A 72,089-nucleotide genomic window follows, 5' to 3' on the forward strand; every position below is an offset into this window, starting at 1 on the left:
TGCCAGATACCGTGTCAGGTGACGGGTTTCTATGACATTTAGCATAACCTGTGTCACTTGCTAAAACTAAAACTCACTTCACTCTCAGAGGTAAATTCAGTATGAATACAAACAAAATTGCCAACGTGGGAAATTTCACTTGGGGGTATAAGTAGTTCAGATGAGATTTTCTCTCATAATCTGGATAAGCATGGCTTTAATCCTGGTCTAAGTGTTCCAGGGAAGCACTGACCTGAGTATTCTAGTCCCGCACGTGCACTCAGGCTCGCCCCGCTTTATAAAGGGCACACACACCTCTTGGCAAAATCCATACTCGGAAATCCTTGCAAGCGCCCACCTCTCTAGGCCTAACACAAGAGAAAGGAAAGGTATAGCTTCGCTCATCGTCACTCGCAAAGCATCTTGTGGAGCTCATCTTTTGTGATGATATACACTGATGTTTAATTAATCCAGACACCTTGATGCAGTCGCCTCTCTTGTAAAACGAAAGCAGCAGGCTGGTGGAACAGAAGGAGTTCAGGGATTAAATCCTGAAGTTTGAGTTCGATTCAAGATCCAACACACTAGCTATATGGCCTTGAGCAGGACTCAACCTTCCTAAGTTTCTGTTGGACTGACTGTAGAATGGGTCCCTAATGTTTACCCCACAGGGCTGTTGTGAGGATCAGAGATGATGAAGACTTAGGAGGGGCAAGGACCCAGTCTTATTTCCAGGACTTAGCCAAAGTAAAGGTGTAATATACATGCAAATGATATACTATCTATTATAGGGAGAAAACCACACATTCATAGATATCAAAATTATTCTTTCATTTCTACCTTAATTCTTCAGTGTGAACAACCAGACTAATAAAAGGGGTAGATTGTGTTAACAACAACAGATCATACAGGCTGTGGGAATACTTATTCTGGTTGTGTGTGTGTGGGTCTGTGTACGGGAGGGTTTCTATGTAAATCTTAGCACAGATTGCAGGAGCTCAAGTTATGAAACCAACACTCTGCAAATGATTAACAAAGCAGATGCCTTCAGAGTGACAGCAAACTCTTTAAGGATGAGCCCCTCTGCCAAGGAGACCTATGTTTGGAAGTAATAAGCAAATAAGAAAGGGAAATAAAGAAATGAGAATATTGGCACATTTGATTTCTTTCATATGGAATGAGAATCACAGTCTCTTAGCATTAGAAGGAATGTCAGTTCCAGAAACAAGAATTCCTTCCACAGTGTCCCTCTAGAGAGTAGGTTCCTGCCATGGTTCAAGCACCCAGCACAGAATCTTATACCTGGAAGACACTCAGCTTGGTTTTGCCTCAAAGAAGAGCTAGAAAGTTGTTCCATTACTGAGCTGTGAATTCCTTCCCTGTACCACTCACACACAGAGCCCCCTGAGTTAGACTCTAAAACTATGCTTGATCAATGTTCTGTCTTGTACGTGGAGGCCTCGCAAATATTTAAAGATAGCTTTTGTAGGGCCGGCCCCGTGGCTTGGCGGTTGGGTGCGCGCGCTCCGCTGCTGGCGGCCCGGGTTCAATCCCGGGCGCGCACCGACGCACCGCTTCTCCGGCCATGCTGGGGCCGCGTCCCACATACAGCAACTGGAAGGATGTACAGCTATGACCTACAACTATCTGCTGGGGCTTTGGGGGGAAATAAATAAATAAAATAAAATAAAATAAAAAAGATAGCTTTTGTACCCTTCTCAGGTTAAACTTCCCCAGGGCCCTCATCATTCTGAAAGTGGTCTAACTTCAGAGCTTCCCCTCCATTCTGCCCAAACTCCTGGTGCCTGCCTGGGTTCACTTCGGTGTCTTTCTCTACTACATCTCCTCTGAGACGGCTGTAAAGCAAATAGTCACGCAGAAGGACCCACACTAAAGAAGAGCACTTCTGGACTGTCCAAACTCACTACTGGAACATGCTCGTCGTCAATACATCAATTCAGGAAGCAGCTTTAACAAGTAACTTTCAATCATAACATCAACTGGGTTTAGTTACACTAAAGTAGCCAAAGCTTCATTATAAAGCAATCTCATCCACAAGGGAGATTCCCACAAAAAGGACTCACGGGAAAATGTTGACGATAATTTTAGTGTATTAAGAATACTGGTGCCCTCATTAGACTCAAGGTTTTAAAAAACATTCTGTGTATATCTGTGTATATTTCCCAAAACATGTTCCACAGAATATTAATTCTGTTGGCTGTTCATAGGAAGGATTCCATTTTCAAATAGAAGATAATTATTTGAAACTTTAAGTTCACACATTTAAATGGTTCATTTACTGAAAGTCTAAAAGTTTTCAACGTGCTCCCGTGCACTATGCATGTTGCAGAGGGAGAGAGCGATTATGCGGGATTTGGTCAGAGGATGTGTATTCCCTGAAGCATTTTCGGGGTGGAGCCTGCACAGAACACGCTTGGGGAAACGCTGCATCCGCCCGTCCACACCGTGAGGCGGCACAGCAGGGGAGGACTGTCGCCTGGGAACCATGTGCCCTGCAACGCCCTCACCTGTGAGCCTGTAAGAGTTATGGCATATAGTCACTCACAGGCAGAGATGCTGGGCCTTGACCAGTGAGATCCCCAGGAGCCACTGCACCAGGTTGCTGTGATTCTTCTCTAAGGGTTTCTTCATGGGACTAATTAGAAGTTCCAAAAATATCATGCAACTCTCCTCAAGATTCCTTTTTGATAGGGTAAATATCCTTCTGGATTCAAATCATCAATTGAGTTCTTAAGTGGAAATTTCTTGCAGAAACTAATTTAGCGGTACCACTGGGAAGCACTGTCTAGGAGGAATTATGGCAGCACAGGGCTTGGGCGAGTCTTGGTCCCAAGTGGCTACCGCAATTCAGGAGGTGGTGTTCAGATGCCTTTCCAAACTCTCATACACTGCTGGTGGGAGTGCAAACTGGTGCAGCCACTATGGAAAACAGTATGGAGATTCCTCAAAAAATCAAGGATAGAACTACCATATGATCCAGCTATTCCACTGTTGGGTATTTATCCAAAGAACTTGAAAACACCAATTTGCAAAGGTACATGCACCCCTGTGCTCATTGCAGCGTTATTCACAATAGCCAAGACTTGGAAGAAACCTAAGTGCCCATCAAGGGACGAATGGATAAAGAAGATGTGGTATATATACACAATGGAATACTACTCAGCCATAAGAAAGGATGAAATCCAGGCATTTGTGACAACATGGATGGACATTGAGGGTATAATGCAAAGTGAAATAAGTCAGAGGGAGAAGGTCAAATACCGTATGATTTCCTTCATTAAGTAGTAGATAATAACAACAATAAACAAACACATAGGGACAGAGATTGGATTGGTGGTTACCAGAGGGGAAGGGGGGAGGGAGGAGGGTGAAAGGGATAATTCGGTACATGTGTGTGGTGATGGGCTGTAATTAGTATTTTGGTGGTGAACATGATGTAGTCCATGCAGAAGTAGAAGTACAATGATGTACACCTGAAATTTTTACAATGTTATAAACCAATGTTACTGTAATAAACAGATGCCTTTCCAAGACTCGTCTCAGGATTATGCTTTCTGTGGCACTGTACCCCCAGCCCCCTGCTTCTTTTCCTCTTTGAGTTTGCTTTGTGAGATTCCTTTTAACTAGATGGCATTGGTTTGAAAAACTGGGGACTGTGGGGCCAGTGCAGAAGATCAATACTACTACTAACATTCACATGAATATTATTATTATAAATCGCAGCTTACATGTATTGAGTGTGTAGTACACGCCTGGCACTTGCACACACACGATCTCATGTAAACTTTAAGACCATCTTGCCAGGTGGTATGTTTGCTTTCCCAGTACAGAGGCTCAGAGAGGTGGAGAAATAGAGCAGGGAGTAAAATGCTGACACTGACGGCTGATGCCAAAGCCCAGGCTCAATTGCAAATCCCCTCAACCCTGAGAACAGCCTCTGGAATATTCCTTTTCTTTGGAATATTCTAGAAGGAATGCAGCCCATAAAACAGGAAAGTCTCAATAAAACTATTATAAAGGGGGAGGCAGAGTCTATCTTTTTTTCTTTTTCTTTGTGAGGAAGCTCAGCCCTGAGCTAACATCCCATGCCAATCCTTCTCTTTTTTTTGCTGAGGAAGATTGGCCCTGAGCTAACATCCGTGCCCATCTTCCTCTACTTTATATGGGATGCTGCCACAGCATGGCTTGACAAGCAGTGCGTCGGTACACTCCCGGTATCTGAACCTGAGAACCCTGGACTGCCACAGTGGAGCGCGCGTACTTAACCACTTGCGCCACTGGGCTGGCCCCAGACTCTATCTTAAATCAAACTATATACCTGCTTTACTCTACCAAGGCCAAATCTCCAATAATTATGCCAAAGACACAAAGATTTAATAAAAAGATAATGGTCAAGAACTTGAGATTAAACTAATACAATGTTATATGTCAATTATATCTCAATTTAAAAAACTGGGGAAAAAAGAACTTAGAGATCAAAGTAGTTTCAATGACAGACATGACAACAGCATTAAAGAGTCAAGGCACATGAGGCCCTCAAACATTAATTTCATGGGAAGTCCAGTGGGTGGGGAGCAAAGAAGAAAGAGAGTATGGTGGCGAGGACAGAATGGAAATGCTCAAAGTAAACGGCTTTGAAAGTTTATTTTTATATCTCCCAAGTTATTTTATATGTCTAAAACTTTGGCATGCAACAGGCACAAAGCATTTTTTTCTTTATTTCTTTCTTTTTTTTTTTTGGTGAGGAAGATTGGCCCTGAGCTAACATCTGTTGCCAATCTTCCTCTTTTTGTTTGAGGAAGATTGTCTCTGAGCTAACATCTTTCTCAATCTTCCTCTATTTTGTATGTAGGATGCCTCCATAGCATGGCTTGATGAGCAGGGTGTAGGTCTGCGCCCAGGATCTGACCCCATGAACCCCGGGCCGCCAAAGCAGAGCGTGCAAACTTAACCACTACGCCACCGGGCTGGCCCCACAAAGCATTTTTTTAAAACTGCCAACTATTAATTGACTGATGGCAGGTTGTTGGAATTAAAATTTCTTTAAAAATCTTAATGGTAAATAGCCCTTATTATTTCTAGGCACATCACACCTCTTTCTGCAAGAAAAAAAGAAAGATTTGAAACTCCAGTACTTAACTATCTCTTCTCTTATAAAGAAAGTCTATGAGAAAATAACGTTTGCACTAATTTTGAGGACAGTCATCTGCTCACAGCAGGGAATGACTGGAAAGAATACCGAAAAGAGAAGCAAGAATGGGCAACGAGATCACTTCCTGGTTTCTCTCCAATAAGTCTTTATAATTTTAACTGAAATAAATTCAGAGGTCATTAGATACTTCTGCATTCAAAGGTAAATGCAAGAGAAAAGTTTCCAAATGACTTCTTGATTATCTGCAATTTGGGATCATCTACACTTCTACTAACAAAAAAATAAAGAGGGAACGCTACCAGAGTTTTCTCAAAATGAAGAATAAAAATGCAATAAACACATCACTGGGAAAATGTTTAAAAGAAAAGAAAACCTCTGTATTTCGGAATGAAATATTATCTGATGCAGAATATATACAATAATTGCTCTACTATAAACTCTTTTTTCAAAACCAGAGTTCATCACAGAAACATGAGTTTAAAAAATTAATCATCAGGCTATGAATCGTATTGTCATAAAAGAAAGCCATTCTTTTCTGCTTATAAACAACAAAACGACCACATATGCAGAAGCGTGCCTCAGTACCGCAGTGCAGTGGTGTGGTTACTTGTATAAATATTTAAAGTCAGACCTTTGAATTTATAATGAAGTAGTGTACCACTTTACAAAATAAGATCCTAGTAAATTTAGACGTATGACAAATAGAACTCTGTTCAGAATACTCATTGCTGCTGTTGATATTCTAAAACTAAAAACGTAATGATATTCAGATTCCAGCTAAACAAGCGTAATACATGTGCAGAAATCTTAATAGGTCTTGATGAAACGTTACTGCTAAAATTTTTAAATTATCACATGGGCTTTGTAACTGAGGCACAAGCAAGCTTCTTGTCTGGCATTTTTTTTTCCTGCTCTTATTTTAATGAGACACATTCAATTATCACAGGAAAGAAAAGAGTAAAATCAGAAACAGCTGTAGTTGGCCACACAATGACTGGTGTTCCCCACGGAGACTGACCTTGTCACACAGACGCAGGTGCTGAAAGGCTATGTGATGGGGTGCTCACACGTGTAACTGTGTAGCATGATCATGAAGAATTCAATAGGCATGGTTATTTTCCACCTCAGTTTATGCTAATGTAAGCGCACACGTCATGCTCTTACAATTCATCGTCCCCTCCAGCACGTAGTAGTTGAATATACTTGCTCTTAGCAGAGTCCACACACCACTAACCTAGAATGTTCTGATTATAAAACAAGGTTGAATCCTGTGTTTGAAACTCTGAGGCAACCATAACTTTACCTGTGATTGGAATCTTTGCTGCCACGCTCTCTTCCTTGCTCTCGTCTCCGCAGCCACTTGAAACGTCTAAAAATCAAACACACGATAATAAAAGTGTATTTCAAGGTTATATTTACGGAATAGGCCTTTGCTTTTTTTTTTTCTTAACTGCCATTCCTTTTATTTTCACTGCTTCCCCACCTCCTTTCTTTGCTTAGTTTATTTCTTGTCTGGAATAGTACTGTTCCTAAAAAGAAACCTATTCTAAAACTAAGGTATCTCTATGTTGCTTTCATGCAAAATGATTTAGCCTGACATCTATCAAATTTGACTGGGGCTTAAAACAAGCGAGCCTCAAGTCCTGTGCATGTGTATCAGCTTCTGAATATATCCTGAGCAACTCATAGCTCTCCTGGGAATACATTATAGCGGTTTATTGGCATGTCTTAACAATAACGTTAAAATAATCACAATTTTCGGGCCGGCCCCAGGGCTTAGCGGTTAAGTGCGCACGCTCCGCTGCTGGCGGCCCGGGGTTCGGATTCTGGGCGCAGCACCGATGCATCGCTTCTCCGGCCATGCTGAGGCCGCGTCCCACATACAGCAACTAGAAGGATGTACAGCTATGACAGACAACTATCTACTGGGGCTTTGGGGGGAAGAAAATAAATAAATAAAATCTTTAAAAAAAAATAATAATCAAAATTTCTGGATACTAAAAATTGGTTATTAAGTTTTGGGGGGCATAAACTGATTCTTAATCATCTGTTTAAACTTATAAAAGGTTCTATTATAATTAAAAAGAATGTTTACCAATTATGAGTAAATTCTATTAAGTGATATCAAAAACTTCACAGTACTCTATGTGAAGTACTTGATGGACTCATTTTCATAGAATCATCTTCATCTTTGTGGGATGATAATAATTATCTACTGCCAAGTGCTGTTAGTTCTGTTAAGATTTCAATTTATAAAAACTTATTTTATTGGAAATTCAGCAGGACAGCAGATCTACAATTAGGTTTCCTATTCCTGTTAGACTAAATGAAAGCATATATTTATTGGAAGGTGGTATAAAACAAATAACATATTATACATATTAAAATTAGAAGTGTTCTTGAGTCTGCTTTATTTTATAGGTACACCTTGAGAAAGGGTGTTTGTGTTGACTCTGAATGCGTTTTTGCTGTGGACAGACCCTTTAACAACAGTTACCTTGTTCCCTTGTAAGAACACTGTTGAGCCATAGAGTGGGTTCAGCTTCCTTTATTCCACTACTGTCATTCAGAATAGATGGCAAGCTGCAAGATGATTCATTACTGTGAACAGCCGAACTATCGTCACACTCTTCTGTAGGGGCTTTTTTCAATAACGCTGCTGTCTACAGTGTTTAAAAGAAATAAACTCTTTTATCTGTGCAGCAATTAAAAGAAAGCGGAAAGTATTCATATGAGCCAGCAAATGAGTATTCAAGAGAGAAGATCAAGGGAACAGTCGATCCTTAGGGAGAGATGAAGGGATTTCTGTGACTAGTCATGTGTCTTTCTGGTATGTGTGGTGGGGGCACTCTATGAGTGCCACCAGTAAGCCACTCTGCTTTCCCTGGAGAAGTTCTCCTGGGTGGAAACAGACATCACTTAGGAGAGAAGGAGTATTAAGGCACTTTGTGTTTTAATGAAGCACCCAACTCATTTTTTTTCCCACATAAAAGTAATTATAAATTTTTCTGATTTAAAAGCCTGCAGCTCAATTATGTAATTGCCTAATAGGGTATGCGGGTGCTGTGGATCTTATCTGGTCTCAAGGGGACATAATCCGAGTTTCAGCGGCTTTAATGATGTATTTACTCAAGAGACAGGATTGACTCTAGCTGACAGCAAGGGGACCCACAGGTAAACATCATTTACATGTGACTGTTTAATTAGCCATTTACCCAAGAGATCAAAGTAAATATTTCTGAGCTTCATTAGACTCTTAGCCAAGTAATTTTTAGTAGAACTTTCTTAAAATTTGAAAATCTCTTATTTTTAAGATTTTTATCTACAGAGAAATATGTAACTCATGCTATTTACTAAAGGTGTATATTGTTTCAATACAGGGAAACAACCAAAGATACTTGATTTTGCTAATAGTAAAAGCATGACATGTAAATCAAAACAGTCCTAGAACTCACAAAAGCATTTTGTTCTAAAGTTCGCAAGGCTTGCCCTGCCCACGTCATTTTGGTAACATTGTTCTTTACAGCTGTGCATTTCTTCAGTCACAACCTAACCATTTCAGAAACTGCCTGCTTACTTCGATTTTTAAGGACAGATTTTGTGATTAATTTATTGGTAATTTTTATGATTGTCACTAAGATGAGATCAGGATGATTTAAAAGGGAACAAAAAACCTACGAGGGGAGGCAGAATAGCACTTGATTCATAAGTTATTAATTGGGCAGCCCCTTCTCATTAATAATGGAGTTATTGGGCCGGCCCCGTGGCTTGGCGGTTGGGTGCGCGCGCTCCGCTGCTGGCGGCCCAGGGTTCGGATCCTGGGCGCGCACCGACGCACTGCTTCTCCGGCCATGCTGAGGCCGCGTCCCACATACAGCAACTGGAAGGATGTGCAACTATGACACAACTATCTACTGGGGTTTTGGGGGAAAAAATAAATAAATAAAATTAAAAAAAAAAAAAAACCAAGCAACACTGAGAGATCCTTTAAAAAAAAAATAATGGAGTTATTATTTGAAAAATTATGAGTGGATTGGTTGTCTGGAAGTGGGAATACGTTTTCTAATATAAACGACACCTTTTTAAAAAAAGATGACTAGATAGGAAAGGGCAGTAGACCACTACTTACTTCACCCTTGACACGGCTGAGATGTGACCTACTTGAGTGAACAAGAATGGAATACAATGTTGTTACAAAATGGTACTAGATAAAATGGACAACAAAACCGGAAAACAAATCCTTCTTAGGATCTACATTTATTGGGCCAGCCCAGTGGCAGAGTGGTTAAGTTCCCCTGCTCCGCTTCAGCGGCCCAGGGTTTACAAGTTGGGATCCCAGGCGTGGACATGTGCATGGCAGGTGCATCAAGCCATGCTGTGGCAGGCATCCTACATATAAAGTAGAGGAAGATGCGCATGGATGTTAGCCCAGGGCCAATCTTCCTCAGTAAAAAGAGGAGGATTGGCAACAGATGTTAGCTCAGGGCTAATCTTCCTGACCTAAAAAAAAAAAGAAAGAAAAAAAAAAAAGATCTACATTTATCAATAGGTGTGGAACAGATCTAAAAAACACAGGTTTTTCCTCAAGAACATGGTTCTTTCTCAAAGAACATTCACACAACTGGTATCATACCTCAAACAAAACAAAACTATAGGTTATTTATTGAGTCACAGGAAGTGCAGTGAAATGAAAATATGTGTGGGAAGGATAGCACAAGATTACCTCTGAAAAGGGGCATGGGCTTGAGGAGAAGCGCACAGGGGCTGTATCTCCATAATAATTTATTTCAGGAGAAAGAAATTGGGGAGGAAGGAGGTTAGAGGAGGGAGAGGAGGAGAAGGAGAAAAGGAGGGGAGAAGAAGAGGAGAGAAAGAGCAGAAGAAGGGAGGGAAGGTGCGTGAAAGGGGGAGAGAGAGAAGCCAAGAGGGAGGGGGAAAAGGAGGAGGGGTGGGAAGATGAGGAGAAGGAAGATGAGGAGCAGGTCTGAGATAAATAGGGTGCAATGGTAACGACACATGTGAGTCTGGGCTGGTAGGCATGGGATTCCTGGGTTCATTTTATCACTCTCTGTATGTTTGAAATGCTTAAAAAAGCACTTCTACTCTCTTTTAATCAAAGGGGCAAAGAAAGGGGGGCTTGAGAAGGACTGAAGGTGCTCTGAGAGGCTTGAGGGGTGATGGCCGAGGCTCTGGACCGCACAGCCACACAGGTGTGTGACTTCAGTGCAGAGATGGCAAGCCGCGCCTCCGGGAGGGGCACATGCAGAATCCTCGAACTTTGCGCACGATAAAAATAAAAAGCATCAAAGCCAGAAAACCCTATATTACATATAAGGAGGAGAAAACATACATGAAACTAGACACGTGCACAAGACATTAAATTTAGGAAAGGAAAGGCCATCTCTCTGAATATATGGCTTCTCCAGGGAATGACAAGGACCACGACGGGAACGCTCTAAATCTGGGCTCCTGGGTGGGAGCCCCTCCTGCCTTCCTTGGGAGTCTGCTCCATCGGTTCCCTGGTCTCTTCAGCAGCTCACACTCCCCTCTGTGCCAGCTCCTGAGTCAGGCCCCTTGCTGTCTTGTCTGACCCACAGCAGGGCTCGCTCCTCCCCGTCTCAGTCCCACTCCAAGCAGACAGAACTCCCCAAGGCGCAGCAGAGACCTTATTACAGCCCCGCTCGCAAAGCTCTACCGGCTTTTCAGAATCTACTCAATAAACACCAACTCCTTAGCCTAGGCTGGACCCGGCACAGCAAGGCTCCACTCCCTTGGACCTTCTCGCCCCCAGCCCACACACCAGCCACGGAAGACGGCTCTGTTTCCCGGGTCTCGATGGAGTGGAGAAAGAAAACCAGGATGCTACAAGAGGCTTCTAAGTTCCTTGGAAAATGCTGGGGTAGATATGCTTAATTAGGTTAGCTCCAAAACCTGAATCAACTTTACGTAAGGAGTTGAGATTCCTACATAAAACACTATGCAAAAGGCCTGAGAGCAGAAAGTTAAAACCAACCATAAACCCTCACTATTATTTAATCTTTTTTCAACTATGTTAACCATTGTTAAGAACATGACTATTTCCTTAAATGAATAATTTGTACATCTTGAAACTTATTAAAAAAAATAAAAATTACTAACCCCTGTCCTCTGGTCCACGTTTTTGACTAGGAAAACTTCAGACTTCTTAGCTACCTCTTCTGTGATAGAATTATCACGTTCTTTCAAGGTGGCCATGTGCTGACCCAACTGTGCCCTCAACAAGCCTGAGGCTGACGCTTGTTCAGATCTGTAACACAGAAATAGGAGACACATTAGAAATTTGTAGTACTGGGTTACTTATGAGATTCCCATATTTTCAAAGGCCCCTTAATCAAGTTGGTAAAAGACAGTTCATCCAGAAAAGTCTAGAACCTAATATATTCTGGACTAAGGGAATTTCCAGAGTCTTGGTATTTCTTTTTTAATTTTATTTTGGTTATGATTTCATTGCTAGATGAGCATTCTCAACTTTGGCTGCATACTGGAACTACCTGGGGAGGTTTGCAAAATTCAGGTGCCTAATACCACCCCTACAGAGTCTAGTAAAATTGGCCTGAGGTGTGGTCCAGCCATTTGGATTTTTTAAGGCTCACAGAGCGATTCTAATGCGCGGCCATGGTTTCAAATCACTGCACAGATAGTCAGCCTCCTCTTAAGTGTAGTTAAGAGAAACAAATCACATTTCCATCTCAACAACAGTTGATTCCTGTTATATACTTACTATGAAATTTTTTAAAATGAGCACCAAAAAGAACAATGAGTGCAATGGACTTAAACACAGCAAATATATAAAAATCTACAAGTTCATTTAAAAAATAAATAATAAAAAGTTTTAAAAATAATAAAAAGTCTTTGGATTCAGCCTCAAAAAGGAAGGAAATCCCGTCACATTCTACAACATGGATGAATCTTAAGGACACTATGCTAAGTAAAATAAGCTAGTCACAAAAAGACAAATACTTTATGATTCCACTTACATAAGACACCTAGAGCAGTCACATTCACAGAAACAGAAAGCAGAATGGTGATGCTAGTTGCTGGGAGAGGGAGAAATGGAGAGCTATTTAATGGATACAGAGTTTCAGTTTTGTAAGATGAAAAAGTTCTAGAGATCTGTTGCAGAACAATGTGAATGTACTTAACAGTACTGAGCTGTACACTCAAAAATGGTTAAGATGGTAAATTTTATGTTATGTGTGTTTCACCAAAATTAAAAATATAAACAAATAAACAAACCTTTGGAGGCTGCTAGGGCAACAACTTGATATTCTGAAAATTGGTAAGTAAAGGGATAGAATCAAGCATTTATCCTGCCTTTGTGGTCAAAAAATGCATTTTACAATTAACAAGTAGTTGATGGGAAAAGTTCTTCCAACTAATAAATGCAGAAGAAATTAACAAATTAGAAAAGTCACCATTTTGTAAGTCCAAATTAATGAATGCATCTAGGAAATGATCATAATTTTGTGGAAACTGCATAACAGTAAACTTTATACTGAAGCATCAGTCTATCAATGTTCAAACCCACAGAGCAGTCTTCCTAACAACATGACAACCAGATATCACATGCGGCCTGAGGGGGTGTAATAAGAAGTACAAGCACTGGGGCAGCCCGGTGGCGCAGCAGTTAAATGCGCGCACTCCGCTTTGGTGGCCTGGGGTTCGCAGGTTCGGATCCCGAGCGTGCACCAACGCACCGCTTGTCAAGCCATGCTGTGGCGGCATCCCATATAAAGTAGAGGAAGATGGGCATGGATGTTAGCTCAAGGCCAATCTTCCTCAGCAAAAAAAAAAAAAAAAAAAAGGAGGAGGATTGGCATCGGATGTTAGCTCAGGGCTGATCTTCCTCACAAAAAAAAAAAAAGAAGAAGTACAAGCACCACCTATGACGTTGTCTTGCCAAAATAACTGGGCTGGAGTATAATCATGTATCTGGATTGAACCAGCAGTTTACAGGTGATAGCATTTCGATCCTGATACAAACAAAGCAAATGTAAAATGACTTTTTTGAGATAATCAAGACAAACTCACAAGAAATAGGTATCAGATAAAGTAAAGAATCTTGTTAAATGGTAATGTATTATATCCTTATATGTTAGAGATATAAGTATTTGTGAGTATTTATAAGTAAAATATGTTGTCTCTTTTAAACTACTCAAAGAAAAAAGTGTGGATGAGGGAAAGATAAAACAAGACTAGCAAAATGTTGACAACTGGTGGATCTGGGTGAGGGGTACATGGGACTTCATTATGTTATTATAGTGGCTTTTGTGAATGTTTTAAAAATTTCAAAGTAAAAAGTTAAAAAACAGTGTACTAATGTCTGCAACTTACTTGGAAATGCATAAAAATAAGAGATTGTGACTGATGGATGGATGGAAATATGAAGAGACAGACATATGGGAGTGCAATCAAATGTCAATGGTAGATTCTGGGTGGTGGGTATATGGATGCTCATTACACAGTTCCTTTTACTTTTCTGTATGTTTGGAATTTTCATAAGAAAATATTTGGAAAAAAAGTAAGTCTAGGTACAATTCAGAACCTTCTTTAATAAATCTTAATTGTTATAATCTTTGCCTGACCTAACTCTAGTTTTTCCCAAGAGTTGAATAAAGTGGGATGGGTCATCGGAATCCTTGAACTTATTTAAAAACTTCCCAGAAGGATTCTAAGGTTTCTGGCTGGTTTGGTAGAAAGCCCCTTCAGCAACTTGCCTTTCTTGGTTCTGTCTAGACCTCACCAATGTCATAATGCCACCCAATTCCTTTGTTCTGTTTCTATGTAAATGAAGCAACCTTTTTCTACATTTGGTTTCACAAGAGATTTCCCTACCGGGAAAATGCAATCACAGGCTACCAGCAAATTCTAGTCCATTCAGCCGTTACATTTCTCATAATGAGTAAATCAATTGTGCTTCTGGTCTGAAAAGATGCTTACTTAGGTTGAGTTAAACTTGGAAACAAGTTGAAGTAGGGTGAATTAAGTTAGTTCAAGTAGTTGGGATGGACTGAATTATCAGAGACCGTCTCGCTGGTGACTGATACACGTGACTTCTGCAGAGGCAAAGCCAAGGCAAGAGGCTACTAATGTCCCCACCAACTGTAACCATACTTTGGGCTCTGGTATGAAAGAACTAGCTAAGGTTTCCTATAATTATTATACATACCTCACAAAAGGACAAAACCCATTAATTGACTTGCATGGGGTCAAATAGCAAATGAGCTATGGAAGGAGGTACAGCATCTAGAGTCTGTGACTTCTGAACAGTTAAGCCAACACTTACAGCACAAAACCAGGCTTTCGTGCAGATTGATTTCAGGACAAATTGGGTGAGGAGTACAACAGCCATGGCTCTCCTTGCATGGAGTCTTGCCCATGTTTCTACATAAACACACCAAATCAGAAAATTTGCAAAGTGGTACAAAGGATTTTTTTGTGTGTGTGTGAGGAAGACCAGCCCTGAGCTAACATCCAATGCCAATCCTCCTCTTTTTTGCTGAGGAAGACTGGCCCTGGGCTAACACCCGTGCCCATCTTCCTCTACTTTATATGGGACGCCGCCACAGCATGGCCTGACAAGCGGTGCGCTGGTGTGCGCCCGGGATCCTGGCCAGCGAACCCCGGGCTGCCACAGAGGAGCGCGAGCACTTAACCGCTTGTGCCACTGGGCCGGCCCAAGGTACAAAGGATTTAAAGGAGTTTTTTTTTTCTCTTTCGTCTACTTTACATTGAAAAATTTATAACATCAATGCCACAGAGAAAAAACAAAGTTCAATGTCAGCTAAATTATATACTCCTTTAATTAAAAAGATAATAAAAGAATAGACTTTAAACAGTCTATAATTAACTTCATACACTTGGAATGGCTTCCAATCAGAAAACTGCAATTTAAGTAAATGTACCAACATTTCCTAATTACAACTGATTTACAACAGATTGGTAACTTGACCAAAGTTTTAAATGCAGACAAAATAGTAAGTACCCTGAATTTTATTCTGAACATAATAGGCAGAATAAAATAAAGAGGTTTTTACATACTGTAATCCAAATAATATAAAGCTGACTCAATTTTTCAGCATGAGTTTGAGAGCACAATTGGGCAACTGTATCTGAAAGTAGCCACTAACAAGAGACAATTAATTAGTTGCACCTGGAAAAAAAATAAAATAATGAGTACTCTCAATATGGATTTCATATACGATAAAATTACTTAAGTAATCATTTTTATGTTAAAATATGTTTTCCAGAAGGCAATAATGAACAAATTTTTTATCAATTACCCCAAATGAAATGCATTATATTTTAATAATTCACGATTGTCTAAAATAACAACTTGGTCTTCCACCTAATAACAGTAAACTTTTCATATGAAGGTCTTTGAACACTTAATCCCTGATATAACAAAAATCAATAATGATGATAGGAACGATTTTGTTCTTTTTCCTTTTAAGATGCTTCACTTTGTGAGCAGGAATTCAGAAGTCTTCTCACTATCTTTTAGAGTACGCTGTGGGGCAGGTATCCCATTTTGCAGATGAGATTATAGTAAAGAGATAGACCTCGACAGCCATGGTTGGGTCGGGGCACAAGCAGGGCTGCCGCCACACCAAACACAGTTCTCTTCAACAGGCTTTAAGGAGTTCATAACCCATTAGAGCCTTCCTACTCTGCCTGGCTTAGAATTCTAATGACATCAGTGTCATTAACAATTAAGGAACAAAAGTAGATCATTCTCTCCAAATCTGTGTTTCTGAAATAGTTTATCAAGTTGACCAGTTGACTGCTTTGGTCCAGGGGAGATCTCAAAGCAGATGGGAATATATCACTTAGGGGAGTGCCCAAAATAATTCCTGGGTGCTGAGGGGCACAGAGGGTGGCTAGAGCAAGAAGAGCAGCAAGGAGCCCGATGCCATGATTAAAACTTGTTAGAGGGGCTGGCCTGGTGACCTAGTGGTTGAGTTTGGCGTGCTCTACTTTGGCAGCCCTGCTTCACGGGTTCGGATCCCAGGTGTGAATCCACACCACTCACTCATCAGCCATGCTGTGGCAGTGACCCACATACAAAATAGAGGAGGATTAGCACAGATGTTAGCTCAGGGCTAAACTTCCTCAAGCAAAAAAAGAGGAAGACTGGCAACAGATGTTAGCTCAGGGCTAATCTTCTTCAGCAAAAATAAATAAATAAATAAAACTCGTTAGAAAGAATCTGTATTTAAAGACCTCACTGCTTATCTCTCAAAGGTCATATAAACACTTGGCACTTTTTCCAAGGCTAGACAGTGAACCAGTGACAATCAGTGTGCATTAAACAGCACCCCCAGTCACAACACACAATGCGGCATAAAAGGGCAATCCTAATCGTAACAGAACATAACACTGACATTAGTAACCATTCCTGACTTCTTTATCTGGCTTAAAAAAATGATTGTGGTAAAGAAGCAGTCTTGCAGCCTCCAGATATTAATTTTAAAATTTGTGTTGGTCATAAAGAAGGATCATTTCTTAGGGAAAGCTGATTTATACATAACTGTAGACCAACAGTCATGCAAAATGCAATCTTTCATAATGGAAATCAATGCTCTCTTATGCATGTTGAGAAACTATACAAATGTCTAGTCTAGTAGATGTAGATATTTTATCTCATCACCCACAATCACAGTTTGGCAGCGTAGGTTAAGAGAGTCACACAATGAATCATTTAGTCTAACAAGTCAGTTTGCACAGAGAATTATAAATGCATATATGCTTTCTACGCCACATACCACAACTGTGGTTTATGCAAAATAGTATATCAACAGATACAAAAAGCAGTGAGAAAGAAACAGGGGCCTGGTTACAGAGCCTCACAACACATAATCACCAAATGACCTACAGAGTGCAGAAAGACTCCGCCCCAGACAGCTTCTTCCACCGCCTTGTAAAGGAGTATTTGAGACTGCTGTTTTTTATTTTGCATGATAAAACAACAGGAAAGAGGGGGAGCCGGCCCCCTGGGTTAGTGGTTAAGTGCGCGCGCTCCGCTACTGGCCGCCCAGGTTCGGATCCTGGCGCCCACTGACGTACCGCTTGAACGGCCATGCTGAGGCCTTGTCCCACATACAGCAACTAGAAGGATGTGCAACTATGACATACAACTATCTACTGGGGCTTTGGGGAAAAAAAAGGAGGAGGATTGGCAATACATGTTAGCTCAGAGCTGGTCTTCCTCAGCAAAAAGAGGAGGATTGGCATGAATGTTAGCTCAGGGCTGATCTTCCTCACAAAAAAAAAAAAAAAAAAAAAAAACAGGAAAGAGGATTTTCTTGCATTGCCCTTTACTGCTTCAGGTTGAAAAGTTACTGACCCGGAAGGTCATTTCCAGCATTTTCCACAGTTTGGAGATCACTAGTACAGATGCAGAAGGTAATGTATACACATTCAGGACTTGTGAACCTCATCTTGTGCTCTGTTAAATGGAACATATGATTGGCCAAGTCTTCTTGTGACAAGGCCCTTTTAGAAACCATCATCTTGACTTCTCACGCCTTCATGGGATTTATGCTGAATTCTACTCTGAAGAAAATCATTAACATAAAACAGCCTATGTGGCACACTGAAGGTAGAGAAAACGATGTTAGATATAAGATAACCAGACCCAAAGCCCCTCTCACTCAGCGAAACAAGGTCCTTTCAGGTGGGCTTTCACAGACACTCATCTGCTGACCATGCTCGAGAAATAATTTGTTCTCTGCTAGTAAATAGTGGGGATATATTTTAATAAAAGGAAATATAGTCAGTCCCCAAAATAAAAATCAGAGTTAGGTCACTGGCAACAATTATGCAACATGAATTAGGCACCGACCAGGTGCCAACGCTGGACAAACCATTACACAAATTACACATATGTAATTCTATGACCTCAATAAGTCACTCAGATGCCACAAAGCTTCTGAGGCCATGAAAAGAAACCCACACTACCTAAAAGGTGGGTAGAGGGTAGAGAACAGATTTCTGATTGACTCAGGAAGGATGTACAAGAATCATGGTTCACATGTGCCAACTACCCTGCAAATAATTAACCCCCTCTCTCTCTCATCCTAGCTTTATGGCCTTTAAGGGATATCCTTGAAGTGGTGGCTCTCAAACCTGAGTGAGGGTAGTTCCCTTAAGGGCTCAATAAAACCCAGATGGCTGGGTCTTACCCCCAGATTCCTGATTCAGTGAGGCCTGGGTGGGGAAAACGTGTTCCCAGGTCTTGTTGATGCTGCTGGTCCAGAGACCATACTTGCAGATTGGGGGCCTGTATCTTCTAGATTGGGGGCCTGTATCACCAGCATGACCTTGGAAATTGAGGAATCCATCTGGGGTTTGGACTTGCCAATGACATCCCTCTAGGGGGGTGGCTAGACTAGATTATATCCTGGGTTGTTCACGAAGGTATGCTAATATACCAGATGAAGGCTACCTGTGCTCCCTCCCCCCAAGTAAGCCCTTAAAACGTTGTTATGAGTAGGGATTGAGTGGATATATCCAATTAACAATTAGAAACAAATACATTTACAAAGAAGTTAATGGTCAAGTCCATGAAACAGTTAAACTGACAACTACAAGTGTCTATCCCAGTGGTGACCGTGTGGACTAGTGTTTTGTTTTCATTTGGAAGCATCTGGGAACAAGAATGGCCATCCTTCCACAGCAGCAATTTCATCCCAATAATACCTGACTTGCTTTTCATGGCTGCCACCTCCAGGTAAGAGTCTCGGAGGCTGGTGAAGGACAGCTGTTCCACAGGCTTCAAGGTCTTCTTTCAGAATGTCACTGTGATTATAGAGCCTATAAAATAAAACAGGTGCTGCATGAGATGTTTATTTAAGCACAGATGGCCCAGCTTCTAGAGTCTACGGAGGTTCTTCGTGGTTTATTGACATATTTGTAATATAATCTAGACACAAAAATGCAGCAACCAGACTATCTCTCGACAAAGATGTAAAATGGGGCATTTTGAAAACCTTGTTTGTGTGTATGTGGCAGTTTTAAATCCATCAGTGGAAGTAACTTTTAACCCTTTGAAGACTTTAATGACCTTCAAATCGACAGCTATGCAATCTCATTCCACATTCCACCTGACTGATAGGAATGCTAGATAATCTTAACAGCAGAAAAGGCTAATTTTCTATTGTCAATCATAACAAAGTTAGATCTCCACAACTCATGTGAAATTTACTTAAATCGTCACTGCTAAGAAATTGAAAACTGCTGGCTGGATACTGGTTATGTCCTCTATTTCTGAACGCAGAAAAATGACTATTATTTCTCCATTCAGATCCCACTGCAATACAATTTTCTTTATTTTTAGTAAGAAGAGGAAGGGAGGGAAAGAGGGATTTAGCCTTCATTATCTATTTCCAGTCTACTGGGGGACTGGTCTAGTCTAACAATTTGGCCACTGTTTTAGGTTAGGTCTGTCACGGTATCATAGTAGCTTCCAAAGAGACTGATTAGAAACTTCCTTTAAAAACATGTCTATTTGGGGGAAAGCATGATTCTAAAAAGCTATAGGAGAAGACATCAAAGACAAAACAGTATTTCTACTTTAAAGAAGCTGATGACATACGTAGTTGGGAATATTCAACATGTACTCCAAAAAGAAAATGAAGCAACTTGTAAAGCAATGTGTTAATTAGCAACATCTTACTAACTTGTAGTTAGTACAACAGTGGGTTAAGTTACTGGATCCACTTGATGGCCATGTGCCTAATATCAAAAGGATGAAAGAGATGTGCTCTGTTTGTCTATTAGAGGGTGAGTGACAAGTGTAGGCTCAGGCACCCTGACTCTGAAGCAGGCTTTTATCCTGGGCAGGAAATACAAATGTCGTGTCATGTCCGTCCCCCCCGCCCCATTCAAGCCCTATTCTGGACCCTAGGCCACCCTATGGGCGCTCCAGTTCCTTGCCGTGTCTCAAGCTCTTGTCTAAACTCTAAGCCTAAGATTCTTAGTCCTTCTGGGCCACATCCTGTGTTGGATCCTTCACCTCTGAGCTCTGCTGCCAAAAACCTTCCATTTTTTGATCGGGTTGTTTCGTTTTTTGTTGTTGAGTTGTATGAGTTCTTTATATATTTTGGAAATTAACCCCCTGTTGGATATATGATTTGCAAATATTTTCTCCTAGTTGGTGGGTTGTTTTTTCATTTTGTTCATGAATGGCCAACAGGCATATGACAAGATGTTCAACATCACTAATTATCAGGGAAATGCAAATCAAAACTACAATGCGATTTCACCTTACATCCACCAGAATGGCTATAATTAACAAGACAAGAAATAACAAATATTGGAGAGGATGTGGAGAAAAGGGAACCCTCATACATAACTGGTGCAAATGCAAACTGGTGCAGCCACTATGGAAAACAGTATGGAGATTTCTTATAAAATTAAAAATAGAAATACCATATGATCCATATATCCCACTACTGAGTGTTCATCCAAAAACATGAAAGCAACAATTCAAAGAGATTTATGCATCCCTATGTTCATCACAGCAATATTCACAACAGCCAAGACATGGAAGCAACCCAAGTGCCCATCAACGGATGAATGGATAAAGAAGACATGGTATATAGATACAGTGGAATACTACTCAGCCATAAAAAAAGACAAAATCATGCCATTTGTGACAAAATAGATGGACCTTGAGGGTATTATACCAGGCAAAATAAGCCAGACAGAGAAAGATAAACACCGTATGATTTCACTCATATGTGGAAGATAAACACGTGGATACGGAGAACAGATTACTGGTTACCAGAGGGGAAGGGAGTAGGCGGAGAGTGAAAGGAGTAAAGGGACACATATGTATGGTCACAGATAAAAACTAGACTATTGGTGGTGAACACAAAGCAATCTATACAGAAACTGATATATGATATTGTGTACCTGAAATTTATACAATGTTATATGCCAATATGACCTCAATAAAATAATTTAAAAAATAAATTAAAAAACAAACAAACAAAAAACCTTCCAGACTCCTGGCCTATATGACTTACAGTACCTATAATACTTCTTTTTCCTTTGGCAAAATCTGGTTCCTAATTCTTCCTGGAAGGCTTTATCTCGTCACCACTCAATTCACAAAATAACACCTGCCCTTAAGAAAAGGAAGACAGGCCCATCGGAGGTAAGCCAATTTCAGAGCAGCAAAGGAGAGCACATAATCACTGGGAAGGCAATCAGGAGTTGTGAGGCAGTAGAGAGACAGAGAGCTCCTTGGCATCACAAGGGCTTGACTATGGAGGAGGAACTTCAGCTGGGCAAGATTTAGACAGAAGGGGAGATGACCCTTTAAGCTAAGGGGCGGCACAGGCAAAGGTGAGAGGAAATGCCATGGTAGGAGGGGTGTCGGGACCAGCAAGGACACAAGTCTGGCCAGGTGGGGGTTGCTGTTTGTGGTGATAAGATAGTAATGGGAAATAAAATTCAATATGAAACTCGGGTGAGAAAATAGTAATAAATCTTGCGGATTTCTGAGCTATGGCTGGTTTCTTGAAAGCAGTGTTTTTGAGAGGGTTAGCCTGGCAGCCGTGCACAGATGCAGTTGGTGAGGGGACAGACACGAGACCCAGACCACAGCCAGGAGACTGAACTTGTGCTCTAGATGGCAGGGTAAGAGTGTGTAAGTGGGAGAGCAGTGGTGGGGGTGGCAGAGAGGGAGAACAGTCATTCACGGCTCAGCTGGGGGGAAGTCAAGCGCCTACAGCTGGTGGGGTGGGCTCGCGAAAAACTGGGGTGTGTGCCTCACTCAAAGGGCCAGTCACTCCCAGCTCCCGCAGTGGAATGTGTCTCAGTGACGTCGATCTTCCTAGTTTTCAAGAGAAGCTGGAAATTCACAATTGCTAGTTTTATTTTTATGTGACATCTCCCAAATTTAAAAATCTGGCAGCTAATTCAAAAGGAGGTTAAATACTATGCTGGACAAACAGAGCTGGTCTGCAGGCTTGGGGTCTCCAGCTTAGACTGCCTCTAGTCTCACCTCCCACCCCAGGTGGTAGACCCTGAGCAAGGACCAGGGCTTGATGTTTTTGCACCTCCTCTGAAATGCTGGTACAATGGCGGAAGTCAGCAGACGCTCACCAATGCTGGGGTACCACAGTGGGGTATAGGCAGGGTGTTCGGGTGGCAGCAGCCTCCCTCCAGGGAGGAGTATTTTATCTCTGCCATTCTTAGGAATGGTGATAAGAGAAAACAGTTTTAGTGGTTTTATTACTGTTTATAAATGCTCTACAGACAATGCACCCTTTGTTGCCTGTATCCCCCACCCCCCCACCATGGTATGCCAGTGCTAAATAATACCTGATTGTCCAGTCAGGACAGATGCCAGATAACCTTTGTTCTTTTCCAATTTGATCAATCCAAATATCAGGCTTACTTAGACTAGCTCTTCTCATACTTGTCTAGGAGCTTCTCTGACTACCTCATTCACAGGGATCTTTCTTATCCCTGAATTCCTTTAGCACAATACAGACCACATCCTACATTGTACTGTTCTCTAGTTATGTCATGTCTGTCTAGTCTTCTCAACAAGACCAAAAGCTTGTTGAGAACAACAACTGGACTTCTGAATTTTTATCTTACTTGAAGTTTCATGTTGCACTCAGCACAATACTGAAGACATACTTAACATCACGAGTTGAATGACAGGCCAAGATTTAAACCTAGATTAGAGAAATCCATGACACCTATTTTTACAGTATGTTTTTATACGGTTGCTGTTAGACCAGTCCAGGGCTTCCATGGCGTCCATGGCTTGGCAAGGAGCGATCAATAAGACGGCCACAAGTACTGTCTGCACAGAGCTTATGGTCTACTCTAGATTAATTCAGAACCTTCTCTGGCTAAAAGACAAGTTGGTCTGTGCTGAGGGTTTCTAGTAGTTATTTCTCCACGTGATACCTGACTTTAGCTTACAAAATATTCATCAGTCCTTTGCTGAAAAAACCTCTATTAAAGAATTCAAACACTATGAAGCTAAAGATTAAAGACTATGTGTTATAAAAAACACTATCCTAGAATTCAAGACCTCAATTTCTTTCATGTCTTCTATTTGCATTCCCATCAAAATAATTCCAGCTGGAGGGGCATCAGTCTGACCAGCCCATGCCCAGTCCTTCCTGGGGAATATGTAGACGGGCCTGGCACTAACACACTGGGCCTTACCATCAGTTTGTCTCTGTGAACTCCAGCAAGTGGACAAACGTGATGGATGACAAGTAATCTCTAGAAGCACAAAAGGCACTTTAAAGAGGTATATTTTATTTTACCCAACAGTGCAGGCAGATAATAAATAAATTTTTTTGGCCAAATTTAAAGTAATTGCTTTCTAGCTTCATTTTCATCTTTCAGTCATACAGAATTTAAGAGAGAATTTAAAAGAAAACAACTCCACTCCAGGCTAATGGGAACACTCAAAGGAAGGTACAATATTTTTTGGAAGCAAGGAAGAGAGAAAAAGTGCCATGCTTTTCCTTTCAGTACTGCAAACTGAGAATTACTTTTTGGCAAAAATGACCCTGTATTAGGGCTGTAGAAAATAAACTTTTCCTTAACCCCACCAGGTAACTTCCACACATTCCCGTGGGTGTTCTATCAGAGTGGACATGTTTCAGTTGCAGCACTAAAGGCATGACTTTCAGGTTTTATTTTCTCTAGGGAACAACAGTCTCAAAATGGTGTGGTAATCACTGCCCATAACTAGTAATGAGTTTACTTCATAATTTACATAATATAATGTTACTTTTAAAAAGTTTTATACATTTACTGTATTTTTAATGAGACTGAAGAATAATAAAGCACCATAGTTGGTCACATCCAGAACAACGTTTTGGGGAAGGAAATTGTATTGCTAAATGAGCAACAACAAAAAGGCATCATCTGCAGAGGTGGTCTGTAGTTCTGAGTGTGGGGTTTAGGAACATCCCATATACAGAACAGTGGGCAAAGGGCAACACGACCGGCCTTTGCTTCCCATTCCAGTGCCTGCAGAACACTGGCCTGCACACTCAACTTCTTCCTTCTCATGGGTTTGACCCTACACTCCTTCCAAAACATAAGAAGGTTTTGATCTTTAAACTAAGAACACATGGCCTGGATAGAAAAGATTACTTTTAAAACCATCACTTTGGGGCTGGCCCGGTGGCATAGTAGTTAAGTTGGAGCGCTCTGCTTCGGCAGCCCAGGGTTCTCAGGTTCTGATCCCGGGTACGGACCTACACACCGCTCATCAAGCCATGCTGTGGTGGCATCCCACATACAACACAGACGAAGACTGGCACAGATGTTAGCTCAGGAACAATCTTCCTCACCAATAAATAAATAAATAAATAAAGTCTTAGTTGCATATTTTATCTCTATTAAAAAAATAAATAAATAAAACCATCACTTGATCACGTTCTGGTTCTGTTTTTCACATTTAATTCCCAAGGAAATTTGTTGATTACAATCAACAACATTTAAAATCCTCCTAAGACCCATGAGAATTGTTAAGTTTAAACAGAAGTAACAGAATGCATTCATGCACCCAACACTTAAAGACCACAACTGCTACAAAATATAACTAACGAGCCAAAGCGGGCTGTTGTCAGTCAAACCCTGATATGCTAATTCAATTTGTGTAGCTTACTGGTCATCCTGAAGCAATTTAGCACCTTCACCAATAAGAGAAAACCTCCAGTGACCTCCCACCCACAGGTACACAAATACAACAGAGAACCAGAGAGGTCTGTAGAAGCCCTACCTCCATAAAGATGCAAATTAAGATTTAAACAGTGTAACAATTGGCGAGAGCTAATCCTTTTACAGAGGTGTAAATGGCTATTGAGAACTGAATTCCGGCTGCTAGCTTTTGTTAAGTAGCATTACAGACAAGTTTCACCCAAGAGCAATGCCACCAATTCTGAAGACTATTGATAAAATAGTTTCATAAAGCCAGTGCAATTTGTTTACTCTGATATCAAGTTTCCTGACCATAAATCCAAACATGTAAATATAAACCACATCGAGAATTAGTGCCCTGGGAAAATAAACTGGGAGGAACTATCTCAAGCCTGACACCCGATGGCTGGAACAGCTGTATGTGCGGCCACAGTGAAGTCTGTATACGGGGTTTTGTTTGCCACACAAAACAGTTGTAGAAAGGACAAACACATACATAGTTAAAGAGTATTTTTCTTTTAACGGGCTGTCTTACAAAACCTATGTTTTGGTGGCTCCCTTGGTCCCCATTGTGCAGCCCCCTGGGTGGTCCCTTCCAGGGGGCCACTTGAAGGGAACACAATGCCAAAAATGAGGGAAGGAGGGGACAGCAACACAAAGGCCAACAGAGCGGGGCGGTCTGCAGCGGCAGGCTGCAGACTAGGGGTCAGCAAACAAGGCTCTCTGTTTAGCCCTGGAAACAAGGGCTCCTTCTCTATACCTGGAAACAGCGTGATTAAGCTGACAGCTTGAATTATGGGCTGCATTTTGTAGGGTATGGTCCGTCTGCGTTAAGGTCCTCTTTATTGTAGCAGAGGCCTCACAAGCAAAACCCTTGCCTTTTCCCCCTCTTTGGCTTCAAAACATCATTCTGTTCCATTTTAATTTTCAGAACTACTCCTTCTCCCATATCACCTTTCCTTTTTTTTTTTTTAAGTTGCTTACTGAGGTGCTGGGAGGCCTGAGAGAATTTATAATAGGGTGTTTCCCTCTACCCTTAAACAGAGATAACCAGCCTGAACCCATAATGAGATTTTAGCAGCCGAGTCATTAGCGATGGCTGCATAAAGGATGGTTCCTTTATGAAATGGATGTGTTCTTTTTTGTTTTTTATTATTTATTTTTTACCCCAAAGCCCCAGTAGATAGTTGCATGTCATAGATGCACATCCCTCTAGTTGCTGTACGTGGGACACGGCCTCAGCATGGCCAGAGAAGCGGTGCGTCGGTGCGCAACCGGGATCCAAACCCAGGCCACCAGCAGCGGAGCATGAGCACTTAACCGCCAAGCCACGGGGCCGGCCCTGAAATGGATGTGTTCTTAATTTGCTCTTTGATAGGTCTGTGGATCCCAAACAACACCTGAGTTGATAAAAATCCTCTTTGCTGGGAAGGTGAACACTGGAAACATTTACTCTTGCTCCCTGGATTTCCTTTAAATCAGCACAGATGTGTCGCCAGTGGGGTGTTGTCATTAGGGTGCTGGCTGCACCCTCCAATCTGAGGTGCACACAACGGATTTATGGAGCCAGTCACCTAAAGTGACCTAGCTTTAAATATCTGCTGCAAAAAAGAACATGGAGGGTAAATGTCTTATCGTACAACTTTATGCCTTTGATGGTGCTCAGGGCAAGCTACCCCAGGAAGCACCACTCTGGTATGCGGATTATTTCGAGCTGAAGACAATAAGGACTCAGAGAACTCAGGAAGAATATTTGAGTTTCCCCTCCCAAACTGCCTAAAGAATTTAAAACAAAAGATCTGTTTCAGGAAGGAGTTATTATCATGACTGCTATAAAGATAATGTAGGATAGAGGTTACAATAGAAAAGGCACCAACAAGCCCATCTTATCGGAAGCTCTGTCTCTCTGGCCACATGCTCTAGATGGCCCTGCGAGGAGTTACCAGACAATCATTTACAAGGGAAGTCTCCATTTGTAAAGGTATCTCCCTCTCTGTATTGGGAAGAGAGGGGATGACCTCATTTCTAGAGACTTATCAATGTAGAAGGTGAGGCCTTAAAACTGCATAATAAACCTTACTCTTGTTTATAGTGCTTTAGTGATAATCTCCTGTAACTAACACCCCCGCCCCCAACATCCTCCTTGTCTTTGGTTGGACATGGTATTTAAGACGAGAATCTCTGCTACTGTGTTGATAAACGCAGTGTCCCTGCTTTCTCCCATGTATACATGTTATTAAACTTGGTATTATTTTCTCCTGCTAACCTGTCTTGTTATTTGGCCAGCCATAAGAACCTTAAGGAAAAGGACTGAGGGAGATTCCTCCTCTTCCCCCGACACCTTTCAGAAATGTAATACAATCAGGCCTTGTATTTTGACTAAATTTAAAGAATACTATGAACATAATAAATTTTTTTATTAGACATTATCATAATTGGTTCTATAATTAAACTCTAGAGGGCGCTTTTTGTAAAAGGGCATCTGATATTTTCAGGGTAGAATCATCTTTGCTGGAGCTTAAGGACTAACAGAGGATCATAAAACAAAACACCAGACTTTTGCTGTTACACGTCTCTCCGTCTGTCTCCACATGTGTGTATGTGCCGGTGCGGGTGTACGTGCGTCTGTAAGAGAAGAGACAAGGAGGACCAGACTGGGCTGGCAAAGATTATGCTACGTGAGGGGATCCAGGGAGAAGGCAAATCAGAAGGCATGATGGGATGGTGGATGGGCTTACTGAGGGCTCAGGCAACGTTCAGACTCTGAAATAAGTTAGTATGTCACTTCTCTGGGATAAGTGAGTCTCCTTAGAAGCCAATTAACTCTGATGAATGGGAATGGGGTCTAGGGCAGTCACCCTCCACTGAGGGAGAGCTCAGACCTGTAGGGCAGGTCCCTCCCTGGGTTCTGACTCAGTGTTCGGGGCCCACCTCCATGATGACAATGAGATGGGAGTGGCAGGACCCTGGGAGGGCACCAGCAGGAAGGAGACTGAACACTTGGCTATTAATGATTGCCTCCTGCTATGTGAGTATGGTAGAAATCAAAGACAGAATTACTGACAAAATTGTGCTGGTTTTCTGCTGGCTCCTTCAGAGGGCCAATACTGTATTAAAATGAAGAAGCTGAATCAATTTATTATTCAAATGCTCATTCACCTAAGAAGCTGCTAAAAGGAAGCCAAAAGAAACAAGAAAGTGAATGATAACAAACCATCATTATGAATGAATAAAGGGGATTAACCGGGAGGAAAGGCAGGCGGGATGCAAGCTAGGAAATAATGCCCTCCTGGGTAGACCCTGGGAGCCAGGTGAAAAGGCTTCTCCTCAGTGTGGAAGTTCAGGGGATGTAAGACAAGCACATCCCCAATTCCAGGTAAGTACACCTTTCAAAACAGCAGAAACCAGTTTCAGCTGTGCCCATGATTACAGATGTAATAATGCTCCAAAACAACCATGTCCAGCATACATCCATGTAATATATAACATCTGATCAGCAAGCACCATCAATCCCAGACCCAGCACTGGAAATTCTTTTAGGGATTCAATTATCCTAGAAAGTAGTGCTTTTCAATGTTTAAGGTGGCAGAACACCTGGAATTCTTAGAACTTTCTGTAAAATATCATGAAGTACTGATATACGTCATTTCATCACACAAATTAGGAACATTTTTACTAGCGGACAATGAATATATGTATACAATATAAAAATCAAACCACTAACACAAATACCCATGATGAAAAACCAATCTATCAAACCTAACAGGATCAGCTGATTTCACATTTTTCATTATTATTCATTTGGTACTCTCATTCATTTTCTCTTCCAGTAGGCAAGCTATAGCAGGTAACCAAAGTTTTATTAAAATAATTTTGAGGAAGTTCTCAAAATTACAAAGATTTATTTTCCTAAAAATTGGAAAAGACCACTTGACTCAATAGCAGGAGAATTCTACTGGAATATATCTGAGAATCACTGCACTAAAGAAAACGAATCTAGCATTGTTTTAAGCAGCAGATTCAAACACACTTCCAGTCCACAAAAATGACAAGCAAATTAAAATGAATTTACACTGACAAAGGAAAATAGAAAAAAGTTAGACAACTAGTTGAAGGCCATTAAACACAAGGTGTTCAGAAGTGCTCCTCACATCTCTCTTGTAGGTTAAAGTAATACTGTAAGTCTCCTAACTGGGACTCAAAATAGTGAGATTCAGTACAAAAGCACAAGAAAACATATCAAGGTCTCACTTATTGCTTTTTGAGTTTTTCTTATCTGCTTGGCCTATCTGCACAGATTCCCTCACAAAAGCCATCACTGAATGGAAGCTTTCCCACTCAGTTATCAAGCTCAAATGTTCCTTATCAAATCCCACCTTAAAATAAGTTTCGTTTTTCTAGAAGCCTATCACCAATAGCTCAACAACTGCTCTTCAAAAGGTGAGAAATATAAGTTTAAGAGAATAAAAGGGAAGATGAGCCATAAGGAACTGATCAAGTCTAAGATCAAGGCGCTGGCTGGCTTGGTTCCTGGTGAGGGCCCACTTCCTAGCTTGCAGACGGCTGCCTTCTTGTTGTGTCCTCACAGGGCAGAGAGAGGAGGAGAGCTCTCTCAGGTCTCTTCTCATAAGGGCACTAATCCCATCACGAGGGCCTGACCCTCATAACCTCATCTAACCTTAGTTACCCACTAAGGGCCCATCTCCAAATACCATCACATTGGGGGTTCAGGCTTCAACATATGAATTCTGCAGGGACACAACTCAGTCCATAAGAACACCGCTGCCACCATCTTGTTCCTGGCCTAAGGATGAGGTCAGCACTGAAGATGACAGAGCAGGGAAACAGAAAGGACCTGGGTCTTTGATGACAAAAGTGAAGGGCAGTATCAACCAATCCCAGGGCCTGCTTTACTCCCGGACTTCCAGAAATAAACAAAAATGTGTTTATTGTTTAAGGCAGTTCGAGACAGTGTTCCCGTTATTTGTAGCCTGGTATATCAAGATAATTAATAGGTAAATGTTCAACAAGGCCAGAAAGCCAAGTTTGAAAAAAGAACTCTGATGGATGGCTTTTCCATAATTCAAATTTACATTTCATTGAAAAGAATTTAAGGGAGGTATCTTAAAATGACGATCCTACCCCTGTCACTCTGCTCCCCTACCATGTCTCCTTTTTATAAATACCAGTAACAGCAGAATCTTTGCTCTTGGTGTGGCTGGGCCAGCACAAAGCAGGATCGAGGGGCTGTTCATGTGCTGGGTGTGGAGGGATAAGAAAAAGACCCCTGTAGCCCCTGAATGTGTTCCCCTGGCCTGCAGTGGTGCTATACTCTGCCACATGAGCCACTCCTTCAGCTGGAGTGACCAACAGTTCCCTAGACATGGGCCATGCTGGTCTGTCTTCAGGCCTGTGCTCCAGCCATTCCTCTCTTAAAATCTGGAATGGCTAATCTCCTTTCATCAGCCAAACCAATCACCATGGCTATTCTGGTTTTCTATTGCTTGTAATAGCTAACCTGAATTTAGTGGTGTAAAACAACAATCGACAACTTTTTGTTATGCTCATGGCTTCTGCGGGTCAGGAATTTGGACAGGGCACAGGGCAGGTGGCTTGTCTCTGCTCTGCAATGTCAGGGACCTCAGTCTGAATATCATGGGGTGATGTGGAACACAGGTGACTGGAATTATCTGGAGGCTTCTACACTCACATCTGGAGCCTGGGCTGGACTAAATTCAGGCTCAGCTGGGCCTGCTGACTGCAACACTGACACACGGCCTCTCCCTGAGGCTTGTTTGCTGTTAGCCCCACTTTCTTGGAAACCTGGCCATATTCCAGTCTCTCCTACCTTATTTGAATCTCAAACAACCAAGACTTGACCCCTAGAGTCTCCTCTCCAACTTTTGAAACCATAGGTAAACTTGTTCCACTCAGAATAAACTACTTTTAGATCTCAAATTTGTATTGAAAGAGGTCTCATTTTTCTGCAGCCCTCGTGGAATTTGGGCTGCTGGTTCCCTCCCTAGCAGAGATGCAGGCCTGCTATATTCTCTCATCAGCCTCCCTAGTCTCTCTTTCCCCCTGCCCTCCCTTTCTCCCTCTCCCCAATCGCCTCCTCCCTCCCCTCCCTCTACATCTCTTATTTGGCTCCCGGAGTGCTGGGATAGGGCCTCTTAACACTCCATAGAGACATCTCCCCAAAAATGTTGTAACTCACTTAAACATCAAATGATAAGAGGGATTCTAGGAAAACAGTGGCAGCACAGCCTTTATTTTTAAAAATCTCCCTGAATTCCCTTATATAAATATAAAAAAAAGATAGAACAACTAGGAGAGCAAACCAAAAATTCATGCATAATATCTATGACAAAATTATGTGACAAAATATGAGTGAGTGGAACAAACTACTGATAGCAACTAAACCCCCATTATATCTGCAATTGTACAGAAGGAAGTGGAGGGACAGCAAAAGTATGAATGACGTTCCTGAGAATGCAAGAACCTCCACATCGTCAAGCGGTACTCACTGGCAGGCTGAGGTGAGAAGGGCAGCCCATCTGGAAGGGGGCTGCAGGTCCATTTCAAGGGTTAGAACAGAGGGACTGCGGTAGGTGCAGGAGCAATCCGGGCCCTACCACTCCAGAACCTTACCAGTCTAAGTGCCCTTTCAGCAGAGCTCTGCACTGAGGAGAAGCTGCTGGGAGGGAACTCTAAATTGAACTTAACTGGGACAATAACGGCAGAGGAAGAATCTTCCCATTTCAAGTGGAGGAGGGGAAAAGAGCCAAGGGATCTAAGAAAGTAAGAGGCCACATACAAACATTCTGGGAGAACAACAGAAGAGGGAGCTCTGGAGCCATAAAACTAGGAAAGCCAGCCTGGCCCACCTGCCCCTCCTGAGTGCAGGAGAACTCCTCTCACCAGACATAGGCCCAGAAAAGATTCCAGGTCTCTTTATCAGTAAAGCGCAGGTAACGACACCTCCACTGCATAGGGCTGCGGCAGCAGATGAGATAATGTATGTAAAGCAGCTGGCACAGCATCGGGTACACAGTAAGCACTCAAAGATGATCGAAATTATTACCATTATTATAAACATTAGCATATCAAGTTTATATAACAACCTTAAGCCTAACTCTAACAAAAGATTAAAGATTTCAGTTAGGCCACAGTGAAGTGTGGTAAAACACCACTGTCCCACTCCAGAGGACATTTCCCAAGTTGTCCACCCCGGACTCAGCACCCTCCTCCGCAGAACAGTACTACCCAGTACATAATTGCTCAATTCTGCCTCTCGCCTTCCCTTTCCCCAGCTGCAGGCTGACCCTTTTCCAGCTGCTCACACATCCTTGCTTCAGAGAGCCTCTTACAGCTCCCTGGTCTACGATTTTCCTTTATGATCAATTTTCCGCCCTGATTATCTTGTTTCTGGAAGGTATCTCAGGTTTTAGGAAAACTTCTGATAACACCCAATTGGATGATGATTTCCTGGTTGAACTCGCAGACTTCTGGAGCCTCGCTGGTGACCTCATGTACTGATGCTAAGCACAAGCTCTACTTACGGTGCATCATACCCAACACTTCTCAGTGAAAAGGGCTAAATAAAACAAACTGTCCATTTTGTCAGGATTCTGATTCATTGATGCTAGAAATTAAATTTATCAAATTGCTAAGAGTCAGAGTAGGAGAGACAGAAGCCAAGTTCATTTCTGACTTCAAAAAAAAAAGAGGTTGGCCATTCCCTTTATATGTCATGTATGTCCCTGCATCTTGACTTCCAGAACCACACTATCAGATTACCATTAACTATCAAATGCCAACATGTGCCAGCCACTGTACCAGGTGCTTTAGCTGAAAAAATCAATCTGATGAAGATAGTAAACTAGAACTTTGAAGTCAAATTTAATTAGTCAAAAGATGATACTGGTCAAAAGGAGATCCAAGACTATAATCACAAAAGGTCATGGCTCTGCCAGTCTTCCTGTGGTCTAGAGCAGGGAAAGAGAAAGAGAACATTCCAAACAAATCAGTAAGTTCCTGATTTGTTTCTTGTGATCATCTCTAGTTAAAGAAAGGGAATTAGGGACAGGGCTAGCCTGACAGGAGAAATAAAAGGGAACAGGTTCATATTCTGGATAATTTTTCATAAATGTGTACAAAACATAATATTCTGAAATCACATATTCTCCATGTCAGCAGACGGTTATGAGTTTGGAAGGCTTTCTAGTAACCACACATAATAAAATAAGAAAGTACTGTGTATAATCTAAAAGGACAAATTGTTAAAAGACTTGGGAGGGCTCATCACAAGGAAAGAAAGATGAAATGGAAGGGGAGAAAACTGTTCCACCAATAGATTTAAAAGGTAAAACACAAACTAAATTAGAAATGACTTTGTCAAAGCTATGCATTTCATAACTAAAACTGAAAGTGGCCAAACAATATCTGGTTTCCCCGGCCTTCAGAAAGGAAGCAGCAGCCAAGTGGAAGCGACTATGAGGGAGAAGGGAAGAAGACACACCAGGTAGGCTTCAGGGTGCTGATACTATTTCTTGACTGGGTGGGGGTTACCAGCTGTGTTCACTCTGTGATAATTAATGGAGCAGTACACTCATGATTTGTTCACTAGTATGTAGGCTATACTTCAATAATAAAATTCATTTTAAAAAGAGCACATGACAAGGACTTCTGCTTCTTGTAAAGGCATCCTAGGTAATGCAGGCCAATCCTTGCACTAAGAACAAAAAAAAGTATAAAAAATATCTCTTTGATAGCTTAGAGAGATAAGGCAGTGATGAATTACAGGATCAAAACCTAGAAAAAAAGGAAATTCAGAGAGATAAGCCTAACATCTGGGGCAATTTTTCTTTGAAGGGCATGTGCCAATTCCAGAAAAGGCAGCTGAGAGTCTGAGAAGCTGAGTGGAGCTCCAGGCAATCCCACAGAGTGGGAGAATAAAAACTGAAGTCCAGGTCTACCAACGAAGGGGAACCCTAATAAATCACCCACACTTTGAACTGGAACTTCAAAGGGCTGCTTCCTGTGGATAATGGTGAAACTGAGTCTGGCCCTCAAAGGGACCAAGGCCTGGCTTCACACTGTCTCAATTCTTCAACCTGGATGAAAGGGACCCAGGATCACTTCTGCCCCAGGCGCCTGCCAGAAGCAAATGCAAATCCTCTTTAGAGGAGGAAAACTTCCTTGTCCTCAAATCACTCCCAAAATGCTGCTACACAATATCCATTCAAAAATTGCCAGAGATTTGAGAAAAACAAGACAAGAGTGATTAAAAAGCGAGAGAAAGAAAAGAAAACAGAAGCAGACCCATGGGGAAGAAATGGAGATCCAGTCTCTAAGGTACTTATACTGTCTGGAAAGAAAGTAAAAATATTAATTAACAATAGATTTTGAAAGGTCAGAAACTTAGAGATGAAACAAAAATTAGTAAATATATAGGTGATTAGAATCATGTAATTATTAAGCTCGAGCTAACGGAAACATACAGAACCCTACCCAATGAAGAGTGAATATACATGTTTTCAAGCATTATGGGCATTTATAAACATTGGCCATTACTATGGCCAATCAACAAAGACCAAAGCACAGATGTTGTTCAGAACACATTTTCTGCCAACAATGTGATAAAATTGGAAATCTATAATGAAAAGAGAATCCTCTTTTCCCCTAATATGTTTAGAAACAACCAAAAATCATTTTACATAATACCTATGTCAAAGAAAAAGATATAATAATTATAAACATTTAGATAATTAAATTAAAATACTTAAAACTGAATGGGAGTGATAGCATTATTTGTCAAAACCAGTGGGGTGCAAGTCAAGCAGTACTTACATGGAAATTTAAAGCCTCAAAAGTATATGTTCTAAAATGGGAAAGATTGAAAATTAGGCATTCAACTCAGTTAGAAAAAACCACCTGGTAAAACCAAGTAAAGTAAAAAGGGAATAATAAAGATAATAACAGAAAGAAACGAGATTTTTAAAAAGCAACAGATGGGATGAAATCTGATTATTTGGAGAAATTAATAAAATAGACAAATCTCATGCAGGATTGATTGATGAAAAAAGTTGGGCAGACATAAAATTATGAATGAAAAAGAAACATAATTATTGACACGGTAAAAATTCTAAAATATAGGGTCCAGCCCCGTGCCCTAGTGGTTAAGTTTGGCATGCTCTGCTTTGGCGGCCCAGGTTCAGTTCCCGGGCGTGGACCTACACCACTTGTCGGCAGCCATGCTGTGGTGGTAACCCACACCCAAGATACAGGAAGACTGGCAACAGATGTTAGCTCAGGGATGATCTTCCTCAGAAAAAAAAAAAAAAGAAAAAAAGAAAAAAAATTGTAAAATATAAAAGCTGCCCACAAATTTGAAAACTTAAAAAAGTATTAAGAAACTAGAAAATTTTTCTAGTACACTCTACATTTTCAAAATTGACTCAAGATGAATGAAAACATCAATATACGTATAAGCATTTAAGAAACAGAAAAAGTAGACAAAAATTGAGAGAATTTTCATCAGTGCACCTGTCTTGCAAGAAATGTTAAAAGTTCCTCTGGTTTAACCTCTGCAGGTGTTCTCAGTATCCCAGACTCCTGCCTTTGCTCTAGGGCACCCACCTCTTCTGACTGAGGCCAGAAGCCTATGGTGAGAAGGGTGGGAAAGGCTGGGGAACCAGGTTCAGGTCGGTCAATGGAGACTTCTTTTAACATCTCCCGTACAGACACTGAGTGACAGTTAATGCCTACTTCGCTGACCATCTGGTCTGAGGACTGCTGCCCTCTTGGAAGCCTGGTTCTGGACTTGTAAAAATTTAAACCAAAATAAAGATAAGGAAAGTCTTAGATTTTTCAGATCAAAGTAGGTGAGCTAACAGGAGAGGCACAGGCAAGACTGGGGAATGAAGTGCCAGGCAGAACAGGAAGGGGATACACTGACAGCCCCACCTGCTGGCACCAGGTTATCTTTTCAAAAGTGTAATGCACAACCTTACTTTGGGAACAAAAGCGATCATTTGTGGGGCAGCAAGAAAAAGCTCAGGGGGCCACTTGTTGAGGGGCAGAGGTCAGGTCCAGGAAAAACAAGAGACAGTGGTGAAGAAAAAAAGCAAGTGAAGCAGACACCTGAAGGCATCATCACATCTGAAGGAACACTGAATCCATAAACATGCTTCCAGCTCCGCTTAGAGTGACTTGCGGGTAAATTCTACAAGAAACACAGTTTTATGCAAGAATTTCAGATGCAAGAACCTCCTTCCCATATTTAACTTTGAAGAGGGGCTAAATTAAAATCACTAGAGGAGATTCACTTCATGTGATCACATTTTTATGACCCTGAGAAACCAAGGCTTTCATTTATTTAGTGTAAAAGGCAGCATTACGTTTTGCTGTCAGCCATACTCCAGGGGGGAAGGAACAAAGCAACTCTGCGAGTGCTTTGCTCAGCTTGAAGAAAGGCACACAGCACTTCCTCAGCTTATTTGAGGCTGGAAGGCACAAAAATCAATACGGACAGAGCAAAAGGTCAAATTGCCACCGCTTAGTTTTCTTTTCTTTTCCTAATTAAATAATCTCATTTGCTTCTGGAGCTTCCTTATTCAACCTAATGAAATATTATCTCTGATATTCCAGTTTTTTAGGCAGTAGAGAGTTACTGGGAACCAGCCCAGGGTATCAGTTAAGAATACAGACTCTGGACCCAGACGGCCGAGCTCAAAGTACACTGAGCCACTTTGTGACTTTGAACATAACTTCTCTGTGTCTCAGTTTTCTCCTTTGTAAAAGGGTAATGATGATAGGAATAAATGGATTATTATAAACAAAGCTCTTCACAACAGTGCCTGGCACAGAGTGGGTGCTATTGAAGGGTATATCACCATTATGATTGTGATTTGCATGGTAGAGCACAGAAATTAAGAGCATGAATTCTGGCATCCGGCGGTCAGTTCGAATGCTAGCTGCACCTCTAAGGTTATTTAATCCTTCTAAACCTCACTTGAAATACTCCACTTGGCATCTGCAGCACAACTTCTTGGTTCTCTTGATTCTTCCCTGCAGCTTCACCTCAAACTCCTTTGCTGTTTCCTGCTCATTTTCCTGACCTTGAATGTGGAGCCAGGCCTTGGGCTGCTTTCCTATTCACACTCATTGCCTAATGTTCTTCTCAGGGTCCACGGCTTTAAAGTGCATTTATACTCTGATGATTCAGTAAAGTTGCAGGATACAAAATCAACATACAAAAATCAGTTGCATTTCTATATAACAATCCAAAGAAAACAATCCCATTTACAATAGTACCAAAAAGAATAAAATACTTAGGAATAAATTTAACCAAGGAGGCAAAAGACTTGTACATTAAAAACTACAAAACACAGCTGAAAGAAATTAAAGAAGACACAGACAAATGGAAAGATATCTCATATTCATGGATTGAAAGATTTAATATTGTTTAAATGTTCACACTATCCAAAGTGAGCTACACATTCAATGCAATCCCTATCAAAATCGCAATGGCATTTTTCACAGAAATAGAAAAACCAATCCTAAAATTCATATGGAACCACAAAGGACTCTGAATAGCCAAAATAACATGGAGAAAATGAACAAAGCTGGAGAAGTCACATCTACTGATTGCAAAACATATTACAAAGCTACAATAATCAAAACAGTATGGTACTGGCATAAACACAGACACACAGACAAATGGAACAGAATAGAAACCCAGAAATAAATCCACATATATATAGTCAACTAATCTTTGACAAGGGCATCAAGGAGGCACAATGGGGAAAAGATAGTCTCTTCAACAAATGGTGCTGTTATTCACGTGCAAAAGAATAAAACTGGACCCTTATCTTACACTATACACAAAAATCAACTCAAAATAGACTTAAAAATCAACTTAAACATAAGACCTGAAACTGTAAAACTCCTAGAAGAAAACATAGGGGAAAAGCTGCCTGACATTGGTCTTAGCAATGACTTCTTAAATATGACAGCAAAAGCACAGGCAACAAAAGCAAAAATAGATAAGTGGGCCTACATCAAACTAGAAAATTTCTACACAGCAAAGGAAACAATCAACAGAGTGAAAAGGCAACCTACAGAATGGGAAAAATATCTGCAAACCATATATCTGATAAGAGGTTAACATCCAAAATACAAAAGGAACTCTAACAACTCAATTGCAAAAAACCAAATAACCTGATTAAAAAATGGAGAAAGGATTTGAATAGATATTTCTCAAAAGACGATATATAAATGGCCAACAGGTATATGAAAAGATGCTTAACATTACTTATTATCGGGGAAATGCAAATCAAAACCACAATGAGATATCACTTCATACTTCTTAGGATGGCCATTATTAAAAAAAAAAAGAAAGAAAAGAAAAGAACAAGTATTGTTGAGGATGTGGAAAAACTGGAACCCTGTGCACTATTAGTGGGAGTGTAAAATGTTGCAGCCACTATGGAAAACAGCATGGAAGTTCCTCAAAAAATTAAAAATAGAACTACCATATGATCCAGCAATCTCACTCTGGGTATTTATCCAAAAGAACTGAAATCAGGATCTCAGAGACATAGCCTCACTCCCATGTTCACTGCAGCATTATTCACAATAGCCAAGAGGGGGAAACAAACTAAATGTCATCGACAGATGAATGGATAAAGAAAATGTAGTATATAAATGCAATGGAATATTATTTAGCCATAAAAAGAAGGAAATCCTGTCAGATGCTACAACATGGATGAACATTGAGGACCTCATGCTACACGAAATAAGTCAGTCACAGAAGGACAAACACTGGTTGCTTCCACTTATATGAGATATCTGAAGTAGTCAAATTCATAGAAGTAGAAAGTAGAATGGCAGTTGCCAGGGGCTGGGGGAAGAGGGAAATGAGGATTTACTGTTCAATGAGTATGAAGTTTCAGTCATTCAAGATGAAAAAGTTCTAGGGATATGGTATACGACAGTGTGCTTACAGTTAACAATATTGTACTGTACATGTAAAAATGTTAACTTTTCAATAAATGGTGCTGGAACGGGATATCCACATGAACAAAAATGAATCTAGACACAGATCTTATACCCTTCACAAAAATTAACTCAAAATGGATCACAGACCTAAATGTAAAATATAAAACTATAAAACTCCTAGAAGATAACACAGCAGAAAGCCTAGATGACTTTGGGTATGGTGATAACTTTTTATTTGTTTATTTATTTTTTATTTTTTTGTGAGGAAGATCAACCCTGAGCTAACATCCACGCTAATCCTCCTCTTTTTGCTGAGGATGACCGGCTCTGAGCTAACATCCATTGCCAATCCTCCTCCTTTTTTTTTTTTTCCCCAAAGCCCCAGTAGATAGTTGTACGTTATAGTTGCACATCCTTCTAGTTGCTGTATGTGGGACGCGGCCTCAGCATGGCCAGAGAAGCAGTGCGTCAGTGCACGCCTGGGATCTGAACCCGGGCCGCCGGTAGCGGAGTGCACGCACTTAACCCCTAAGCCACGGGGCCGGCCCTGGTGATGACTTTTTAGATACAACACTAAAGACATGATCCACGAACAAAATAACTAATAAGCTAGACTTCATTAAAATTAAAAAACTTATGCTCTGCAAAAGATAACATCAAGAGAATGAGAAGACAAGCCACAGACTGGGAGAAAATATTTGCAAAAGACACACCTGATAAAGGACTTATATCCAAAATATACAAAGAGCTCTTTAAAACTCAACAATAAGAAAACAAATAACCCAAGTAAAAAATGGGAAAAGATCTGAACAGACACCTCACCAAAGAAGATATACAGATGGTAAATAAGCATATGAAAAGATACTCAACATCATATGTCATTAGGGAACTGCAAATTAAAACAAGAAGATATCATTACATACCTATTAGAGTGGCTAAAATCCAAAAAAACTGACAATAACAAATGCTAACAAGGATTATAGAAACAAGAACTCTCATTTATTGCTGATGGGAATGCAAAATGGTACAGCCACTTTGGGAGACAGTTTGGGAGCCTCTTATAAAACTAAACATAGTCTTACCAAACAATCCAGCAATTGCACTCTTCGGTATTTACCCAAATGAACTGAAAACTTACGTCCACACAAAAACCTGCACATGGATGTCTACAGCAGCTTTATTCACAATTGCCAACAATGTGGAAGTCACAAAGATGTCCTTCAGTAGCTGAATGGATAAACTGCAGTACATCAAGACAACATAATATTATTCAGCACTAAAAAGAAATGATCTATCAAGCCACAAAAAGACATGGAGTAACCTCAAAGGCATATTACTAAGTGAAAGAACCCAATCTGAAAAGGCTACATACTGTATGATTTCAAGAATATGACATTCTGGAAAAGCCAAAACTATAAACTGTAAAAGGATCAGTAGTTAGCAGGGGGTGGGGGTGGGGGTATGAATAGGTAGAGCACACAGGATTTTTAGGGTACTGAAAATACTCTTTATGATACTATAATGATGGATACATGTCATTATACATTGTTCAAACTCATAGAATGTACAATACCAAGGGTGAATTGTAATATAAATTGTGGACTTTGGGTGATTATGATGTGTCAATGCAGGTTCCTCAGTTGTAACAAATGTACCACTCTGGTGTGGGATATTGATAATGGGGGAGGCTATGTATGTGTAGGGGCAGGCGGTATATAGGAAATCTCTGTACCTAATTCTTAATTTTATTGTGAACCTAAAACTGTTCCAAAAAATAAAGTCTTAAAAAATGTTAAGAGGATAGATCTCATGTTATGTATTATTTTATTTTATTTTATTTATTTATTTTTCCCCCCCTAAGCCCCAGTAGATAGTTGTATGTCATAGTTGCACATCCTTCTAGTTGCTGTACGTGGGACGCGGCCTCAGCATGGCTGGAGAAGCAGTGCGTCGGTGCGCGCCCGGGATCTGAACCTGGGCCGCCAGCAGCGGAGCGCGCGCACTTAACTGCTAAGCCACGGGGCCGGCCCTGAATTTTTTTTTAAACACAAAAAATATATGTATATCCAGAATTTGACACTTCTCACTGCTGCCACCCTGGCCCAAGGCACCACCACCTACTGCCTAGATTACTGTAATATTCTCTAAACAGGTCTCCTTGCTCCCACCCTGTCCCCTACAGTTCATTTTCCATTAGCAGCCAGAGTGGTTCTTCACCTCCCTTGAAGCACAATCCAAAGTTCTTCCTACAGCCTACAAGACCCTTTGTGATGTGGCCCACTGATATTTCTCTCACTCCATCTCCTACCTTCCTCACTCACCTGTTGTGGTCCAGCTGCACTGGCTTCTTTGCTGTTCCTAGAAACACCACGTATGCTCCCTCTAGAGGGCCTCTGTACTTGCTGTTCCTGCTGCATGGTATTCTCTTCCTCAAGATATATCCCACTCATCTCCAAGACACTGAAGGAGAGAAATGAAACATAAATTGATAAACAAACAAATATACCAGGGTGAAAATTAAGGTAACAAAGAATAAAGCAGGTTAAATAGACAGAGAAGGCATGGGTACAATTTAATGTGGCTTACTCTCACTCACTTTAGATCTCCTCTCAAATGTCAAATCACCACAGAGACTTTCCCTGAGTATCCTACACTAAATTGCATCTATGCATTCTCTATGCACTTAACCTGCTCGTTCTTTGTCATAATATTTTCACACAGATTGTTTATTGGTTTCTGTTTTCTTCCTCCCCTCCACACGCATGATCATAAATACCATAAGAGCAAGAGTAGTGCCTGGGACAGAGTAGGCACTCAGTAAATATTTAATGTTAAATGAACAAAGTCCTATACTAGCTATCTATAGACTCGTAACAAACTACCCCAAAGCTTTGTAGCTTAAAACAACAACCATTTTGGGGCCGGCCCCGTGGTGTAGTGGTTAATCGTGCGCTCTCCACTGCTGGCAGCCTGGGTTTGGATCCCGGGCGCGCACCACGCACCACTTGTCAGGCCATGCTGTGGTGGCATCCCATATAAAGTAGAGGAAGATGGGCATGCATGTTAGCTCAGGGCCAGTCTTCCTCAGCAAAAAGAGGAGGATTGGCATGGATGTTAGCTCAGGGCTGATCTTCCTTACACACACACACACACACACACACACACACACACAAAACAATAATAAAAAGAAAAAAACCACCACCATTTTATTATATCTAATGACTTTGTGGATCAGAAAATCAGTCAGGGCTTGGCTGAGTGGATTCTTCTGTTTTAGGTATTATTGAGAGAGGTTATTCAGTGATATCAGCTGGTGGATGCACTTGGTAGAGGGTCCAAGAAGGCTTCGCCTACATGTCTGGTACTTTGGAGGGGATAGCTCCAAGGATGGGCACAGCTGGGACCACAGTCTAGAGCACCTACACATAATTTCTTTACCACGGCAGTCTCAGAATAGTCAGACTTCTTACATGGTGGTTCAGGGTTCCAAGAACACATGTTCCAGCAAAAAGAGTGGCAACTGCACGGCCTTTTATAACTCAACTTTGGAAGTCATAGAGGATCAATTCTACCATGCTCTATTTGGTTAAAGCAGTCATAAGCCCATCCATATTCAAGGGAAGGGGAGAGAGATCCCATCTTTTAATAAGAGGAGTGTTGAAGAATTTGCAGCCATATTTCAGATTGCTACAACCCCATACTTCACAGTACAGAGCTTTGGGCCTACTAGGTATTCAGGAAATTTTGGTTGACTCAAAATGGAATTATAAAATGGGATTTTCAACTAAGGTACTATAACTAGAAGAGAGAACAGTTTGGTTCTTTAATACAGGGGTTTATAAAAAATAATTAATTTTAAATGGTCTACATAATTTCAAAACCAAAAAACTAAACATCAAACTCAAAACAGACCATCTATGAGGGGCTCACCAATACACTGGACATAGCTGAGGAAAGAATCAGTGAGCTTGAGGATATGTCAGTACAAATTTCCCAAACTGAAATGCAAAGAGAAGGAAGAATGAAAAAAAAATGGGACAGAACATCCAAGAATTGTAGGATAATTACAAAGGGTGTAACATAAAAGTAATGGGAATACCAGAAGGAGGAGAAAGAGAGAAAGGAGCAGAAGGAATATTTGAAGTAATAATGGCTAAGAATTTTCCGAAGTTAACAACATATACCACCAAACTACAGATCCAGGAAGCTCAGAGAACACCAAGTAGGATAATTACCCAAAAAATCTACACCTAGGAATATCACAAAAATCCTTAAAGTGTATGCACCTAACAACAGAGCATTGAAATACACAGGCAAAAAGTGATAGAACTGCAAGGAGAAATAGATAAAGCCACTATTATAGTTGAATATTTAGTCACCTCTGTCGGTGACTAACATATCCAGCAGGTAAAAAGCAGCAAGGATATAGCTCAACTGAATAGCACCATTAAATTGGATCTAATCGACATTTATAAGATACTTCATCCAACAACAGCAAAATACACATGGTCACATGGAACGTTTGCTAAGACAAACCACATTCTGGGCCATAAAACACACCTCAACAAAGTTACAAGAACAGAAGGCATAGAAAGTATGTTCTCAGACCACAACAGAATTAAACTGAGATCAATAACAGAAATATAGCTAGGAAATCTCAAAATATTTGGAGATTAAACAACACACTCCTAAACACATGGGTAAAAGAGGAAGTCTCAAAAGAAATTTAAAAATATTTTGAACTGAACGAAAATGAAAATACAACTTATCAAAATTTGTGGGATGCAGTGAAAGCAGTGCTTCCAGGGAAATTTATAGCACTGAATGCACACATTAGAAAAGAAGAAAGCTCTAAAAGTCAATAATCTAAGCTCCCACCTTAGGAAACTAGAAAAGAGAAGAGCAAATTAAATTCAAAGTGAGCAGAAGAAAAGAAGTAATAAAATTTAGAGCAGAAACCAATGAAATTGAAAATAGACAAACAATAAAGAAAATCAAAAGACAAAAAGCTGGTTCTTTGGGGAAAAACCCAACAAAATGGATAAACCTCTAGCCAGGTTTATTAGTCTGCTCAGGTTGCCATAACAAAATATCACAAATTGGGTGATTTAGACAACAAAAATTTATTTTTTGCAATTCTAGAGGCAGGGAAGTCCAAGATCAAGGTGTCAGCTGATTTGGTTCCTAGTGAGACTTGCAGATGGCCACCTCTCACTGTGTCCTCACATGGCAGAGAAAGAAAGCTCTGGTGTCTCTTCCTCTTCTTTTAAGAGATCAGCCCTATTGGATAACGGCTTCACCCTTATGATCTCATTTAATCTTTATCATCTCCTCACAGGCAATCTCATTTAAAGCTCAGGGTCCTCTTCCAAGTTCACTGGTTGTTGGCAGAATTCAGGTCCTCGTGGCTATAGGACTGAGGCCCTCAGCTCCCACAGGGCACATACCATCGTCTGCCACGTGGCCTTCGTCACAAGATGGCAAGTTTGCTTCTTCAGGTGAACAGGAGAGTATCTCAGCTGCTTTGAATCTGATTTCAGTAAGTGCCCAGTCCCTTTTAAAGGTTGATATGTTTAGGTCTGGCCCACCCCGAACAATTCCTTTTTGATTACCTCAAAGTCAACTGATTTGGGGACTTTCATTATGTTTGCAAAATTCTTCATCTCTGTCACGTAACATAGCCTAATCACAGAAAGGAAATCCTTCAAACTCACAGTCCTGCCCGCACGCAAAGTGAGGGGATTATACAGAGTGTACATCAGGGGGCAGGAACCTCAGGGGCCATCTCAGAATTCTGCCCACCAGTGTATACAGTTAATCCTGATGAAACTAATGATGTCAGATTAATTCTCCTAAATCAAGTTACTCACCATACCACTCTTCTCTTAAAATAACCTTCAATAGTTCTGGAAAACACAGAGAAGGAACTTTAAATTCTTTACCCTGATATTCAAGGTCTTTCTCAAACATGACCCAGGCAACATTTTAAACCTTTACTCCAAGAAGCCCTGCTCAGTGAGCCCTTAGTCACACGCTTTGCTCTGCCCTCCCACGCCCTTTGTGTTCTCTGTATCTGCATTCCTTCTTGCACTCTTCCTCCAGACCTCATTCACTCCTTTCCCTGCTCCTTCTTATTCAAGCCTTTACAGCCTTCAAGATGCTGCATCAACACCAGGATAAAACCTTTCCTGACGCTTTTGACTCACACTGAGGTTATCTTCATTTGAATTTGTCCTCAAGTACTGTGGTGGATTGCAAAAAGCAACCGTAATCTTCTCATTCCTGTGTGCAATCATTTGCAATGTGACTTTGCCACTCATCCCATCAAGAGGTGGATTATATTTTTTCACCTCTTGACTCTAGGCTGGGTCCTGTGACTTTCTTTAGCCAATGGGACATGAGCAAACCTGACACAAGCAGACACTTTAAAGCATTTGTGCACTGGGGCTTGCCCTCTTGCTGTGCTGGGAACCCTGCTACCACCACCAGGTGACTGAGGTTGGACTACTCTACTGGACGATGAGGGACACCTGGCCAAATAATTCTTGTAGCCCCAAATGACACTGGGCCAACCACCTGGCACCTGAAAAATAATAAATGTCTGGTGTTTTAGGTCATGGAGCTTTGTACCAATGTTTGCAGCAAACTACTCTTTAAGAATGAGATTCAAGGTCCTCCTTTTTAACAACATTGCTTTTACTCAGCTTCATTCTAATATGCTTCCTTGTAAGAAATGTTAATTATAGCTTGCAATGAAGGAACTGTGCAGGAAGCACAAGCTGGTCTTCAATTATCTGGAAATATCCATGGGGGTGGGTCATGAACCTTCTCAAAGATGCTTGGCTTTTAAACAGAGAAGCAATCCATATGTCCATCAACAGATGAATGGATAAACAAAATGTGGTATATCCATACACTGGAATATTATTTAGCCTAAAAAGGAATGAAGTTCTGATACCTGCTACAACATGGATGAATCTTGAAAATGTTATGTGAATTGAAATAGACCAAAAGGACAAATATATAAGGGGGACAAAAAAGTTTTGGAAATAGGTAGTGGTGATGGTTGTACAATATCATGAACATAATTAACGTCACTAAATTGTACACTTAAAAATGGAAAATTTTATGTTATATACATTTTAACACAGCATTTAAATATTAATAATATAATATGCCAAAAACTCTTGAATTATACACTTTAAATGGGTGGATTGTATGGTACGTGAATTATACCTCAATAAAGCTGTTAAAAAGTTTTTTTAAATAAAACAAACAAAAAACAAGAGACAACACCACCAAAAGTCACCCTTGATTTCACTTTTCTCCTCAGATGGAAACTACGCTGCATACCGCACATCTATTTCCCCTTCACTGCCAGGAAGCTTAAGACCAAGTTTTATGTTCAAGGTCAGCAACTCAGCTGGCACATAGATGTGCTCAAACATAGTATCTATCATCATTCTCATCAAATCAGAGGTTCCGGTTTCCTGTTCAGATCCTTCTATGTGTCTTCCTTTGTCCCATCTCTTGATCTTTGTTAACTAAAATTCATTCAAGTGACTTTTCTCCAGACCCCCAACGGACCCTAAAGTAAACTGAGATAATGAACATTTGAGATCATAGTATTAGCTCTGTAAATATGATACTACAGTCTCAGATGAATAATTAACCCTCAGAGAAAAGGAGAAGAGCTCATGCTAAAGAGGAAATAAGAGAACGCAGCACCTCAAAAGCGGTGAGGACGTCAGCAGATTAACCAGAATCATTTAAACCACCTTTAACATATTCCTGGGTAGTCCTTTTTTTTTTTTTAAATGTTTATTTATTTATTTATTTTTTTCCCCCAAAGCCCCAGTAGGTAGCTGCATGTCATAGATGCAAATCCTTCTAGTTGCTGTACGTGGGACACGGCCTCAGCATGGCCCGAGAAGCGGTGCGTCAGTGTGCGCCTGGGATCCGAACCTGGGCCGCCAGCAGCGGAGCGCGCGCACTTAACCGCTAAGCCACAGGGCCGGCCCCTGGGTAGTACTTTTACCACAGAAAATCAATGGGCTCACATTTGGTAACAGACAGAAAACAACCATTGCTGACTGACCTTTCATTCTGGGACCATTCCATTAGGACAAACTATTCAAAAATTCCCCAAATGCCCATATTTTCTAACAAATTTTGGAAAACTATATCCCAAAATTCTGAGGAACTTGGCTTTAAGATCATAGGAAAAAGTCAGTCATATAGCAGAAGGAGAGAGAGAACATTCTTAATTCTATACACATACCCAACTTTTTTCATCTCAGAAAAAGCCTGAGTCCTGGGTAAGTACGCTAGTCCCCCAGTTAATCCACCAAACTACTTACTTGTCCAATGAATTGCTATAAAAAGAAGCCTACAAATACGAAACCCAAAACAGATACATTCTATCTCTAGTAATAAAGTTTCTGATGATGTAGTATATAATACCTGATGAGAGAAGTATTCTTACTAGAAAAATCCACTGGGGGGCCAGCCCGGTGGCGCAAGCGGTTAAGTGCGTGTGCTCCGCTGCGGCGGCCCGGGGTTCGCTGCTTTGGATCCCAGGCGCGCACTGACGCACCACTTGTCAAGCCATGCTGTGGCGGCGTCCCATATAAAGTGGAGGAAGATGGCCATGGATGTTAGCCCAGGGCCAGTCTTCCTCAGCAAAAAGAGGAGGATTGGCAGATGTTACCTCAGGGCCGATCTTCCTCACACACACACAAAAACATCCATTTGGCTTGCCACTCTAATAAATCAAGTTTCCCAATGACAGGAATCATGTTGGTTCTTCCATCCACAGTACAAGTACTTTGTACTTGGATGTGCTATTAATAAATATTTCTTGAACATCACTTTAAAGTCAATCAGACTATAAATTAAAATTTTCACCATAAGTAGATAATGAATGGTAAGAGGCAATACATTAAAGATGCAACGCTGCTCTAAAAGAGAACATATCCCCTCATATACAAGGATGCCCACTTGGCTTTTCACTGTTGCTGGGACTGTTGAAAAGAAAGAGTGACGGCATCACAGTGTAACAGAAAATTCTAGTGGTGCCATGTGGGTTGGGGAGGCAGGCTGTATGGAAGGTCTGCCCCAACGGCCTATGTGTCATTCCTATGCCCCTAGCCTTGATTTCCTCATTTTTAAAAGGCGAGATCTACCTTAGTTTGTTACGTAGGTTCCTTCCACTCCTAAAAGAGATTTGATGCTATTAGAGTTATTTTTCATTGCAGAATTGGTTTTCAACAGTTTCCATGTTTTCTACACAATTCCACCTAGTACCTCCAATCAATAATAAAAAATTATACATGAGCTTTCATGAGTTGGATATTATAATAAGTGCTCAAAATGTATAACACTGATGTTGTTCCTATTTAACATTAAAGATTCCAGTGTCCTCATATTTACATTCAGAAAAGGAAAGCTGGCTTAGATATACACTTAGAAGAACTTATTAACTCATATTTAATCGTATGACAAAAATGACACCATGGCAAGGGATATTAGGATTAAGCAAATTAATTAGATACAAAGTTCCTAGCCTCTAAAGCTGAATTCCTAGTAAGTTTAACCGTTTGTCACCTTCTGTGTTACCACAACTTCAAAATGATTTGTTTTCTTAAAAGGCTGGAGGGTAGGGGTGGGGGGAATGACTTATGAATTAACCAGGGATTGTTTGGATATAATTATAAACTGCAAATCACCATGATTTCAATGGTATTCAGACTTTTAAAGCTATTTTATAAAAAAAGAAAAGAAAGCAAATTAGACCTTTGCTAAGAGATTATTTATGAGTAAGGAACTTATACATTCATGACTGAGTGCTCGACAATACATTCCCAGTGGAATGATCTCTAAAAATGTCTATAATTATAATGTTTTTTTTTTTTAATAATTTTATTTATTTATTTTCTTCCCCCCAAAGCCCCAGTAGACAGCTGTATGTCACAGCCGCACATCCCTCCAGCCGCCGCATATGGGACTCGGCCCCAGCATGGCCGGAGAAGCGGCACGTAGGCGCGCGCCCGGGATCCGAACCCGGGCCGCCAGCAGCGGAGCGCGCGCACCCAACCGCCAAGCCACAGGGCCAGCCCTAAAAATGTCTATAATTATTTATAGAATAGTAAAAAAAAATTCAATGGCTTACTCTCTTGTTGGTGAGTTAGTGGAGGATTCCTTTTTTGAATCAGGAGAGCTTAGAGTTTGCAAAATACAATTATGTTTTTCGGTGGATAGGGCACCTCTTTCTTGCTCAGAGTGGATTAATTTTAAGGCCTCTATTCCATCTTCTCCCTCCATCTTGTCACTCAGATTTGGCTGTGGTTCTGGACTCTCTAAAATCAGACCATCTTCACTTACGGCAACTGTGAGGTCACTGCTGCTGCTCAGACTTTCCTCTTCCTGCTGTTGCTGCATTTTCCTGAAGGGCTTCTGTGCCTCAGGGTCCCCGTGAGGAGGATGATCTGGAAGAGGGGATATGAAGAGACTACTGATCACTAAGTGCAGGGAGAAGCGAGGTAAGACGTTCCACCTCACGGAGTGGGATTATTCATCAGTTAAAACATGTAGAAACAATCCATGATTAATTACAGTATTTAAAAACTCATTAAAAATATTTTATTAAATATATTAAAAATATAACAATGAGTTTAAAAATCAGAGAATTCGCTTGTAAGAATATTTCCACATACATATTTAAGAATTCATTAGAATGGAATTTGTTGGCAAAGTCACCACTGTACTTTGTTTTTTGACAAAAGATAAAATTAGAGAGTACACTTTGTTCTTACATAAGACCACTACCACCCAGAAAAACTAAATACCAACAAAAATCAGCAAACAACCTCAGCCTCTCACCCCACCTGAGAATCCTTCCTGAGCAGAATGCTTCTCTTGAGAACACTTACTTTCAGATGCACAGTATTCTGAGACTGATATTGGAGCGACTGGTAGTCTGGCACTGTCTTCCTTGACTTCAATATGTTCCCGTGTCAGTATTTCTCCCTCTGATGCCCCTGATCTGCTGGAACTGTCACACTTTAAATCAGTGGTTCTGCTCCCTGGACGTAATCTTCCCCGTAACAGGGAATGGAGTTCAGCAGACTTTTTGCTTTCAGATAAATTACTCTTGCCGTGACGTGAGTTGCTTCCTATCTCCAAGCAATGAGTCTGTTCCTCCTCAGACAATGGGCTGGCTGTGACTGGCGTTTTCTCACCAATCTGAAGAGATGTCCTTCCATCTATTTTGTCAGACTTATTTAAGCACTGTGTGCCACTATTAGTGCAGACTACATAGCTGTCTGTCACATCACTGCTCTGGCTGTCTGTCGCTGTGAACGTGGGTCAGGAATTGTTCTGAAGTTCTTCGTGGGTTGGGGAGATTTCTGCTCTGTACTAACATCTCCAGCGCTTGGGATGGCTGACATTTGGCGGCCCATAAAGATTGTTGCTGGTTGATACAATCCTCTTGACACAGCTGTCCCCAAGTTAATCCCTGCCTGCATTGCAACCTGCAGCACCAAAAGAGACGTGAGTTAAATGTATTGTGTATGAACAATTAGGTTGTTTAGGTTGTTTTCAGAAATGAAATGAGGTAAAGGAAGCATGACCATTGAAATCAACAGCTACCATGTTTATAAAACTCATGGCTTCCTACAAAATGAATGAGCAAAAAACTGGTATAGTCCATACTCTTTAATTTTAAAAACAGTGTTGGTTCACAAAGCAAATATTGTCAAGGAACTATGGAATCTATATTTTTCAAAAAGAAATGCATACATTGCACAACTATGTGAATGTACTTAACGCCACTGAATTGTACACTTAAATGTGGTTAAAATGGTAAATTTTATGTTATGTATATTTTAGCACAAGCCAAAAAAAAAAGCTGTGAGTTCTAGCCACTTTCCTCAGAGATGCTCAGATTTGATGGAGCTAGGAAGGTACCTGATGACAAAAAAAAAAAGGGAGAGGGAGAGAGAGAGATGCATACAAAGGACTACCAGAGGTTTCAAAACTCTATTTCTGGTATTATGTGTAATATAAAAAACCCTCCAATAATCACATTCAAGATTGCATTATAATATTCTGCATATGTGCAAACAGCCATAATTTCTAGTCAACCTCAAATAACAACAACAGTTTTTCCTGAACATCTTCAAATAATTTTAAATACATTTAAAGCAATTTAAATTTACTGGCATGTCTATCAGGAGAATGAACATTGTCTCTTCCTTGAAAAGAGAGAGGGGAGGGGAGAGGTGGAAAAAGAAACAGAAGCAATTGGTTCAGTGGCTTGATCAAGGACGCGCAGTGGGAAGCAGAACTGGAAGTAACAACCCTGAAGCCTTGAGGAATTTAAGTGCTTTTCTTCCAAAGAGACCAAAGCATCTCCACATATACAGTAGCATTTAGTTCACAGAGCCCTACAGAATAGATGGGGAGACGTATTTGCACCCCTTTTCTGCATATGGAAAAACTGAGGCCCAAATGTTCAGACAGAAAATGCCATAAACACAGCTGAAACAGAATCAGGTGTTGCTTCTCTTCAAATATACCATCTCTTCTATTCCAAAAAATAAAAGAAACAACTTTGATGTTAAAAACAAATGAACAGAGATGTCAGAGAAAATGGTAGAATAAGAACCTCTCAAAATTCTATGTTTCATAAAAGAAACAGTGACACCGGAAAACATCTTCGACACTGGAAAATAACTTAGAATTCCGGAGATTGACCACAGGCTTGCAGCAATCAGGGGAGCATTTACTCAAGAAAAACAACTGAATCTTGGTAGGAACAGTACACTTTATGGTGCTTTAACTTGTCCTATTCTCATTTCCCACTCTTCAGGTCTGCGGTAACTTTGAAAATCCACAGCCTGTAACCCAGCAGTCTAACAGCTACTGGAAGGAGTGGAAAAGAGATGGAATTCCTTCAACGCCCCATGCTCAGAGAACTGTCATTACGTGACTTATCTGGTGGTTTCCTGGAAGGCTACACTCACAAGACTGTCTTTATTTGACTTAACTTGGAGCTCACACAGTGCAAAAAGCCTTCTCCTTGGGGGTATTTGTCAAAAATAATCAGAGACAGGGGCCGGCCCAGTGGCGCAGGCAGTTAAGTGCACGCACTCTGCTGCGGCAGCCCGGGGTTCGCCGGTTCGGATCCCCAGCATGCACTGACGCACTGTTTGTCGAGCCATGCTGTGGCGGCGTCCCATATAAAGTGGAGGAAGATGAGCATGGATGTTAGCTAAGGGCCAGTCTTCCTCAGAAAAAAGAGGAGGATTGGCATCAGATGTTAGCTCAGGGCTGATCTCCCTCACAAAAAAAAAAAAAAAAATCAGAGACAATTGTTTAACATCAAGGCTGTATATAAAAGCTGGGCAGTAGATAACAGTTGGGCAAACAACAGGCTAACCAAAAACCTTAAAAGGAAAAGCTGGTTAACAAGATGTCCATAGGGGGCTTTGAAAAGCTCCAACACACTCCTGGAAATCCAGATGGCCACCTGCACGCTCAGGCCTTGGGCATGCTCAGGAAAAGTCCTGAGAAGGGCCTAAGCTCTCACCTCAGGCTTGCCCGGAGGCTCTGCGCAAGCACTTAGCAAAGGTCAAGGTGGAATTGTAAACTGCCTGGATGAGGGCTGAAGGTGTGCCCGAAGACACACTCAAAGCCCCTTGGCAAAGACTGTGAAACTTACTGGTTTTAGGCATTTCAAAAAACTCTGTCTAATCATTAGCTGATCACTAATAAGTGAATAGAACCTTCAGTGACCACACATGACAAAAAAATACTTTACATAATTAGTCCAGAAAGTCAGTAAACAAACAGCAACAACAAACTCTGAGAGGAAGAGAATCAGATGTTCAGAGTTGTCATATTTTATTATTTTCAAATGTCCAAATTGTAACAAAAAATTATGAGACATGAAAAAAAAACAAGACAATAAAGCCCATACACAGGAAAAAAAAAAAAAAAGCAGTCAAAAGAAACTATCCCTGAGGAAGCCCAGATGTTGGACTTACTAGAAAAAGGCTTTAAATTAGCTATTTTAAATACGTTCAAAGAACTAAGGGAAATCATGTCTAAAAAAATAAAGGAAAGTATGAGAACAATGTCCAAAAAGAGATTATCAATAAAGAGATAGAAATTATTAAAAAAAAAAAAAGAACCAAATAGAAATTCTGCAGTTGAAAAGTACAATCACCAGAATAAAAAATTCACTAGAAGGGTTCAGCAGCAGATATAAATAGGCAGAAGAAAGTATCAACAAACTTGAATATAAGTCAATTGAGATTATCAGACTGAGGAAAAGAAAGAAAAAAGAATGAAGGAAAATGAACAGAGAGAGATCTGTGGGACACCATCAAGCATACCAGCATAGGCACAATGAAAGTCCCAGAAGGAGAAGAGAAAGAAAAAGGTGCAGAAAGAAATTCTGAAGAAATAATGGCAAAAACTTCCCAAATTTGACGAAAAACATTAATCTACACTTTAAAGAAACTCAACAAAGTCCAAGTATGATAAACTCAGAGATCCTTACCTAGATACATCATAATCAAACTATTGAAAGCCAAAGAAAAAGAGAGAATCTTGAAAGTGAAAACAGAGGAGTGACTCCTCATATATAAGGGATCCTCAATAAGATTAGCAGTTGATGTCTCATCAGAAACCATGGAAGCCAGCAGGCAGTAGGATAACATACTCAAAGTGCTGAAAGAAAAAGACTGTCAATCAAGAATTCTATATCTACCAAAACTTTCCTTCAAAAATGAAGGAGAAATTGAGGTATCCCTTGCTAAACAAAAACAGAGAAAATTTGTCATTACCATACCCGCCCTACAAGAAATACTACAGGGAATCCCTCAGGCTGAAATGAAAGGACACTACACAGTAACTCACATTCACAGTAAGAAATAAATAGCACTAGTAAGGGTAACTACATTGGGAAATATAAAACAAAGCATAAATATATTTTTTGTTTGTAACTCTTTTTCTTCTCCTATATAATTTAAAAGACAAGTGCATCAAGCAGTAATTATAAATCTATGTTGATGAGTAGCATATAAGATATAAAGATATAGTTTGTATTACAATAACATCACAAGGGAGTGGGAAAAGAATGGAGCTATACAGGAGCAAAGTTTTTGTATGCTATTTAAATTAAATTGGTATTAATCCAAACTAGATTATTATAAGCTAAGATATTAATTATGACAGTAGGGTACCCACAGCAAAATAAATGACAGAGATTTAAAATGGTATACTAGAAAATATATATTTAGTGCAAAAGAAGGCAGCATGGAGGATTAAAGGAACAAAAAAAGATATATAGAAAACAAAGAGCAAAATGGCAAATGGAAATCCTACTTTTTCGATAATGACATTAAGTTTAAATGGAATAAATACTACCATTAAGGTAAGAGATTGGTAGAATGGATAAAAAACATGATCCAACTATATGCTGTCTAAAGAGACTCATTTTAGATTCAAAGACACAAAGAGGTTCCAAGCAAAGAGACAGAAAAGGGTATATGAACAAAGCCTCATGGAAAAAATATACTATGCAAACAGTAACCAAAAGAAAGCTAGAGCGGCTATATTAATATCAGACAAAATAGACTTTAAGACACAAAATTGTTACTTGAGACAAAGGACATTTTATAATGATAAAAGGATCAGTTTATGACAAATTTATAACAATGAGAAACAGATATCTATACCTATATCTATATATCTACACATATCTTAACAACAAAGCCCTAAAATACCTGCATCGAAAACTGAGAGAATTAAAAGGAGAAATAGACAATTCAACAATAGTAGTTGGAGACTTCAATACCCCACATTCAATAATGGATAGAACAACTGGATAGAAGATCAATAAGGAAACAGAGGTCTTGAACAACTATAAACCAATGAGACCCAATAGACATATACAGAAGACTCAACCCACCCAACAACAGAGTACATATTCTTCTCAACTGCACATGGAACATTCTATATGTTAGGCCATAAATGAAGTCTCAATAAATTTAAAGGGATTGAAAGTATGAACTCTGCTGACAATAGAATGAAATTAGAAATCAATAAAGGAAGGAAATTTGGCAAATTCAAAAATATGTGGGAATTTAAAAACACACTCAAATAATTAATGGGTCAAAGAAAAAATCACAAGGGAAATTAGAAGATAGTTTGAGATGAATGAAAAGGAAAACACAACATACCAAAACCTATCAGAAGCAGTGCTTAGACTAGGGAAATTCATAGCTGTATGTGTCTATATCAAAAAAGAAGAAAGAACTCAAATCAGTAACCTAAACTTCCATGTTAAGAAATTAGAAAAAGAAGAGCAAATTAAATCCAAAGCAAGCAGAAGGAAGAAAATTATAAAGATTAGGGCAGAAATAAATGAATTAGAGAAGAGAAAAGCAATACAGAAAATCAACAAAACCAAAAGTTGATTCTTTGAAAAGATCAACAAATTGAGATACCTTTAGATAGACTGACCAAAAAAAAAAAAAAATAGAGAGAAGATTTAAATTACTAATTAAATCAGAAATGAAAATGGGTACTATGTTACCTACCTTACAGATATAAAAAAGATTATAAAGGCATACTAAAAATAATTGTATGCCAACAAATTAGATAACCTAGATGAATTGGACAAACTCTTAGATGGACACACACTAACAAAACCTATTCAAGAAGAAATAGAAAATCTAAATAGGCTTATAACAAGTTAAGCAATTGAATTAGTAATCAAAAAACTTCCCCTAAAGAAAAGTCCAGGACCAAAGGCTTCACTGGTGAATTCTACCAGACATTTAAAGAATAATTAACACTAATCCTTCATCAACTCTTCCAAAAACAGGTGAGGAAGAAATACTTCTCAACTCATTCTATGAGGCCAGTCCCTAACACTGAAACTAGACAAAGATGTCACAAGAAAAGAAAATTACAGACCAATATTTCTTATGAATATAGATGTAAAAATTTTCAATAAAATACTAGCAAACCAAATTCAGCAACATATAAAAGGGATTATACACCATGATCAAGGAGGATTTATCCTAGCAATGCAAAGTCGGTTCAACATATGACAATCAAGTAATGTAATATACCATATTAATAGAATAAAAGACAATCCCTCTGAATAATTATCTCCATAGACACAGAAAAAGCATTTGACAAAATCCAACGTGTTCATGATAAGAAAAAAACACTCAACAAACTAGGAATAGAAGGGAACTCCCTCAACTTGATAAAATGCATCTAAGAAAAACCCACAGCTAACATCATAGTCAACAGTGAAAGATTGAAAGCTCTCTCCCTATGATTCAGATTAACACAAGAATGTCTGCTCTCATCACTTCTATTTAACACTGTACTGCAGATTCTAGCCAGGAAGTATGACAAGAAAAAGAAACGAAAGGCATCTAAACTGCAAAAGAAAAAGTAGTCACGTGCTGAATAATGATGTTTCAGTCAATGACGGACTGCACATACGACGGTAGTTCCAAAAGACTAGTATCATATAGCCTAGGTGTGTAGTAGGCTATACCATCCAGATTTGTGTAAGTACACTCTATGATGTTTGCACAACAGTGAAATTGCCTAACAATGCATTCCTCAAAACATATCCCCATCATTAAGTGATGTATCACTGTAAATCTATCTCTATTTGAAGATAATGTGATCTTATATAAAGGACTCCACAAGGAACAAACAGAGCTAATAAACAAGTTCTGCAAGGTTGTAGGATACAAGATCAATATATAAATAGAAATAATGTACTTCTATACATTAGCAATAAACAATCTGAAATTGACATCAGAAAACAATTCCATTTACAATAGCATCAAAAAGAATAAAATACAACAGAATAAATTTAACAAAGAAGTGCAAGACAAATACACTGAAAACTATAAAACATTGAAGAAAGAAATTAAAGAAGACTTAAACAAATGGAAACACATTCTGTGTACAAGCAATGTAAGACTTAATGTTGATAAGACAACAATACTCCTAAACTGATCTACAGATTCAAAGCAATCTCTATCAAAATCCCAGCTGGCATTTTTTCAGAAATTGACAAGCTGATACTAAAATTCATATGGAAATACAAGGGACCTAGAATAGCCAAAAAAATCTTCCACAGAAGTGCAAAGTTGGAGGACTCACACTTCCCAATTTCAAAACTTACTACAAAACTAGAGTAATTCTAGTCTGTACTGGTATAAGGACAGACATACAGATGAATGAAACAGAACTGAGAGTCCAGAAATAAATCCATGCATCTAAGTCAATTGATTTTTAAGACATCATCTTTTTAGAGCAATTTTAGGTTCAAGGCTAGAAGGGGCTGGAATTGGTTATTTCCTTTTCTCCACATAGAAGCCTAGGGCCTTCTGGAGTTGGGTATTTCCCTTTCCCTAGATCAGTTAGGCTCTGGTTAAATAGCTTCTCCTGAGGGCAGATACTGCTAAGAACAGAATGCTCTAGTGCATTTCAAAAATGGTTCCTTTTCCCCATTCCTCTACCTGAATTATGAGGGAATTTTTCTCCGATGTTCACTGTGAGGACCTGTAAACTCACAAAAGAGGGGAGTCTCCCTATGACTAGTCCCCCCGGAGTTTTTAATCTCTTGAACCTATTTACACTGAGCCTCCAGCAATTTGTCAGTTACAGTTGAGGTTTCTCTCCCTCAGCACTGGTTATTGTAGAGGTTTCAGCTCTGTTCTGGTAAGTTGTGATTTCTCTATGCACCTGGCGGTCCCTCCAATTTTAGGAGCAGTGGACTGCCCTATGATCTCACTTCTCTGACAGACTGAAGAAGAGTTGCTGATTTTTTGGTTTGTTTGTGTTTTTACTTGTTAGGATGGAGTGGTGACTTCTAAGTTTCTTACTTGTTGGACTGGCAAAGAGACTATATTGCAATTTTAACAGCTGCATATTATCCTGTTCTATAGATGCACCATAATTTATTTAACCAGTCTCATTTTGATGGACCTTGGTTTGTTTCCCACCATCTACCACTGCAAACCATGCTGCAACAATATCCTTGAGTGTATGTCTATCTGCAAACGTGACAATACTAGTGGGACAGTTTCCTAGAAATAAAATTGTTGGGTCAAGATTGCCTTAGAGGATATTGCAATTTCACCATCCAAAGAGGCCATTACGTCATTCCTAAGAGTTTTCCATTATACCATATGGTTTAATTAGCAAAATTATATTAATCAACATTCTGATTTATCAATATGAACAGTATTTGTGATACAATGTGTCTTCTATTCCTTTTGTAATTGAAAAGCTGATATAATAACAAAGACAAATTTTAAAACAGGCAAAAATCACCTATTACCAGTACCCTAATGTAACAACTACTTTCATTTTTCCTGTTCTCAAAATAAGTTATTTATAAAGATGGCTCCAAGTGATGTGCTACTGTGCTTGAGCTTCAGCTGGCTGCACGTGAGGACTCAGAGTAGGTACACAATAGCGGTCATTTAGTGAAGACCTGAGGCAAATCAGTGACCAGACTTGTGAGTTTGGAAGGCCTTTGATATTTCACTTTCAAGACCCATTTAGGGAGTGTTGATGAACCAATACCAGAGAAATTACTAACCCAGCTCAGGGAGTACACAGCAGTCCCTCCCTCTTTGTTGGTCTGTTAAAGGCCAAGACATAAAGCAAAGGTGTAGGCCTGTCTCAGAGATGAGAAAGCCACCTGGGAGGGCCAAAGGAAGTGCCTTGAGTTACTCCTTGCAACCAGTAGTTCTCAAACTCCTCTGACCCACTAAGAGAGGCAGAAGACTCCAGGCCCATTTCCACTGGACAAAGAAGGCCGAGAGCCAAGAAGCGGAGAGAAACAACAGGAGTCTAAATGGTAACCTGTGCAATCAACAAAAGTAGCACAAAACCATGATTTAACTTACAGTAAACGCTTCCGTAACCACAGGAACTGAAAACAATGACCAATTCAAAAAAGCACTGTTAACAGTGGGTACTTCCTAAAAACAGGAGAAGTTACAATTCTCTGTGATAGCAAGTAGTTATTAAGTGCCATTTTGCCAAGAATTCCAGACTTTTTAGAATATGGAACTCTGGGTCCTCAACAAACTCTAGTAATACACTAATTAATGAGAACATTATATTTTAGTGGCATGTAATAAATCAGGCGTTATAAAAAGATTACCCTTAATTATGCATAAAAATCAGTCTGGTGCATTATTCCCCTATAAGGATCAAAGGAGGCAACTTGTATTTGAGGATCTGCTGAGACCCAATAGGAATAAATAGAAAATTATTTAGGAGACTCAATAGGGAAAAAAGTTCTACTTTTTTGGAGGGGGAGAGGGGTAATTTTTTATTTTGATATAACTTCAAACTTACAGAAAAGTTGCAAGAATCATACAAGAAACTTCCCTAATACTCTTTAGCTGGATTTAACAATTGTTTATGTTTTGCCCCATTTGTTTTATCATTCTCTCTCCCTCTACATACATGCATGTGAGTATGTTTATATATATGCATACTATTTTTTCCTGAACCATTTGAAGGTAAGTTACAGACATCTTCCCTCTCTCCCCCTAAACAGTTCAGTATGTATTTCCAAATGTCCACAGGGACATTCTCTTTCATGAGCAGAGTTCAATGATTAAAATCAGGAAATTTTACATTGATACAATCTTATTTTTCATTCCACAGTCCACATTCAGATTTTGTCAATTGGCCCAATAATCTCCTTTGTAGCCAACTTTTTTCCAGGTTCAGGATCCAATCTAGGGTCATGTCTCTTAAATTTCTTTTAATCTGGAACAGCTCCTCAGTCTGTCTTTGTCATTCTTGACCTTGACATCTTTTTAAGAATATAGGCTGGCTACTTTGTAGACTGTCTCTCAATATGTGTTTGACTGATGTTTCCTCATGGTTACATTCTGGTTATGCATTTTTGGCAGGAAGACCACAGAAGTGTGTTTCTAGTTTTCAAGTGACAGGAATAATACTTTCATAAAGTAAGTTTTTTTTTTCTTTTGTGAGGAAGATGGGCCCTGAGTTAACGTCTGCCAATCCTCCTCTTTTTGCTGAGGAAGACTGGCCCTGGGCTAACGTCCATGCCCATCCTCCTCCACTTTATATGGGACGCTGCCACAGCACGGCTTGAGAAGCTGTGCGTCGGTGCGCGCCCGGGGTCCGAACCAGCGAACCCCGGGCCACTGCAGCGGAGCGCGCGCACTTAACCGCTTGTGCCACCGGGCCAGCCCTGATAAACTAAGTTTATTGGGAGGGAAATTAACTTCCAATCTTTCTCCTATCAAACAAAATAGTTAGAAATATTCCCTTAAAAACTTGGCTTAAAAAAACAAAAAACAAGACTGACAACAATGTAATATCATTTTATACCCATTACATTAAATTTTTTAAAATTAAAACTATAACACTCAATCCTGGACTGGGTCCTGGAACAGCAAAGAGGCATTAATAGAAAAACTGGTGAAATCTGAATAAAGTCTGGAGTTTAGTCAATAGTGATGTACCTATGTTGGTTTCTTAGATTTGACAAGTGTGGCACTATAATGTAAGAGGTTAACAATGGTGGACACTGAGTAAGGGATTCAAGGGAAATCTTGATATTATCTTTGCAGCTTTTCTGCAAACCTAAAATTATTCTAGAATGAAAAGTTCACTTAAAAAATTATAACCCCCAGTATTGATGAAGGATAGGTAAAACAGAAGCTCTTGCATTCTTGGTAGCAGAATAAACAGGCAGAATCCTCTTGGAAAAGAGTCAGACATTAAGGGTCCTAAATATCCTTGTTGCCTTTGATTCTATAATTCTACATGGAAACATTGTTAAGGAAATAAACCTAACAGAAAAAAAAGCTACGTGGACAAACAAGTTCATTTGCAGCATTACTTATAATCATGAAAAGTTGGAAGCGACCTATATGACAACAAAATAGGCAAGATTAGGAAGTCATAAAAACGAGGCAAATGAAGACTATGTCACATCAAGGGAAATGCTTAAATACGGTAAATGAAAAAAAAATTATATATTCAGTATGCTTATACCTATGTAAAGATCAATCTAAACACAGGAAAAAGAAATTACCCAAAATCTGTTTGTACAGGATTATGCCAGGAAAATGAACATTGTCTTCTTGGCTTTTTTTTTTCCAATTTAACAAATTTAACTTAATTTAAACTGTTAAAAACAGTTTTATTGAGACATAATTCACAGATCATATAATTCATCTTTTTAAACTATATAGTTTAGCAGTTTTTTAGTTTATTCACAAAGCTGTGCCACTATCACCACAATCAATTTTAGAACATTTTCATCATTCCAGAAAGAAACTCCATACCCTTTAGCAATCACTCCCCATCCTCCCCAACCTCCAGCCCTAGCAACCACTTACCTTCTGTCTCTAAAGATTTGCCTCTTCTGGACATTTCATATCAATAAAATTATACAATAGGTGTAATAGGTGGTCTTTTTTGAGTGGCTTTTTTCTTTTTCTTTTTTTTTGGTGAGGAAGATCGGCCCTGAGCTAACATCTGTTGCCAATCTTCCTCTTTTTGCTGAGGAAGATTAGCCCTGAGTTAATATCTGTCCCCATCTTCCTCTGTTTTCTATATGGGATGCCACCATAGCATGGCTTGATGAGCAGTGCGTAGGTCTGTGCCTGGGATCCAAACCTGCGAACCCGGCGCCGCCAAAGCAGAGCGCGTGTACTTAAGCGCTACACCACTGGGCCAGCCCCTGACTGGCTTTTTTCACTCAGCATAACGTTTTCAAGGTTTATCCATGCTGTAGCAGTTATAAGTACTTCCGTTTAACGGCCAAATAATATTCCATTGCATGGATATACCACATTTTGTTTATCCATTTATCAGATGATGGACATTTGAGTTGTTTCCACTTTTTGGCTGTTATGAATACTGCTGCTTGGAAATTTGCACATAAGATTTTGTGTGCATATGTTTTTACCTCTCTTGAGTATATACCTAGGTGTGGAGTTGCTGGGTCACATGGTAACTATGTTGAACATTCTGAGAAACTGCCAAACTGTTTTCCAAAGTGGCTGTACCATTTTACATTCCCACCAGCAACAGTTTAAACTTTTATAACAAAAAATGTACAAGAAATCTGCAAAAATTAACTCCTGCTCACCATAAGGTAATGCTACATTTGAACGGGCTCAACATTCGCAAAGTAAAATATTGGCTCTAGCAAAATACAAGCTGGGCTTTTGCAGGTTGGCAGATTTCCCACTTGCCGAGAACAGGCACAAAGACAGGCGTCTCTTTTCTTTTTTAAAATAGTCTGTCAGTTTGTGTGCTTAGCAACAGGAAATAGGGTGGTCTTGAATCTTAAAATTCTGAACATAATTATGTGTCTTCTCAAAGCAGTTTCTGAACCAGGGAAGCTGAAGAGAGAATGTCGCGTTTCACATTATTGTTGACACTAGAATAACAGTAGGAATTGACAGGTTTTTGAGAGACAGATGTTATTGCCGAAAGAAGGACCGTGTATCAGAATTTAAGGATCTGACATAATGGTCAACTTTTTTACGCCTTCCTATTACTTTCTGTAGTTGAGTGCTTGAGGTAAATCTATAATCAAAGATTTTAGTTCAGTTCTTCCTTTTCCTGTCACAGTTACCCATCTGCAATTTCTTAAAAAATATTGAGAGTTGGGGAAAGTGATAGCAAAGCAAACAAACACAACTGAAAATACTTATTAAGGAACAGAAGGTAACTTCTTCAATCAGGCATTCCTCTTTGCTGGAGGAAAAGAGGGGACATATATAAGGAGATATCAGCAAGTTTAGAATTATTATAATGATGTCTCGGTTAATAATTACTAACTGGAATTTTCAAAGCAAGAGGATCTTGACCACTACTGTACTTTGAAAAAATATTTGTTATACTTCGTTTTACAATATGCTGAGGAAATTTTAATTTTTTCTTTGTATATTTTTTCCCCAGACAAGGGAATTGGGAAGCATCAAGGTGAATGTAGAATGGAAACAGAGCTGTCAGACTAAATTTTCAGCTTTTCACACAGTATAATTATCACTTTTTAGTTTCCACATAAACAAGTCCTTAAATTACATTAAGATTTCAAAAATATCCCTTAATAAAAACTTACATATAACAATCCTGAAGGAATTATTTTACTTTACCATGTGTTATAAACTGAATTGTGCTGGCCCCAAATTCTTATGTTGAAGCTCCAATCCCCAATGTGACAGGGCCTTTAGAGAGGTAATTAAGGTTAAATGAGGTCATAAGGGTAGAGCCCTAATCTGATAGGACTGGTGTCCTTAGAAGAGGAAGAGACAGCAGAGATCGCTCTCTCTCCACGCACAGGCACAGAGGAGAGGCCATATGAGGACACAGAGGAGGGTGGCCACATGCAACACAAGGAGAGAGGCCTCACCAGAAACCAACCCTGCTGGCACCGTGCTCTTGGACTTCCAGCCTCCAGAAGAGGGAGAAAATACATTTCTGTTGTTTAAGCCACCCAGTTTGTAGTATTTTGTTATGGCAGCCTGACACAACTAAGACACCACACCAATGTGATTTGTAACTGTTCTTTCCTTTTTGCCACTGTGATAGATTATAGACACAACCAAATTTTCTCAACTGAGGCCACAAAGAGATGTCTCTGGCCATTAAATCCAATAGTCATTGGAACTATCTAAATTTTAAAATGAATCCACTAAATTTAGGCTTCAAAGGATGTATTCTAAGTTATTTTGTAGGATAAATCACTATAAAATCAATATTTTACGAGTTGTTACCACCAGGGGGCTTTACCTCCCATTTCTTTAATTCATAGCTAGCCTCTCTATCCCCATAGCTGGCCTCTCCACTATCCTAGATCAGCGACAAGAAGCCAGGACCAAAGTATGGCTGACCTAGTGGAGAACAAAGATGGTGATGATGGTGACAGTGGTAAGAGTGGTGGTGACAAGATCAGTGAACATTTGTCAAGCACTTACCAGATGTCAAGCAGATATCTATTACCTTTTTTAATCTTCAAAATAACCATTATTATTATCCCCACTCTTACAAGATTTAGCAAGGTTCAACAATTTGCTCTCTGTCACAGGATTCAAACCCAGACACAAGCACTCCAGTGCCCATTTCTTATGCTACAATTCTCAAAACTGAATCATTTAAACTCAAATTGTGTTACTGAACCATAGCTTTTTTGAAAAAATAAATAAAAATCCCTAATAATTAATCTGAAGTCTATGTCTAATTTCTTACTAAATACAACCAGTACAAAACCAGATCTACTAAAATAGACTCTAAATGGAACTTGTACCTGATAAATAAAACCAAGTCCCTGTAGGGTAAATGGGAAGAGTAGAAAAGCAGACAGAAGCTTCAGGAGAAATTCAGCATTCCTAAATTGTACCAGTAGGTGATTTTCAAAAAATGATGGAACATTTTTTGTTCAACATTTTCCCCAATACCTCTAGGCCAAAGCAACTGCCTTCACCAAAACAATACAAGTTAAGTCTTGGTTTCAAGTAAAGAACAGAAGCTTAACAAGTGTCTGCGAATATCAAGGCAACTGCTCATTCTTTTATAATACAATTTAATATGCCCTGTATCTGCTCGGAAATTCCCAAATAGGGTGACTCAGGATATAACTATGTCTCTTAGAGTTCCCTGTTCACTAAAGAATTACCACAGAGAGACAGAACACCAACTCCTTTTACTAATTCTGAGAGACCTGAGTAAAGATAAAAGCAACTCATACTCTACCACAATTAAAAAAGCAATCTCATCCACAGGCAGGCTCCTTTTTCCTAAAATGGATTAACCACCTGTCCATTCCTTCCTCATATATTTAATTTTTTTTTCACTATATTAACATTATTAAATTAACTAGAGCTTCTATTCCTAGAGCATAGATTACCAAAAGTTGGATTGCTGGGATAAAGTATATATGGCTATTAACTGTGATGGTTATTGCTAGATTCCTTTCCAAAAAAAGTTCTAGGCACTAACATTTTTTTTCAGGCTATATGAAGCAGGCTGTCCTTTTCTACTAATACAGTATTTCATAGACTATAAATACACAAAGTTTGGAAAGTCTTCTAAAGAACAAGAAATCAATATTTGTTCTCCTGTGGAGGCCTCTGTAATCCCTTTTACTATCAAAAGGAGAAAAGAAACTGTTACTCACAAAATTTATCTGCCTCATGCAAAACCGACTTATGTTTCCTTTTCCCATTCTTGTTCACTTTTCCTCTCTTCCCCATCACTCCACTGTAAGATGTGCACCTATATGTATGAACACAGCTTTCTCACTTGTAAGAGCCTTGACACCTAACACACTTGTCCCATAATTTCACCACAGAGAAGGCGAAAGGAACGATAGTTGGGTAGCCAAACATTTCCACAAAAGGTAAGACTTTATTGTTATTTTCTTTCTTGACTACGAGAGAAGCTAAATCCCTTAAAGAAAGGCTCCCTCTCATCATTTTCCTAAGTGAAATCTTTCTTCCAGTAACTGAAAAGTGAGTAGATATACTTATTAATTAAGGCTCTGAACCCGTCTGCTGAGATTTGCTCTTCTACCGACCAGTTGTGTGACCTGGGAACAAGTTACCTAACTTCTTTGGCCTCTGTTTCTTAATCTGTAAAATGGGTACAAAAATAGTTCTTACTTTGTAAGGTTGTTGCAATGAGAGTGTGTATATGTTTATGTTTGTGTGTATATTTATAAATATTTATATACACACATATATAAAGACCTTAGTACCTGAAACACAGTAAGACCAATGTAAGTGTTAGCTGTAAATCTGAGCCACATTCCCCACTACCCACCTGGAAGGCACCCCTAAAAGGAAGCAGGATGTGGAGAGTTCAAACTTCATTTGCCCTCTAACTCCATGTGAAATGGGAGGCATGCACACCTGGCTCAAAGAGAACAGCTGTCTCCTCTCCCTCTTTGAAGTCAGCGGGCCATTCTCACTCACCAGGTGTAGCAGGGGAAGGGGCCCTGGGCCCTGCCCCACGGGAGCTCATGGTCTAGCGAGCCTGGAGAGAAGAGCAGTTACTACCCTCTCCTGAAAACAGGCCTGCAGATCTAGTTTTAGGGCCAGGACTTGAAAAACTGTTTGTGTATTCAGTTTAATTTCTAATTGTTTTCTGAATAGAAACACACATGAATTAAAAGCTATTAAGACAAAAGAGGTCCAGCTGAACACAGAGAGACTACCTTTCGACTTGTCATCGCTCTGGGTCAAATGAAGTCACATCTTTGAGGATGGCAGAGCTGAGGGGTCACCATCCCCATGAAGGCACAATGGCTTGGTATTAGAAACCTGGGCAACCGCTCAGAGCCCCACATTAGGGAGATTCTTGTGCACTGTGTATAACTGAGCAGTGATTCAAGGGGACTGTTGGTGAAGGAAGCACTGTGGGCTAGCAAGGATAAGAAACTGAGGCTTATACAGACAACTTTAAGTAAGAACCCAACTCCTTCACCCCCTTCCCCTACTGTTCTTTCCTGTAGCGAGTATGACAGGGCCAGGCCCATATCCCTGGGGCCCTCACCACCCCAGTACATGCCCACAGTGTCCTCCTACAAGCACCCATGCCTCCTGGCCTGAGCACTTCCCTCGCTGCTGTGCAGCTGCCAGAAGTGGAGCCAGGCACAACAGTCAGTCAGTGACAGACGGGAGGGGAACGGTAAACGCCTCCCTTTCCCACCCCTGTGTGCAATAACTCTGAGGCATGTTCTACAGTCTTCCAAGGGGACTGAGCTCCAGCTGCTCACAGAGGTAACCTACTCAGTCACACTCTTTATCGGCCCTGTCACTTTCCTCTCTCCTCTATCTGGGATTTTTGGGACCACCTCCTACATAAACTACTTATACTCAAATCCTTGTCTCAGGATCTGCTTCCCAGCAACTCCAACCTAAGTCATTTCCTCTTTAAATATGGGCACTTCAGGATAGTCTTATGACTCCTTTCCCCTTGCCAGGATGTTTATTTTAACCAGGTGTCCCCTCCAGAACACGGGTCACTTCACCCCTTGGAGATAAGCCTGGGCTCTACAGTGGCTGCCTTGGTCTTATGAACACTACTCAGATCCTGGGAGCTGCAGGCTGCCCTCTCAGGATGGAACTCTTCCCACCGTGTAACACTGGGGTGTCTTCGTCTGGTGCCTCTCCTGCTGTGGGGCTTCTTCCACTCACAGCTCCACCACCTCTCCTGACATGGCTCAAATCCACAGCCAAAGCCACTGCACACTAGGCACACATCTGTCTTCTTGCTTGAAATTTTCTTCAGTGGAGCTTGAAGGTATTTCTTCTCTCCAAAAAAGCCAACTCAAATGGATGCTCCTTTTATTGGAAATGTGAGCAGTTTAGAGATGGGCACTCTGCTTTTCATGGCTCACCTGATTCAGCTGGAATATTACAGCACTAAGGGAGACCATTTCACTAGCTCCCAGAGTTAGATAAAAATGCAGAATCTAAATAAATAATTGAAATATTTCACATGATGTAGCTAGGATGTTTTTATCTGATCAGGAATTCCTCCCAACATTTGAAGAGCCTTTCACCCATGCTCACTTATAAGGCAGTGCAGCAAGATGGCTAACAGTATGGCTGCTGAGGCCAAATGGTCAGGGTTTGATTTTTGCCTCTGCCTAGCTGTACAGTCTTAGACAAGTTAACTTACCCCTCTGAGCCTCCCTAGAAAATGAGGATAACAACAGTATCTACCTCCAGGATTGCTGAGAAGATTAAATGAGTGGGCCCTCAATCCAGTGACTGGCATCCTTATAAGAAGAGATGAGGACACAGAGACATGGAGGGAAAAAGATCATGTGAAAGACGTAGGCAGAGATTGGAGATCTGCTGCCACAAGGCAGGGAAGCAGGAACCACCAGGAGCTGGAAGAGGTGAGGGAGGATTCTCTGCTGTTGGTAAACTGTGTGTCAATTGTAGGCCTCTCCCTCTGTTCTCACTCAAACCATAAAACCTAACAGTACCTTGTCTTAAAAATTCTGATTATCATGTGGCTTATCATACGGCTGTCCTGAAGATCATGGACCATGCCCGATGCCATCATTTAAATTTCTCAGGTCCACAGTTATCACCCCTGAACTCCTTCATTTCTCATTGTAACTCACTGAAATCACAGTCTCCATCTAAGAATCAGTAAGGAATAATTTTAAATGTATGGGAGAGAAAACCCAGCGAAATTTAACTTAAAATAATTTAACAATATAAGAAGAAGGAAAAAAGAGTCGATGAGGGAAGAAATCAGCTCTTGGTAACGAGACTTGAGGAGCAGATTGTGTCCAGGCACAGAGATGCAGCATACAAATGAGGGGGCAGGTCTTGTCCTGACCGTCCCTGATGCCCATCCCTACTCTGCTCTCCTCCCAGGTGGCCTCAAACCCTGTCAGCGGCTCCTACACTGTGACCTCACTCAGCTCCACTCCCCAGAACTCCAGGTCTGGCAGGTAAGAACCCCGTGTATACCCGGCTCCTCCTCCTGTCCCATAAAGGGTCCTGTGCCTGGATCCTGTAGGGTCAGAGAGGGCCATTTGACACCCCCTGTCCTAGGACATCGGGGGTTTGGAATATGCAGAGTAGCTCACACTGAGGAATTAGAACCCCCTAGTCCTAGTGAGGAGTCAGCCCCACACCAAGCTGTGGGCTCTGGGAGGGAGCCATCACTGTGTTAAATCCAGAGGCCATTGTCAGGAGGCACAAGGCACAGCTGTGCACCTCCACTCCCTCTCTGCCCTTCTGTTTCTCAGTCACTCTTTGACCCTCTGAAATAGGCTTCCTTCCCCATGACTGCTAAGACTGCTCTATCAAAGCTCTTCAAGAAAGTCCAGAAAATTCCAGATCCTTCCAAAACCACCTCAGTCCTTTTCCTTCCTGACCCAGTGAAAGATCCCCCATCTCACTTCTGTAACTTGACCCTTTTTGGTTAATTTCAGGTGTCAACTTGACAGAGCTAAGGGATGCCCAGAAAGCTAGTTAAGCATTATTTCTGGATGTGTTCACACAGCTGTTTGTGGAAGAGATTAGCATTCAATTCCATAGACTATGTAAAGAGGCCCACCCTCACCAGTCTGCGACCTGATACTACCACAAATACGCAGGCAAAAGATAAGTTCATCAAATACCATAAGAAACTACAGTAACAATTCAGAGCAGAAGGAAATGACAAATCTCCAGAAACCAACCTTGAAGTCACAGAAATTTACAATCTAAATGACAGAGAATTCAAAATAACGGTCATAAGGAAACTCACCAAGTTACAAGAATGTTCAGACAGTTCGATGAACTCAGGAATAAAATTAATGAGGAAAAGGAAGACTTCATCAAAGAGACTGAAACTATTAAAAAAAAACAAGCAGAAATTCTGGATATAAAGAACATAATTAATGAGATAAAAAAGAATCTGGAATCCTTACAAAATAGAGCTGATATCATGGTTGAAAGAATAAGTGATTTAGAGGATAGAAATATAGAAATGCTTCCAGTGGACGAGGAGAAAGGACTCAGATTTTTAGAAAATGAAGGAATTCTTGCAGAAATATAGGACGCAATTATAAAAGCAACCTAAGAATTATACGTATTCCAGAGGGAGAAAAGAGGGAGAAAGGAGCAGAGAGCTTGTTCAAAGAAATAATAGCTGAGAACTTCCCAACCCTGGGCAAGAACCGGACTTACAAATACATGAAGCCAACAGAACACCTAATTACATCAATGCTTAAAGACCTTCTCCAAGGCGTATAATAGTAAAATTGGCAAAAGACAATGACAAAGAAAAAATCTGAAGGGAAGTAAGACAGAAGAAAATAACCTACAAAGGAATCCCTATCAGGCTTTCAGCATATTTCTTGGCAGAAACTTTACAGGCAAGGAAAGAATGGAATGATATATTAAAAATACTGAAAGAAAAAAACTTTCAGCCAAGAATACTCTATCCAGTGAAATGATCCTTATGATACAATGGAGAAATAAACGTTTTCCCAGATAAACAAAGGCTGAGGGAATTCATCGCTACAAGATCTCCCATACAAGCAATGATCAAGAACGCCCTCACACCTGAAACAAAAAGAAGGAAAATGTCTACAAAGCTTTGATCAAAGAGATAAATAGACAAAATCAGAAAGCTACAGCTCTGTTTCACGACAGGCTAGCAAATACTTAATTATAACTTAAAAGAAGAAGGGAAGGAAGGCATCAAAAGTAACTATAAACACTTCAACTTAGTCACAAACGCACAACACAAAAATGAATAAGTTGTGACAACAATAACTCAGAAGGAGAAGAGGAAAGGGATGGAATCTGCTTAGGCTAATGGAGATAAGAGGCTATCAGAAGATGGACTGTCTCATCTATGAGATCTTCATACAAACCTCAGAGTAACCAGCAAACAAAAAATCAGAGCAGAGCCATAGATCATAAAAATAGAGAAAACTGCCACAGAAAACCCCCAAAATGAAATAGTAGTCAGAAACACAAAGGAAGAGGAACAATGGAAATATAGATTAGGTGGGATTAAGCCCCCATGTATCAATAATCACTCTAAATGTAAATCGACTGAATTCTCCAATCAACAGACACAGTCTGGTGGGGTGGATTAGAAAAGAAGACCCAATGATATGCTGCCGCCAGGAAACACATATCAGCTCTAAAAACAAACAGGCTCAGAATGAATGGATGGGAGACAATACTCCAAGAAAATGGCAAATAAAAGAAAGTAGGTGTTGCCATACTTAGATCAGACAAAGCAGACTTCAAGATAAAAAAGACTATGAGAGACAAAGAGGGGCAGTATATAATGATAAAGGGGACTTTCCACCAAGAGGACATATCCCATTCAACATAGTACTGGAGGTTTTGTCCAGAGCAATTAGGCTGGAAAAAGAAATAAAAGGAATCCAAATTGGAAAGGAAGAAATGAAACTCTTGCTGTTTGCAGATGACATGATTGTAAATAGAAAAAACCATAAAGAATCCATCAGAAAACTATTAGAAATAATCAACTACTACAGCAAAGTTGCAGCGTACAAAATCAACTTACCACCATCAGTTGCATTTCTACTCTAATAATGAACTAACAGAAAGAGAACTCAAGAAAACAATCCCATTTACAATTGCAACAAAAAGAAAAAAGTCTCTAGGGATAAATTTAACCAAAAAGGTTAAAGACCTATACAATGAAAACTATAAGACATTATTGAAAGAAATCACTGATGACCTGAAGTAATGGGAAGATATTCCATGCACATGGATTGGAAGAATAAACACAGTTAAAAAGTCCATATTACCTAAAGTAATCTAGAGATTCAATGCAATGCCAATCAGAATTCCAAGGACATTCTTCACAGAAATAGAACACAGAATCCTAAAATATATATGGAATAACAAAAGACCTCGAACAGCCAAAGCAATCCTGAGAAGAAAGAACAAAGCTGGAGGCATCACAATCCTAACTTGAAAATATATTACATAGCTATAGTAATCAAAATGGCATGGTACTGGCACAAAAGCAGACTCATAGATCAATGGAGCAGAACTGAAAGCCCAGAAAGAAAACTACACATCTCTGGTCAGTTAATCTCTGACGAAGGAGCCAAGATCATACAATGGAGAAAGGAAAGTCTCTTCAATAAATGCTGTTGGGAAAACTGGACAGCCACATGCAAAAGAATGAAAGTAGATCGTTATCTTCCACCATACACAAAAATTAACTCGAAATGGATAAAAGACTTGAATCTAACACTTGAAACCATAAAACTCCTAGAAGAAAATATACACAGTACAGTCTTTGACATCGATCTTAGCAGCATCTTTTCCAATACCATGTCTACTCACGCAAGGGAAAGAAAAGAAAAAATATACAAATGGGACTACATGAGACTAAAAGGCTTCTGCAAGGCAAAGGAAACGATGAATAAAACGAAAAGACAGGGCCGGCCCCGAGCCTTAGTGGTTAAGTGTGCGCACTCTGCTACTGGCGGCCCAGGTTCGGATCCCAGACGCGCACAAACGCACCAATTTTCCCACCATGCTGCGGCTGCGTCCCACATACAGCAACTAGAAGGATGTGCAACTATGACATACAACTGTCAACTGGTACTTTGGGGGAAAAAAAAAAG

General features: G+C 40.2%; 1 long non-coding RNA gene across 3 annotated transcripts; it reads right to left on the reverse strand.

Annotated features, from left to right (window-relative positions):
• Positions 1-11,221: 11,221 nt before the first annotated feature.
• Positions 11,222-49,355, reverse strand: LOC131402278 (uncharacterized). 3 transcript variants are annotated; one of them, XR_009218485.1, is made up of 4 exons: positions 49,271-49,355; positions 41,209-41,347; positions 18,893-19,006; positions 11,222-11,438 (listed from the first exon to the last, which is right to left on the reverse strand). It is a non-coding gene; the product is annotated as an uncharacterized LOC131402278 (long non-coding RNA). The 3 variants fall into 3 exon arrangements; XR_009218484.1 differs by lacking the exon at positions 11,222-11,438 and adding an exon at positions 17,549-17,746; XR_009218483.1 differs by lacking the exons at positions 11,222-11,438; positions 41,209-41,347; positions 49,271-49,355 and adding exons at positions 17,549-17,746; positions 49,059-49,190.
• Between the last annotated feature and the right edge of the window lie 22,734 nt (positions 49,356-72,089).

The sequence above is a fragment of the Diceros bicornis genome, assembly GCF_020826845.1.
Source record: "Diceros bicornis minor isolate mBicDic1 chromosome 39 unlocalized genomic scaffold, mDicBic1.mat.cur SUPER_39_unloc_1, whole genome shotgun sequence".
In the NCBI taxonomy this organism is placed as follows: domain Eukaryota; kingdom Metazoa; phylum Chordata; class Mammalia; order Perissodactyla; family Rhinocerotidae; genus Diceros; species Diceros bicornis.